Source organism: Benincasa hispida, chromosome 12 (assembly GCF_009727055.1).
Source record: "Benincasa hispida cultivar B227 chromosome 12, ASM972705v1, whole genome shotgun sequence".
Taxonomy (NCBI): Eukaryota; Viridiplantae; Streptophyta; class Magnoliopsida; order Cucurbitales; family Cucurbitaceae; genus Benincasa; species Benincasa hispida.
This window is the reverse complement of record NC_052360.1, coordinates 22,228,937-22,301,025: the sequence shown is the minus strand read 5'-3', so window position 1 is coordinate 22,301,025 and position 72,089 is coordinate 22,228,937. Positions and strand designations below refer to the sequence as shown.

Here is a 72,089-nt window from a genome sequence, read left to right as displayed (position 1 = left end):
GTTGGTTGTTTGTTGAGGTCATGTTCTTGCTGTGTTTCGTTAGCTGGAGGTTGCGTTGATTCAGACTTCAAGTCTTGAGGAGTTTCATCTTTTGTAGGTATACTTACTCCTGAACTGATAATTTTTCCACTACTGATTCATTGGTCATCATCGATAGTTAGATCTACTAGCCTTGTTGTTGGATCTGGTACTGGTAGCGCAAGGGCTGTTGTTTTACCACTCCTCAATTTCACTACATGACATTGCTCTTTACCTCGTGGCCTCGATGCTCCTGAACTGCTAGGTAGCGTACCAGGAGCTTTATTTTTCAACTCAATTGCAAGCTGTTTAATCTGCTCTTCCAAACCTCTAAGGGAGTCAGCTTGCGATTGTCTAATTGCCTCGCTCTTTTCGATATAATGCTTTAGTGAAGTCTCCAGAGATGAGGTACTGCAGGAGGTATCATATAAGAACAGTTTGTCACAGGGTGGTATACTTTGAGAGTTACCTGGACTACAGTCCGGATTAATGAAGATTGGAGGGTTGCCTCGATCCCCTTGATAACTGTTCTGATGGAAACTATGGCACCCCTGGTTGTGATTCTCGTCCCAACTTAAAGTTGGGTGATCCCACCAACCAGGCTTGTAGATGTTGCCAAGTGACTCATTATAGACAGAATATACGACCTGTTGATTCCACGGGCAGACTTCTGCTGGATGTCCCTCCCCATATTGAACACAATTCATTGTGGCCACGTGCGTCAAGCATTAACTTGCATTGAACCTTGAGAGAGATTTCTCTGTTGATTAGCCATTGTCTGAAGGAGTGAGGTCATCATGGTCATTTGATCTACCAGTATCCTCATTGTATTAGTTGACACATCGGCACTTTCTACTCTTCCTTGCTTCAAACCACTTTCCTCAAACCCGGTATCAATCCACTCATCAAAATGTTGCAAGATGCAATCTAATATGCTCTTGGCTTTCATATATGATCTGTCCATTAATCCTTCTGCTGCGGAGGCATCGGCAACTACTTACGTTGATTGATCTAAGCCATTGTAAAACTCTCCATCAGAATGCTATCGGGAATCCCGATATGCGGACAACTCTTCACAAATTGTTGGAAATGCACCTAGGCGATGCTCAAAGTTTCATAACCCTTTTGCTCAAAATTCAACACAGACCTCCATTTCCTTGCATTGACGGCTGGAGGAAAGAATCTGTTCATGAACCTGTCAACCAACTGTTCCCACGCGTTAATCTCATCTGGCTCTAATGACTGAGCCCACCTCTTTGCTTCATCCCGCAGTGTATACAGGAAAAGATACAACCTAAGTTCTTCTTGAGTCACACCAGGCATGGGGAATGCTCTACACATGTCTACAAAATTCGTCAAATTCACATGTGGGTTTTATCCTTGTAATCCTCCGAATTAACCCATATTCTGAATCATCTACAGCATAATCGGTCTTATTTCAAAGCTTACATTCTCCTCAACCGTTGGCCTTGAGATTCTTGGTGAGAAGTTATAGAAATCCGGCGTCGCATAGTCTTTCATGGGAATGTTACGATCAGCGGCAAGGAAGACTGGATCCTACACAAGTCGTACAACCCCTTGATTTACTACGAGAGCCTCGTTGTCCATATTATCTGCCATATCAGCTGCTTTCTTTCGCCTTGCTCGATTCTGGCATGCCCGTGCACGAAAGGTACACTCGATCTCCGGGTCAACTACGAATTCTGGTTCGATACCAGTACTCATAAACTATCAGACTGCTCTCCGCGTTGAACAGCCAGTACAAAGAGATCTGTCCTGCAAAATACCACAAAAATTCTCAAACAATAACTATTAACCATTCTCCGGCAACGGCGCATAAACTTGTTGTGACATAAAATGTGATGATGCCATAAACTTGATGACATAAAAATGGATGCTTCTATTTTAAGCATGTGGACAAACATGAATATGAACGAATAAAATTTATCTTCTTATGTCATACAATGCATGGATGATTGCGATGATATGCGATAATACTTCTAGATGTATGCATTATTAATGAATGTTCTTGTAGTATGTTATGCGTTGTCACAAGTTTTCTTGCGTTGGAACCAAGTATAATTCCACCGCAATTTTTTTGGTGTGATCCAAGGTCAAACACAGGGATTGTTTTATGTTGATTATGTTATGTTCATGATATATGCGATCGGGGGTTTTTCAATTTAATATTAGTGTGGTTTGTACATGCGATAAAGTAAATTGTGCAGTAAAGTAAAGATAAGCGATAAAATGCGATAATAAAGGAAATTGCAATAAAAGTAAAGTGTGATAAAATAAACCAAAGCTATGATGATACAAGATACAGGTTACATGATACAAGATACCAAGGTTGAGACTGACTGTGAAAAATATACAAAGATCGTGTTATGCGGTGGCAAGACTTATGTGCGAAGCAGAAAGAGAAAGAATAATTAATATAAACATCGCAAGTTCCTTAATTGCTACAGCTTCACACTAAGCAAATAAGGTTTTCTCACACACTCACGCAACGCACACCTCTCGGTGGTTTGCTACATGCTTCATATCTCTAATCCACATGACTAAGTATGCGATACTCTAGCAATCTCACTAAGTGATGCAATGAAAGTTAAAGATGCTGAGTAAAGAAAGATGGAGATGGAATCGAAGGAAACACAGAAATGAATTGAACACATAATGTATTAATTCCTTAATCCCAAAATGTAATACAATACAATATAAGAAAAGAAGAGAAAATGAAATGACCAGCTGGAAGCAATGTCTTGCTTCCATCAAATGTGTGTCAAGGCTTCCGATGGTGCCATGGAAGGGTGGCGGAGCTCACTCTCTCGAGATCTAGCTCCGATCGAAGGCTCTGGTAGTCATTCGAAATGGAAGAAGGAGATGAAGAACTCTCAAGCTTTCTTCTCACGTATTTGTTTGGATCACAGGGATAACCCTGGATAAGTTGAAATTCTGCTCACCGGCTTCTATATATAGAGCTTGATCGCCAACAGCATTAATGGACTGCTCTGATTCTGACATTCGCAGCGCGTTAGTCCTTTTTTGAATCTCTGATGCTAACGGCATGGTAAGTGAAATGTCAACATCATCTTTTGATTTTTCTGAGAGATGCGTTGATGCGTCCATTCCACCAACCTTGCGTTGATCCCTCTATTATGCGTTAACGTGTAGCCACAATCATGCAGTGACCGCATTCGCTTAATACCGCAACTTCTACACGTTGACCGCAATCGCTTGACGATCGCAACTCCTATGCGATGGACGCATGCGGCTAATTACCGTAACACCTATGCGTCGATCGAATATGTTCACCTTTGCGATGGAGAGTTTCTCTGCATGTGATCGTCTATACGGTAGTCCAGCTTCCGTGGTTGCGTCCACTTCCTGTGTTAGCTACAAAAATAGATAATTGAACAAATAATAACGCATAATAATGGATTAGCCGAGATTCTCAATGTTGAACGCCGCAAGCTCATTTTCTCATGAATTCCTAACATAATTGCCGTATATTCTGCTTAACAGCCTTCATAATTCTAAATAAAAGGCCTAAGATGGCATGCATGTCTGCATGTCATCAAGATTATCCATATCAACTTCTCTCAACACACCATTTGAGAGTCTAGTTAAATTCTAAATACAAAAATAGCAAATTTGAAAATACGTTTTTTTTTTCCTTTCTAGAACTTGACTTGGTTTTTTGAAAACATTTGTAGAAAATTGATAACAGAACATAAAAACTTATAAAATAGAGTAATGTTTATAAGCTTAAATTTCAAAAAATAAAAATATAAAAAAAATCAAATGGTTCTCAAATGAGGCCTAAGGTCTCATTTAACCATTTAATTTTTGTTGTTTTTGAAAAATCAAGCTAATAAACACTACTTCTATCAACAAAACTTTTTTTTGTTATATTCTTTTTAGAAACGATTGCAAATCAAACAAAATTAAGAAAAATAATAAAAGTGTTGGGAATGCGATCAAATTCTTTTATCAGTTAAATAAAGGGATGATCATGAATATATAAGAAAGGATAACTATGTCCACAAGTATAAAACCTTTTTTGGTGAAACCAATAGCGAAGTCATGAGGGTTATGTCGAAAGTGGATAATATAATACCATTGTGAAGATATGTGGAGGTCCGCTGTCCCTAACAAATTGTTATCACAACAGACCTTATTCTTGACACTTGCTAGTCGATAATATAATACCATTGTGAAGATATGTTGTGTCTGCTATCGTTTTTAGGCAGCACTAGGTAGTCGTTTTTACGGCGATCCCCTTGGAGGGTTGTAACATAGGATTCAAAACAATCCAAACTTTAGAAATGAATAGGGTTTCTTAGTTTCAACTTGAACATTGTCTTCCTATTCGGAGGAATATTCACACCGTTCTATGAAATCTAAAAATGGAGGGTCACACTTACAAGAATTACTAAGTGTTTGTATGTTCCTAACCAAAAACAATAACTAAATGACTATAGGAATAAGGGTTATTCTGGATATAGTATTTGGTCAAGATTGTCTTGCTCTAGTGAAGGAGTATTTAACTGCCCCTCGGTAGCATCTTGAAGGAACTCTTATTCAAGAGTACCTACGAGTGGTAGCGAATCTTTCCAATTCATTGTGACAGAATTACCACATGTATATTCAAACATACTAAAATGCATTCATAATGCTAAAGAGATCGACATACCAGTTGAAGACTTCTTCTTCACAGCAAATCTAAAACCCAATTGACTAACTCGAACAGTCTCCGAATAGAAGGAAACAGAGATGACACCACCATTCAGAGCCCTCAGTATTCTTGGAGCGAAAAGCCAAAGTTTGAGCTTTGTTCGGATTTGGTAGAGGGGAGGAGGAAAAGAGATCATACACAACGATCAAGCAAGTGGGAGATGAGCTCGTCTATCGTATACACAAGATGCTTGATCATTTAGGTGAAGTATACGATTGTGTAGGAAAAGGTAAGCGATTTTCTAAACGATCGTGTAGGAAAAGGTAAGCGATCGCCTAAACGATTGTGTAGGAAAAACTAAGTGATCGTTTAAATGATCGTGTAGGAAAAACTAAGCTATCGTCTATATGATCGTTTAATAAATATCGGGAGCTAAATGATCGCTTAGGAAAAGGTAAACGATCATTTAGTAAATAGCGCGCGAGGGTGTAATCAATAAGTGGTCGCTTAGCAATATCGTATAGGTAATCGATCGTGCAGGCACTATCGTATAGGCACTGATTTTCTAAGCAATGACACATTCTTTAACACAATGTCCGTGCATCTCATGCTTAACACACCATGAGCTATTTATGCGTCTCAAAGTGATCTTTCAATTCACTCATCCGTTATTAAAACAAAAGAGACGCCATCCCATTTCCTTTTTAGCCGTCCAATGAATGTGATCTCATCATATTCATAACATATAAATTAATATCATATATTAATTCTAGTATTGTCCTCAACTAGATATAAATTATATTTATATCCAATTTTCTCTAAACTAATGTATCTCATACATAAAGTTATTTATATCATATATAACTAACTAGTTCAATTATATCATATATAATCGAACTCCCTCTTGTCAATTTGAACATTTCAAACTGACTGAAAAATTGACTCTCAACTTGTATCCAAGCTACGAAGGGGACCTTATGGACCTATGGCTCGAAGCTCCAACGATACGTGAATAGCTTATTAAACTCTCTAGTCACGATATCCACCATCCGTTAACTGTCAGGCTTCCACTAAAGACCAACAGTTAAACTTTTCTTGTCATAGATATATTTCTATGTCCATTGGATACAACCAATCATCAGTACGATGATCCTTCACAGATGCTCGTAATTATAGCAGGCCAATTTACCGCTTTGCCCATGTAATTACATTTTCCTCCTTAAGTACCACTGATCCCCCTAATGAACAATACAACATAGTCCTACTATATGTGAACACCTCTCGTGCCATGAGAAGGTGCATGGCGCCACATCGTTCAATCCCCGGGATCAGCCTTTAAGAGAGAAATTTATCTACTTACCCCTATTTTGGGGAAGGAGTGAACTCCATCTTGTGAAGAGTTCCCAGCTCCAAAATCAGACGAATCCCGAAAGTGGTAGGTTTGAGTCGGTGCTTTGGCCACTCGCACCCATGCAAATCAAAGGACCGCCCTCAATGGCAAGAGTTCCCAACTCACTCAGGATTGAGGTCATGTTACCTATGGTCATCCTAGTGAACTGAAGTCTCAGTCATGAACGGAGTTATATGACAAGACATTAATACTTCGAGGTCAGGTCTTATACAAACTACTTGTATAGGACGCCCCCGCTCACATGTCCACTACATGAATGATCAGAATCAGACCATCTATGACAAGTCACAACATTTGTAACAATACCACAAAGCGGGCCGCGTCCGTAATGTTACCAGGATAAGGTTTCCCTCTTACATCCATATACTACCGACTATTTTTGTTGTCACTTAAGACATGATCCACTTGTATGTCACTACATACATTCTTAAATTACATAAAGACAACATGGGATATTAAGTTTATTGGTTTGTGATAAAATAAAAACATCTAAATGTGCAAAGTCAAGAAGTGAAGTAAATATCATATATATTATACATCACAAGTATTCTTACAAAGTTGTTTACAAACTACAGGACACGAAACTTTAGGGCACAAACCCCAACATATCTATTCTAATTCATTAAAGTATCATTGCAATAATAAAATATGGGTCTTTATTACTTTTGCTAAAATTGATTTAGATGCAATTTACTTATGGAATTTTTTTATGTTTCAGCATGTCAAACTCGATTATACAACTCTTAGCCTCTGATAAGTTCAATGGAGAGGGTTATTCAAATTGGAAGTCGAACATAAACACAATACTAGTAGTTGATCATTTGAGATTTGTTTTAATGAAGGAACATCCTCCTCTTCCCAAAAAATGTTTGGGATATCTATGACAGATGGGTCCGGGCTAATGAACAAGCCAAAGCCTATATTTTGACAAGCATATCTGATGTGCTTACCAAAAAGCATGAAACCATGGTCACTGCGAAAGAGATCATGGAGTCATTGCAAGGGATGTTTGGACAATCATCCTCATTAGAACGAAACGATGATATTAGATACATTTATAATTCACGTGTGAAGGATGGGACCTTTGTTAGAGAACATGTCCTAGACATGAAGATCCACTTCAATATAGTGGAGGCAAATGGGACTGTCATAGATGAGAAGAGCCAAGTTAGTTTGAAAACGGAATCTCTTCGGAAGAGTTTTCTAACTTTTTGTACGAATTCTGTAATGCACAAGGTTGATTACAACATAACGACTCTTCTCAATGAACTCCAAAGTTACCAATATTTAATGAAAAATAAAGAAGGGGAAGCAAATGTTGTTTCCCAAAGAAATTTCAAAAGGGTGCTTCATCTAAAACAAAATCATTGAACAAGCAAATTTATCTTTGCATCTAAGAACAAGATACTCATACTTAGTGTTGCCTTTCTTCTTGCCGTAATTGCCAGTAATATTTTCTTTCATTTTATTGAAGGTAATATTTGGAATTTTATTTTTCTCTTTATTGGACTTTTAGAGATACTTTTTAGATTTTTTTCCTTAAAAGAATAATGTTTCTAGTTCTTCCCTTTTTACCATAAAAAAAAAAAAAAAAATTAACTCAAAGTTCTATATAGAATGAAGTGGAGTCTAGTACAATCTTCAATAATATTTAATCGCCCTTTCATTCCTATATATTTTTCAGCTACTGATTAAGAAGAATTACTGTCTGATTTCTCTCTTATAGTAGTCTACCTTGTAGTTGCTATTGCTAAAAAAATTTCATTAAATTCATAAATATTTTCTTCCAAACATTTTTGTTGGATCCATTTTAAACCAAACACAACTTTTATTTCTAGTAGATTTTATTGGTTAACGATTACGACACTTAGAGTCTTATTTTTTTTTCACAGATCAAAGAGATTATCCATATCAACTTCTCTAAACACACATTGAGAGAACTAGTTAAATTCTAAATACGAAATAGCAAGTTTTTGAAAAATAATTTTTTTTTTTTATTTCTTAAACCGTGTCTTAGTTTTTTTTAAAACAATTAGTAGAAATGGATAACAGAACATAAAAAACTTATATAAAATACAGTAGTGTTTATAAGCTTAAATTTCAAAAAATAAAAAATATAAAGAAACCAATGGTTCATCAAATGAGGCCTAAAGTCTCATTTAACCTTTTAATTTTTGTTGTTTTTTGAAAAATCAAGCTTATAAACACTATTTCTATCCACGAAAACTGTTTTTTTATATATATTCTTTTTAGAAACAATTCCAAAATCCAAACAAAATTAAGAAAAAATAATAAATGTGTTGGGAATGCGATCTGCGATTCAAGGTCTTTTATCAGTTAAAAAGAGAGATGATCATGAGTATATAAGAAAAGGACAAACTATGTCCACGAGTATAAAACCTTTTTGGGAAAAACCAATAGTGAAGTCGTGATGGTTATGCCGAATGTGGAAATTAATACCATTGTAAAAATATGTAAGGTCCACTATCCCTAACAAATTATTATCACTACCAACCTTATTCTCGAGCGTCAAACAAAAGCCAAAGTGGACATTTATGTTACTTTTTAGAATTCAGCTATGCATTCAAATTGTATTCTTAGCAAAAATAAAAACCACCGTAAAGAAATTATAAAGAAATTATGCAATCTTAAAAAAAACCAAAGGCATAAACTAAAGCCCCCGTTTGATACCAAATTTGGGTTTTGGATTTTTTGTTTTTGAAAATTAAGCTTATAACCACTCTACTTCACCTAATGTTTTTTTTTTTCTTTTGTTGTCGCTACTTTCTAAATATTGTCTAAAAAAATTGGAACCAAGTTCTGAAAATTAAGAAAAATTGTTTTCAGAAACTTGTTATTTTTATAATGTGACTAAAAATTTAAACATTGTCAAGTAAGGTAAAAATCATAATCGAAATTGTGAAGAAACAAATCTAATTTTAATAAATAAAAAAACTAAAATGATAATAATTATTCAGAAAGTCTAGTTCCGCATTAGTAATAAACTTAAAAAGTCCAAGAGAGAAAAAAACCAAAGGAAAATATTAAACCATTGGCAATCCATTTATCGATTCTGTAGTAGATAGAGAATAAGGACAACAAACCCTTGGTGTGTGAATCCATTTATTAACATCACTGTGAGAAAGAAAAAATAACAACTCCTTACATACAAACTCGTATTTAGAAAAAATACAGGTAAACTTACCTTCACATCCTAATCTTTACCTTACAGTCTACTTTAAGCATTTAAGCTAAAACATCATCCTTAATTTAGAATTTAAACCAAATTTTATTAGACCATTTCATCATTTTACTTGTTACAAGTTCTATACTTGGTAGCTATTTTTGATTTTAATATAGCTTGATGACTTATATAAATATTGAAAAAGTGACTCTTTTGCATCATCATCCAAACTTAAGAGAGTTCAATTTTGAAGCAAGAGAAAAATGGAAGGACAACCAGTGGAAAAATATTGCTTTAGTTTGTGTTTTTGCGTTGTTAACTTTGAACACTTGTCCATGCCTCTTTCAACAATTGGAAGATGGATTGTCGACGCCACAACAGGCCAACGCGATGAAGTTTAACTGTGCGTGTAAATTGGCAGGAACACATGCAAGCTATGTTGCCAGAGGGTCTTCATCTCAGGGCCGCTTGATTAATATCACCGCGTTGTAGCAGTGCGGTTCAATTGCGTAGCGTTGACATACTCAATTCTATGTTTCACACGCACATGCCAATTGACTGTTCAACAATCCTTCGAGAATTTTGATCTGGAAGGATGCCATGGAGGCATAAGCTCAAAACAACCCTTCTATATTGAACATGACAGTCGTTGAGATATGGAGCAAGTGTGTTGATTCACTTGCTGCACATGGGATCATGGTAGTTTCTGATAATCATATAAGTCAGCCAAGATGGTGTTGTAACAATGATGATGGCAATGGCTTTTTTGGAGATCGGTACTGTCGATCCGCAAGAATGGCTACAAGGAATCAGTTTGCCAGCACAAAGCCTAAAAAGCAAATCACAAGTATGTTTTCTTTTTAAGAAATTCTTAAATAACTATAGTTTTATGGATGACTAATGCAACATTTTTTTCAATTTTCCTGTTAGTTTCTTTATGGCTTCATTTTAACTATTAAGTTTTAGCGAAATTTTATAAAATAAGAACAAATTTTCTCAACGCAATGTGAATATGTTTAAAAATTTATATATAGAGAGAGTAATATAATTGTATACCTTTTATATTTTTATCATAAAGATTAACAATAGTGTTAACCTAAGATATATTAAAAGTACCATTAATAACTAAATTTTGGACTAACAAAGAAATAAAATAGAACTAGTCTTAAATTATAGGGGTCAAATGAGTATTACAAACTATAGTTTATCATGAATTTATACAAATATGCTAACCATTTGCATGATAATTATATACTAAAACTGGTGTAGCAATGGATCTTGAGAAACGAACCGCGAGGAACAAACCCAAAACGTGGAGATGTGGTTTCAATACATGAGCCAAGGAGCTAAGCTTATTCACCAAATTAACCCAAATGCTTTAGTAGTTAGTTTCTGGACTAAGGCTACGACACCGATCTGAGCTTCTTGAAAGAACAGGTCGTTGGGCTTCAACTTGGACAATAAACTTGTATTTGGGCTCACTTGTACTCCTTCACAAATAACATGGGTGATTTTTGGATGTCGAAGCCATTAAACACCTTTTGTGCTAATGTCAACAAGGATTTGAAGACGAGTAGGGTTTTCTTGTCAGAGGACAAAACCCAATGCCACTATTCGTGAGTGAATTTGGGATCGACCAAACAGGCACAAATGAGGGACAAAATCGATTTTTTAAGTTGCTTTTTTACCTATCTTACCGAAAATGATTTTGATTGGGGCTTATGGGCTTTGCAAAGGGTAGCTACTATTATAGAGAAGGTGTAAAAATGCTGAGGAAACCTTTGGTTGTCATTAGAACTCAAAATTTTTGCACGAGCAAAAAAACTCTAAAAACTATTTTCTTCAGAGATTTCAACTTTTGCAAACCAAACTTCAAGGTACAAACTTCTTAAGTTAATATGTTATATTTTCTCGCACTTACAATTTTTTTTGGAAATATTCAATTTATAATCTTAAGAAGAAGATTTATTTCTACCAATTTTTCTATATTCTACTTTTTTTAATCCTAACTAACTTAAGAATCAAAATGATTTGCTCTTAACACAGATTCAAGTTCAAATCTCACAACAACATTCATAATGTACCATCCTCTTAGTGGTGGGTGTGTGCGAATGAACAAAAAATATCAACTAGGAATTAAGATAGCTGTAAACCTCTAACCGTTGGAGCCATGAAGAAGACGGTGCTCCTATTTAGGTTGGCGGGAATCTATATTGTGGTTTGAAAGCTGTAGGAGATGGGCTCCTCCAATTCTCTCTCAAGACTTGCTCAAGCCAACAAAGTGTATGGAAATATGCTTTCAAATGCCAAACTACAACTAGCCACTATGGATAAACAAGGACAAGCCTTATGCTTGCAAAGAGCTTCTCATTCCCATCAAATTGTGACTAATAAGTGCATGTGTCAAATGCATTCTCAATGCCAAGAAGATCCACAAAGCCAATGGTTTGCACTTGTTCCATCAAATTTACTCTCATTTAATTGAAGTCAAGAAGTAATTATATAATGTTGAAACTTATTTATTTCAATTCAAGCAAATTTATTATTCAAATGTATGTCTCATTTAATTGAAGTTAATAAGTAATCGTTGTATTTCTCTTTTCTCAACATTATTTTATGTATATATTAGTAACCCACTGAAGTTTTAGTCTAAGTGAGAGATTGTTGGGAATATCGTAAAACTCGCAGTTCGTAATCATGGAAACATATTCTATTTATCAATAAAAGTATTGTTGAAGCATTTATTCAATGAAAGTGTAATTGAAATTTCATTATGTAACAAAAATTCAATAAACGAATCCATGACTATAGTATGAATACCGTTACTTTATGTAGAGACATAAAAGAGATCAAGTTATAGTATATAGCTAAAAAGGTCTATAAGTATCTGGATGAGATTGGGTTCCTCGTCCTGAGGACACTATGGATGCGGCTTACTTCGTATAATGATACAAACGATGTGATCCCAAAATCGTTCATGTAGAGACATGCTAGTAAGAGCATCCTATGCAATAGAATTTTGGATAAGATCGAACTACGAAATAGTCACTTTTTCTTTATAACAACTGTATACTATTAAAACTGACTATTTCAATTCGATGACCTAGGGTAACTCGATCTTAATCATGAGCTAACTATGAACTCTTGTTTATTCAGAATTATCCTTTGATCTGCATAAGTGAGAGTAGTTAAAGAACACTGCTCAACAAGCCTCACATTTTGGGGACAAGACCGAATAGATAGCTGGGAACATAATCCTACAAGATAGAATACACTCCTACTCATTTTAGAGTTAGCAAATAGGTTGTTCCCTTAAGTACTGATTCTTTGTCTTGAACAAAGGAGCCCCACCCTCTCATGGTCGAGAGGGACATGGTTTATAAGTTAGACTATAAATCAATTATTCAATATAGGATCAGTGGGAGCTTAAGGAGAAAGTTGTATTTATTAAGGAAAAATGGTAATTTTGACCTAGCTGTGAATACGAACGACCTGTGAAGGATTGACTTACTGATTATGGTTAAATCAAGTGGACAGAAATATATCTACAATGAGGAGAGTATAAGTGGTATGTCTCTATAACGATCCGACCCCCTAGGACTCAAGTTGGGCCGTTACTAAATACATGCATGCCTGGAACTTAAAACGACACCCTTTTATAGTGAAATAAATATTAAAAAAATAAGGTAAATTGAAAAGATCTTCATTACATTCAAATATTAAAAACAGACGATAGGGTACCCATAAATCATAAATGATATAAATAGGACTGAAAACAAATCTTAATAGTAAGTTTCAAACATAAAAACTAAAAGTTGAAAAACATGAAAAGAAATCTAAATATCATGAGCGGAAGCATAGAATTGGTCCCAGTGACTCGATCACGGATTCCACTTGTCAATCGTCGGTGCATCTCTACCCTTATCTGAAACAACGACATGAGAAAGGATGAGTATAAAATACTCAGTAAGTAACCCCACTACGGGGTCAGGCTAAGCATCTATGTCCTCTAAATGCCTACCTCTAGGGGTATATATAAACTTCTCTAGTCATCATGGGACACATACATACATGAAAAACTTATCTTTATCCTACTATAGTTAAGTATGCCCACTACCTCTAGTAAGTCTCGTAGGACCCACAACCTCTAGTGAATCCTGAAGGAAACACAACCTCTGGTGGATCATGAAGGAAACCACCACCTCTAATGAATCACGAAGGAAACACAACCTCCGGTGAATCCCGAAGGAAACACAACCTCTGGTGAATCTCGAAGAATAACACCATCTCTAATGAATCTCGAAGGATAACACCAAACAAACCCGCAGTCGGTTTGCTTCATAGAGAAATAATCCCTATTCTGATACATATAAACCCGGGTGGTGAAACCACCCAATTTTGCATGGAAAAATCAACAACAAAGATTTCAACTCGTGGTACAAAAAGGAGGGCCACCCGGACTTCACACAAACAAACCGTCCAACGCATAGCCAAGCTAACAGCTCACAAGCACCGCAAACTTCGTCCTTAGAAAGCTTGTTGAAACAATACATTGAGAAAAATGAATCAGTACTTTAGAATCAAGCTACATCCATTAGAAATCTTGAAATTTAAATAGGACAAATTGCAGGCGAGTTGAAAAATAGACCACAAGGAGCGTTGCCAAGCTCAATTGAGCTCCCTCGCAATGTTGGGGGTACCGAGAAGGAACAATGCTTAGCAGTCTCCTTGCTAAGCGATAACTTGACTGCGGAAGTACGGGAGAAGCCCATGCGACCAAATTGAATGCGTTGAACCGAAGAATCCGTTGACTATAGTTTAGAAAAGCCCGAGAAAATAGACCCTGAAGTTTGTGTCCATCCTGAAGCCTCTAGATCTTGAGACAAAAGAAGCCCAACCAATAGTTGCTCCGCAAAGATTGAAAGAGGAAGAAAATGATGAAGAAAAGATCACAATAGTGGCCGCAACGCAAAATGTTTATGATCTCGCCGAAAATGGACGACCCAGGAATCTTTACGATACCATGCTCCATCGGAGGATCTACAGTGGCCAAGCACTATGCGATCTTTGGGGCAAGTATAACATAATGCGCTATCAATCTTCAAACAATTGAATGCTGGCACACTCAACCCACAAAGGAAACTCTCCTACTCGCGAACAGATCTCGAATACATCTTGAAGAGAGTTGAAAAAATTTCGCAATCTCAATTGATAAATTCATCTTACTGGCAGACTTCTTCATTTTGGACTAATAAGGCAGACGAAGATTGCGCCCATCATATTGGGACGACCATTCCTTTCGACCGGTCGTGCTCAAATTGATGTGCACAAGGGGGAAATTGTAATGAACATTCATAGGGAAAAACTCTGGATTAAGCAGTAAAGATCCTAGAGGACAAAGAAAAAGAGAGAGAAAAGCCACCATGAACATGAACAACCCAGCCTGGAATAAGAAGCCCCTGAGTTATTATATAATTCAAACCTCATCAGGGACGCATCCTTTTGAATATCCTTTTCCGGCATCAAATACTTCATGACTTTATCATCTCGTTTTTTATTATCGTTATTTACCTTTTTGTTACTAGCATTGTTCTTACTTCTAAAAAAAAATGGGGGGGGGGGGGGGGGGAGGGGCGACGGGGAGATTGCGATAAAGAATTTTTGTTTTGTTTTAAAATAATTTGACCCTCTCTTTGTTTATTTTCAACGATTAAGGCACAAGATTGCAGGATGTTACATGAAGCAGCAAATTATCTCACTTCGTCACCGCAATCCAAAGAAGATAGATCACTGCAAAGATGGATGCGTCAATACAACAATGCGGGCGACAACGCAAATTTGGGGTGTATTCTTCTTTATCTTTATTTCAAATTTGTGCTATCGCATCGCATGTTAGTTTTAAAAGTTTTATCACCGTATCCTCTTTGATTACTACAATCATTTGACATAGATAAATTTAGTAAGTCGCCACATGCTGTTTCTTTGCCAAGTATGATTTCAATGATGAACAAACATGCTTCTATTTCTTTCGTATATACTAGAGTCATCTTAACTTTAAGATAGTCACCTCTATGAAATATTTCTAGAAGTTAGGGGTTTGCTAGCGTTCTTTTCAAACTCTCTTTCAAAACTTCTTAAGAACATCGCATGAATTATTTCAATCTTTTGGCAATGAGGACATTGCCGCATTTAAATTTGGGTGAGGTATTTATTTTCGACCTTACTATTTTAAAGAAAGAAAAAAAAGGAAAAATTTTGAGAATAACAACTCCACTTATTAATGCAATGGGAAACCTATGTTGATAAGAGTTAAGTTGTGAAAGATACTTTACCCATGTATAGATGTCCGCATGACACACGTGGGGCAAGCCAAAACGAAAAGAAGTTACTAGGATCAACGCATAAATAAATGACCGCAACTCCGCTGCCAAGTAGGTATGAGTTTAGTCTGAGGAAGAGTGCATTGCTCGTAGTTGGATGTTCGCATGACACACGTGGGGGCAAACCAAAACGAAGGCAAGGCACTTGGAACAATGCAAGGTCAAAAAAAAAATAATAATGTCAAGAAATATGCAAGGATAAAATCATTTGACAACCCGGTGGAAATTTTTCTTTTTGAAATAAATCATGCGATGTTCTGGAAATTAGTAAAGTTCTTTTCAAGGTTAAGCTTGCAGTCCCTAGGTCTTAGAAATATTTTAAGAAGAGACTTGAATAAGACTTAAGGAAACTTTAGTACATAGGATTTGAATGAAGTATCATTGAGAAATCTAGGAAAAGAACACTGTGGTTGACTTGCTAAAGGAAATCTTTAGCTTATGCTTGAGGACAAGCATTGTTTAAATTTGGGGGTGTGATAACGGGTAGAAATGCACGTTATCATAGTGCTAAGTTCTTAAACAATGTTGGCTTGCATTGATAAAACATGTTAAATTGTGTACATTAAGCATCAATTTCATAATATTGTGGTCGCATGCGTTCATTGCATTAGAACAGTTGATTTTTGTATTTTTGTGCAGAATATGCAATGACGCAAGGCGGAAATTGCGATCATAGTAAATCATTGGTTGACCACAGCATTACCGCAAGGTTTTTCGGTGATCATGTTCGCAAATATTCGCTCGAAAAGGATCGCCGCAACTTGGTCAGCACAATATGGTGGCCACATCTGGGTGAAAGGCTAATTAATCGCGATGGGACAAAAAGCTGATGACAGTCAAATCCGAATTAAGTTGACACCCGATTAACAATAACAAGTACATTTAACTTTTTGGTGACAAATATTCGGTGCATCCGTCAGGGGAATTAAAGCCATCCCATCGGTGCAATCATGAGAGAGAAGTCACCGTTCACCTTGGATGTTCTATAAATACCAGAGGCAACCTTCAGAAAAGGGGTTCAACAGTTCGAAATTTCATACTCCAGTTCGCACGTCTTTGTTCAAAGTTTTCCTTTCGTCTTAAGGCAAACGCGAGAGAGGAAGGTGGTGCTAACAGATCGTTCCAATAAGCTTGGGAAAGCGCTGGAAGCTGCCAGAACAGAGGGAGGGCCGATGCCTGTGGAAGCAGGAATATCTTTGGAACCGAATAGAGATTGATAGTGTAAAAGCCTCGGTCAACAAGGAATTATTACCAGGCTCTCTACCTTTATCTTCCATTGTTATTTTGTACTCAACTCATTTATAAAAATGGAATTTCCTTCTCTACATCTGTTCACTCTCTATTATTTACACATGAGTAACTAAATCTGTTGAATGGGTTGAGAAGAATTTAGCTAGCACAACTAGGGAATTTTCATTCTATGTGATTATCTTGTATTATGTATGCTTCATTCGTTAATTAGAGATACTCGGGAGGATAGTCTAAGGACAGGATCTAGGCTTGGGAAGGTCAGATTAGAATCTAGGCTCGAGAGAGTCAGATTAGAACTCATAATCAAGAGATAGAAGCTTAGGAATAAGCACTATTTGTTATCAACGCATCGCATGCATCCTAGAGATAGGATATGATTGTATGTGGTCATCTTTCCTTTATGCATTTTGCATAATCGCATAGGAAAAGAGTAGAGACTTAGGGATAAGCTCTATGGACACTTTTGCATTCAACACATGCATCCTAGACTTAGGAGCATCGCATTTGCATTGGAAAATGACTTGCTGTGCATGGTTGTAGCATGATCGCATAGTCTGACACATTCTCCAGTAACACTAACTAAAGATCTTCTCAACCCGTTCATCCGCATACTCGGTGTATCTATCACACAACTGAATTTTCTCAAATCTGCCACATTTGTTTATTTTCATTAATGCAAACAATAACAAATCAACAATTAATTGAGTTACCGGTTACCGCAAGGTTTTCATAAAAATTACCATCGCAATCTATTTTCACAAGTCCCTGAGTTCGACCCTAGACTTACCAAGAAACTCAGTGGAATTTACACTTGCATGATGCTGAGGAAACTTGAGTGCATAACATAATTTCACCATCGCATATCATCCATAATTTACTTCATAAAATCAAGCATCAACCACCACAGAGAAAGAGCTTCTGGATGTAATTTTTGCGTTGGAAAAATTTCGAGCATATCTGCTGGGGAAAAAGGTACTCATCCATACTGATCACTCGGCAATAAAGTACTTAATGACAAAGAAGGACACAAAGTCGAGGTTAATAAGATGGGTTCTCCTCCTTCAAGAATTTGATATATAAATAATTGATCGAAAGGGGACGGAGAACCAAGTTGTAGATCACTTGTCCAGATTGGAAAATCCTGAGGTTGACCGCAATGAGACAGAGGTGAGTGCGGTGTTCTCAGATGAGCAATTGTTCCATATTGAAGAATTGTCGTGGTATGCTGACATAGTCAACTATTTGGTTTGTGGACAATTTTAGAAATATTATACCTACCACCAACAGAGGAAGCACAAACATGAATGCCGATATTACTATTGGGATGAGCCGAATCTTTACAAAAGGGGGGTAGACCAAATCTTGCGACTATTCATACCAAATGCTGCTCAACAACGCATTTTATCGCAATGTCACGACTCAGCATATGGTGGGCAGTTTGAAGGATAGCACACAGCAGCCAAGGTTGTACAAAGTGGATTCTTTTGGCCTACATTGTTTAAGGATGCAGCTGACTACGCCAGGAAGTGAGATTGGTGCCAATGCATAGGTAACATTTCATGGAAACATGCATTGCCGATGAACATCCTTTTGAAGCTTGAGTTGTTCGACGTTTGGGGTATTGATTTCATGAGACCATTCCCTCCCTCGAATGGTAAACATTATATTTTATTAGCCGTCGACTATGTATCCAAATGGGTAGAGGCAGTGGCGTGCGCCGCAAGTGATGCGACGGTGGTCTCTCAATTTCTGAAGAAAAATATTTTCACTCATTTTGGCACCCCACGTGCCATAATAAGTGATGAGAGGTCTCACTTTGTCAATCATATTGTCAAGGAGCTGCTGCACAAATATAACATTCTCCACAAAGTGGCCACCACATACCATCTGCAAACGAATGGTCAAGTCGAGGTGTCCAATTGAGAGATTAAGCTGATACTTGAGAAGGTGGTAAGGCCTTCACAAAATGATTAGGCAGCGAAGCTCGACGATGCGTTGTGGGCATACCAACTGCATTTAAAACACCTATAGGTATGTCACCATATGTGTTGGTCTTTGGTAAGGTGTGTCATTTGCCTCTAGAGCTGGAATACAAGGCATTGTGGGCAGTGAATAAATTAAATTTTGATCTGAAGAAAGCAGGAGAAGCGAGAAAACTTCAACTGGTCGAGTTAGAAGAATAGAGGATTAACGCATATGAGAACGCAAAAATTTACAAGGAGCATACAAAGTGCTGGCACGACAAACACATATGCGGTAAAAACCTCCAAGTCGGGCAGAGGGTCTTATTATTCAACTCATGATTATGGCTTTTCCCTGGAAAAATTGTGCTGGTCCAGACCCTTCATCATTAAAAAGATATTCCAACATGGTGTGGTGGAGCTAATCACTGAGGATGGAAGCCATACATTTAAGGTTAATGGACAGCGAGTTAAGGCATATTTCGGGGGTGATTTTCAGCCAGAAAAAACCTCTGTGGATCTAAAAAACCCGGAATATCTTTTGTTTGGTTTTAAACTCTCATTCTTCGACACTTTAATCATCATTTATCTATTTGCACTTTGCTTATTACTACTTCATTAAAAAATAATAATAATAAAATAATTGTGGTTAAAGAATGTTGTCTTGTTTAAAATTATTTGATCCTCTCACTGTTTTTGGTGCAACAATCGAGGCATAGGATTGCGGAGGTTTTACACGAAGAACCAACTTATCTTACTCCATCACCATAATCCAAAGAAGATAGATCACCGCAAAGAAGGATGCATCAATACACAATACGGGCGATAGCGCAAATTTGGGGGTTGTATTCTTCCTTCACTTTATTTCAAATTTTATATTATCTCATCGCATTTTAGTTTTAAAAGTTTTATCACTGCATCCTCTTTGATTACCGCAATCATTTGACATGGATAAATTTAGTAAATTACCGCATGTTGTCTCTTTGCCAATTATGATTTCAATGATGAAAAACATGTTTCTATTTCTTTCGTATATACTAGGGTCAACTTAACTTTAAGATAGTCACCTCATGAAATATTTCTAGAAGTTAGGGTTTGCTAGCTTTCTTTCAAACTCTCTTTACGAAGCTTTCTAAGAACAACGCATGACTTATTTCAATCTTTTGGCAATGAGGACATTCCCACATTTTAAATTTGGGGGTGAGGTATTTATTTTCGACCTTGCTATTTGAAAAAAAAATTGAGAATAACAACTCCACTGTCAACGCAATGGGAAACCCATGTTGATAAGAGTTGAGTTGTGAAGGGGACTTACCCGCAATTGGATGTCCGCATGACACACGTGGGCAAGCCAAAATGAAAGTAAGTCACCATGATCAACGCATAAATAAATGACCGCAACTCCGCTACCAAGTAGGTATGAGTTTAGTCTGAGGAAGAGTGCATTGCTCGTAGTTGGATGTTCGCATGACATGCGTGGGGGTAGGCCAAAATGAAGGCAAGGCACTTGGATCAGCGTAAGGTCAGAAAAAAAAATAAAAAAAAAAAAATAACAAAGTCAAGAAATATGCAAGGATAAAATCATTTGACACCCCGATGGAAAAATTTTCTTTTTGAAATAAATCATGCGATGTCCCGGAAATTAGTAAAGTATGTTTGAAGATTAAGCTTGCTGTCCCTAGGTCTTAGAAATATTTTAAGAGGAGACTTGAACAAGACTTAAGGAAATTTCGGTATATAGGATTTGAACGAAGTATCCTTGAGAAATCTAGGAAAAGAACATTGCGGTCGACTTGCTAAAGGAAATCTTTAGCTTATGCTTGTTTAAATTTGGGGGTGTGATAATGGGCAGAAATGCACGTTATCATAATGCTAAGTTCTTAAACAATGCTGGCTTGCGTTGATAAAACATATTAAATTGCATCCAAAAAGCATCAAATTCATAATATTGCGGTCAGATGCGTTCATCGCATAAGAACAGTTGATTTTTGTATTTTTATGTAGAAAATGCGTTGACACAAGGCGAAAATTGTGATCATAGGAAATCATTGGTCGAGGCGCAGCATTACCGCAAGGCTTTGTGGTGATTGTGTTCTCAAACATTTACTCAAGAAGAATTGTCACAACTTGGTCGGAGCAACATGGTGGGTGCATCTTGGTGAAAGGCATAATTAATCACGATGGGACAGAAAACTGATGACAGTTAAATCCGAATTAAGTTGATAGTCACTAACGATAACAAGTACATTCAGCTTTTCGGTGATAAATATTCGGCGCATCAGTCATGAATTAAAGTTGTCCCATCTGTGAAATCATGAGAGAGATTCCGCCTTTCACCTGGAAGTTCTATAAATACCAAAGGCATCCTTCAGAAAAGGGGTTCAGTTGTTTTACGAGTTCACAGTTCTGTTGATAGTTTAGCCTTGTTCTTAGATTTTTTTACTTTGAGGCGAACGCGAGACAAGAAGGTTGTGCTGACAAATCATTTCGGTATGCTTGGCAAAGTGCCGGAAGTTTCAAGGATAGAGAGAAGGCCGACTCCTGTGGAAGCAGGAATATCTTTGGAACCGAATAGAGATTGACAGTGTAAAAGCCTCGGTCAGCAAGGAATTGCTACCAGGCTCTCTACCTTTATCTTCCATTGTTATTTTTTACTCAAACTCATTTATAAAAATGAAATTTCCTTCTCTATATCTATTCACTCTCTGTTATTTACGCTTGAGTAGCTAAATCTGTTGAATGGGTTGAGAAGCATTTAGCTAGCACAACTGGGAATCTTCATTCTATGTGATTATCTTGTATTATATATGCTTCATTCGTCCATTAGAGATACTCAGGAAGGTAGTCTAAGAAGAGAATCTAGGCTTGGGAAAGTCAGGTTAGAATCTAGGCTCGGGATGTCAGATTAGAATGCATAATCAAGAGATAGAAGCTTAAGAATAAGCATTGTTCGCTATTAACGCATCACATGCATCCTAGAGATAGGATATGATTGTGTGCAGTCACCTTGCCTTTATGCATCTTGTATCATCGCATATGACAAGAGTAGAGACTTAGGAATAAGCTCTAATAACACTTTTTCATTCAACACATGCATCCTAGACTTAGGAGCATCGCATTTGCATTGGAAAATGACTTGCTGTGCATGGTTGTAGCATGATCGCATAGTTTGACGCATTCCCAAGTAATGCTAGCTAAAGACCTTCTCAACCCATTCATCTGCATACTCAGAGCATCTATCATGCAATCCGACTTTTCTCAAATCCATCGTATTTGTTTATTTTTCATTACCGCAATCAACAACAATCAACATTAACTGAGTTACCGATTACCACAATGTTTTCCAAAAAAATTACCAACGCAACCTGTTTTCACAAATCCCTGAGTTCGACCCTGGACTTACCAGGAAACTCAGTGGAGTTTACACTTAGATTCTGCTGAGGAAACTTGAGTGCTCAACGCAATTTCACCATCACATTTCATCCACATTTCCACATCATAAAACAACACATCACAACACATACAACCCAGGTTGGCGGAACCATCCCAACATTAGTTAGGGAGGGAACAATGACCAGGGAGACCAGAGGAATCTGCAGAATAATTTTGAGAATCGAGGAAACCCTCCAACTTTTCATCAAGGCTAAATCAGAGTCACCACCAAAGTATGCAATTGCACAACCAACCTTCCTCATCCAACACCTCAACGAATACATTGTCCTTGGAAGATCTGCTGAAGCAGTATATAGAGAAAATGATGCGGTCATGAATTCGCAAGTATCTTCCATAAGGAATTTGGAGGTCCAGGTAGGGCAACTGGTATCTGAGCTTAGAAATAGAACACCGGGAACGCTGCCCAGCAATTCAGAAGCCCCCGGATCTAATAGGAAGGAGCGACATTGTGCAGGCAAGTCTAACCGCCTGCATGGATGCGGTTGTGGTAACCATGAAAACTCTTTAAAACAACATCTCTACACCTATCTTTACCACTTTCTTTACCACTTTCTTTACCGCTTTCTTTACTGCTTTCTTTACTACTTTCAAAAATTAGTTTATTGCTTTTCTATTGCATTATTAAAATTAGTTTATTGCTTACATTAATTTAGTTTCATGCTTAGTTGAGTTATTTTCATTCCAGCCTTAGTTGCGTTGATCTTAAATTTTGTGAATGAATGTTATAAATGAACACCGCAACGTCTTATCAACTTGATTTTGGGATAAGTGTTGCGATGTTGGTGATACCATAAATAACATCCGGTATGCATTGCAACGGCGGGTGTATCTTGCGCTAATAGATACAATTTGTGCCCGTCTTCCAAAAATGCATTGCGTTGATGGATGAGTTGCACGTGTATGTACACTGTGCCCGTCCTCCACAAATACGCACCATGTCGATGGTTGTGTTGCGCTGGTAGAAATACCATGCGCCCATCCTCCAGAAATATGTTGCGCTGAGGGGTGTGTTGCGCTAATACATACGTTGTGCCCATCCTCCGCAAATATGAATTTGCGGCAACGAATGCATTGCATTAAACACTTAACATTGCGCTCGTTCGATTAAATAAAATATTTGCGGAGAGGATAGTTGAATAGCTTCAGCTTCTGAGGAAATTATGACTTAGTAGATGAAAGGACGTACTTTTTGCTAAATCATAATGGGAGGGGCGCAGCGGCAGGCTTTTTGGAATACCGAAGCCTGCCACTCAGCGATTGCGTTGGGCCCATCAAGTCCCAACCTATAAATCGCACCTCCTTCAACCGAGGAGCTCATTTGCATCTCTTCGCGAAAGAAAAACCCTAAGCAGCAATTCTTTCTGCATACCCATCCCCTTCCGATTTTCTTCCTAAGACCAAGAAATTTCCAACTTCTTTCACTTCACTGAAAAAATGGTCGGACAGTCATCACACTTTTCTTCCCAACCATGGTCCCCTTCCCAAGCCCCCATCACCGCACAAGAGGTGGCTTTCCTCGTTGCTAGTTGCCGCCTCACCGCCTAGCCTAAGCCTTTCCTAAGAATCAACGGAAAACCCACCAACTGAGAGGGGTCGAGCACAGAGAGTGCCTCTGCCACTAGACCTGAGGTGGCACTCCCAGTACCTTCGACTGAAAGCGAACTGAAGTGAAGGGACAACAAGGAGGTATTTGGGAGTATTTTGAGCAATTTAGAAAGAGAGGGGGTGTTACCGGAGGCAAGAGCAGCAAACCAGCCCCTGCCATCAGAGGAGGAGTTGGGAGTGGCTTCGCGGAGAATGGTCCTGGTCGTTTTGGATTCTAAGAAGACTATCCCAGCAGACTCCAATGAGGGACCCATCAGGGCTATTTTGGAGGTTGTAGAGGCAAAGAAGCAGCCAGGGATGGCCGAAGAGATGGAGAAGAGAAAAAATAAAGAAAGATGGACGGAAGACGATGAAGTCGCCCGACTGAAAAAGAAGAAGAAAGAAAAGAAGAGAAGTGAAAGAAAACAATGCAGGCAAGAAGAGAAGCGCCAGAAGAAAGAGGAGAAAAGGAAGAGGGCGGAAAGTTTAGATTTTGACGGAGAATCAATCACCGCAAGGGTGGAAGAGAGGGTGTCAGCGTAAGCTAAAGCATCAGCGCAACTAAAAGTTTCATCACTGCATACCAAATTAGTTGCGTCTGAAGACAGAGAAGACCCTGATATCACCCCTCTCATGCAGCATCGTAAGGACAATGCACTGCAAGGGTCCACAAGCGACCCAAATTTCATTCAACACATAGAAAAGGAGGAGGAGAAAAGAAAAAAAGAATTAGAGGAGAAGAAAGAAAAGATGTCACGCGCACACCAAATCATCGCAGCAAGCGATTTGGCCAGAAAACTTCACGATGAAGCGGTTCGCCGTGACAACGCAAGGGTGGAAAAAGAAGAAAAAAGAAGGCTCAAGGAAAAGCAGCGCATTGTGCTCGCCTTAGAGCAATTTGAAAGAGAAATGAGAAAAGAAGAAGAAGCAGAAAAGAAGGAGAAGGAGGAGAAGAAAAGACGCCGCAAAGCAAATGTGCAGCACATCAGAGAGAGAAAGAGAAAAGAAATGGAAGAATGGGAAAGGGAAAAAGAAGAGCAACGCAAGGCGAGGGAACGCAAACAAAAACAAAAATCTTGCCTTGCGTCTGCTCAAGAAAAGGGCAAAGCTAAAATGGAAAGCAGTGAGCTTGCGTCGACTAAGAGGCACCTAGCAACCAAGAAAGAAAATGATGATCTGTGGATGGAAATGTGCTTCTTCCTTGCATCGGTGCCACTACCGGATATTATCACCAGTGTTGTGGTGAAGCATGGGTGGGAAAATTTATGACAATGTTAATCCATCATTATTCCTGCGGTAGTGAGGACTTTCTATCACGGCCAGCTCCTTGACACCGAAGATGCGGTGATCATCGAAGGGAGGGTAGTGATATTCAGTGCAAAGGACATCAATGAGCTCTATCAGTTGAAGACTTTCCTGGAAGCACCAGGTAACAAGTTGATTGATGATCCTGAAGAAGAGTATATGGAGGATGCGCTGAAGGTATTAACGCAACCGGGCACAAAGTGATCAGTGTCATTAACAAGCATAAGAACCCTCGCCTCCAACAGGTTACTGCCAGAAGCGAGACTTTGGGTATATTTGGTGAAACGGCGACTCATCCCAACAACGCATGATTAAACAATTTCAAGGGATCCGAAGAGTTATGGTCGGCATACTGCATAGTGCGCGGTATTCCGATCGATGTGGGCCAGCTCATTGTGAAGTAGATTCGAGGTTTTGTTGGCCGTGTGAGAGGTCAATACTTCTTCCCATGGAAAATTTCGAGCCTGTGCCTCTCTGTGGGCGAAGGCATTGACGAAGAGCCCATGCCTGAAGTTCACGGTGTCATCCACATGAAGATCCTGAGAATGCTTCTCAAGGATTCACCACATTGCCCCGAGCTTCCGACAAAAAGGCCCCTCATTGATCTAAATGTACCGCAACTGCCAAGACTAAAGAAGCAACGCTGTAATGATAAAGGAAAATAAATCATCCAAGGAAATTCAGCGCAGAAGCAAACCAATTTACCCTTGGACCCTTTACCTTTAATCATTCGCCCACCAAGCACACAAAATGAGCCCCTTTTCCTCTCTTTCCAAACAATTCACAAACCTCCTCCTTGCCCCCGACTCCAACCCCGCATCTTCAGTAGCGTCCCCCCGCCATCCATCTGCACCTTACTTTTCACCCCCATCATCGCATGTTGATGACCCACACGGTTTGGGAGAAGGCTCTTCCACTTAACCTCAAACCGATACTGGTGAAACATCGACGGCACAACCCACCACCGCCTCTCTTGCTGCTGCCTTAGCCGATATGCGGTTCTTCTTGTCTCAACAGCTTACCTTCTTCCACCATGCATTAACAGAGTTATATGAGAGCAACGCAGAGTTGCGAGACAGCAATACAATGTTGCGATAGGTGATGGTCAATATTCAACATAACATCTTTACCATTCGCCTGAATCAAAGACAGATGGCTGAGCGCAACCATGAGTACTTCAATTTCTTAACGACATATCTACATGGTCCCATGGTGCCTCCACATCTACAGCAACCTCTGCAATTTCAAAAAGCGCCACAAAGAGCTCCTCCACAACATCTTCCTCATCAAGAGCCCCCACCGCAACTCTAAATTTGGGGGTGTACCACATTCTCCACAATTTTGCATTTTTTCTTTGCGGCCATTCAAATTTTTTTTTTTTTTAGAAAACTATACCCTATATTCTTTTGTACATGCTACAATTTTGTGTTGCGATATTTATAATTCGTTGTGTACTTAGACAAATTATATACAACTGAGTAATCATTCTTTCCATATGCGTTGGCCTCTTTATTTTTATCATCCTTTGTCAATTTATTGCAGTACTTCTTGTCTTTTCTTTTGCGTTGTTTATTTGCACTACCATGCTGAGTAGTATGCATACCCTTAGTAATTTCTTTATACATTGCATTTTCTACTTAACACTTAGGCAATTCATCGCAATAGCTCTACTTTACCTTCTCTATTACAAGACTCTACTCAAACCTTCTTTTCAAAATTTTGACTAACTGTTTTGTCTTTTTTGTCCAAAACAACGCAATGAGGACCTTGCGCATCTCTAAATTTGGGGGTGGGAAAGGTCTGAGCAGATGCGATCAAGCGGATGCGGTAATATCAGGAAAATGCATTCAACATTGTCAAAAAAAAAAATAAAGAAAGAAAACTCCATTGTCAGCGCAAGAGAAAATCCCAACCTGATAAGAGTTAAGTCAAGAAAGAAACCTACTCGTAGTTGGATGTTCGCATGACACCCGTGGAAGCAAGCCAAAACGAAGGTAGGTTACCAGGATCGACGCAATAGAAAAAAAAAACAGAGAGAAAATAAGGATAAAAGAGACAACTCCTCTGACCAGCAAAAGTAAAACTTGGCTAAGGATCAAGAGTTGAAGTTGAGTTTGGTACACGACCGAAGTTGGATGCTCGCATGACACCCGTGGGAGCAAGCCAAAATGAAGGGTGTAACCATGATCAACATTCTCTATATGATGACACAAACTAGGCCACCGCATAAAAGACGCACTTCATTGTTTTTGCAAGAAGAGGTAAAACATTCTTCTCAAAACTAGAAGGGAACTTTGGGTAGAGGTTTATCTTAGATAAGAATAAAGTAGAGTATGTCGAAGACATGTCAAAGGATAGAAGGAACTTGTAGGTTGAGAAATTATTTAGAGATGGAGCATTCGGAGTAGCCGATCGACGCAAAGTTAGGATAGGATTTGAGCTGAATTGCCTTAGTCGAAGATATGCTTGAGGACAAGCATATATCTAAATTTGGGAGTGTGATAACTTATAGAAATACAAGTTATTTATACCATTTTATTTAGATTATATGGCAAAAAGAAGGAAAAGTTGTGTCGACAGTATAGAAATTGGTTTAGAATCGCGAAAATTGTAAAGTGTCGTAAACACACCCGCTAACCCCATTGCAAAGGCAAAATGAAATGTCCAAGTCTTTGTTTTGCGGAAAACAGGTCACCGAATGCGACAATCGCTCGAGGAAAAAAATGAACAACGCATCCATATTGCATGCGACAATCAATCAAGAATGAAAAAGAACAACGTAATTGCAACGCATGCGACGATCGATCATGGACTCAAATGACTAATGCATTTCCACCGCATGCAGCAATCGATAAGAGATCAAACAATTACACCGCAAACAGCGATCGATCGAAGATGTAAAGAGCAACGCATTCGCAAGGACTTCTGACAGTGTACAACTTTTCTGTTGTACAATTCTAACAAATCAATCGTGNAAAACAGGTCACCGAATGCGACAATCGCTCGAGGAAAAAAATGAACAACGCATCCATATTGCATGCGACAATCAATCAAGAATGAAAAAGAACAATGCAATTGCAACGCATGGACTTCTGACATTGTACAACTTTTCTGTTGTACAATTCTAACAAATCAATCGTGGAGCAGAGCGGACGTTTCCACTAAGCCATGGCAGGAATTATCAGATTTTCAAAGCAGGACCACTAATACAGAAGGAGCCAAGGTCTATAAATGGCTTCCTCAAATTCAATGAAAAGAAGGCTGGTCTGAAGAGACAATTTAGAGAAAATTCGGGAGACAGACGAGACAAGACCAAAAGGTAAGTCTCTGAGCAAGCAATTATTTCCATTCCCGAAGAAGAATTTATGTGCGAAAGGTCACTTCTACCTGGAATTCAAGCCTAAAAGGGAAGCTTTCCACTCCATTTCTACCATACACGGCAAGCACATCGTCTCCAATCGAGATCTGTGTCAAGACATTGACACTCTTTCCATATTTATTCTTATTTTCCATTCATCTACTGTGTTCATCTTTAATCCTTCATTCACTATCTGTAACAAATGCTTATCCTTAGATTTGAATAGCATTATCGTATTCATCGTCATTTCTCTATTCTTTTCCATACATTCATCATCCATTTTCTCCATCATGTGTAACTAATCCCCAGGGTAAGGGAAAGGATTAAGCGAGTGAGTTAATCCTTGTTAAGGAAATCGGCTAAGTTTAGCTAAAGCATGCTCGACGGCATCTTCACCTATGAGAGTAGAAGTGAAGATGTTATTCTACCTATCGAAAGAAGGTTGGAAGAATGCATTAACTAAAGCGAGAAGTATTCCCAGAGATGGAAACAACCTTGCTTTCATCATGTTCATCCCTGTTTCACCATAGACATATGGGAACGCGGCCGATCACTGAAAGGTGTAAGCCAAGGGAAAGTGGAACCTTAGTTGCGTCCTCAACGAGATTGACGAACTTGCAATGTCCTTTGCCTCAACCCATTCTCTTTCTGATTCATTTCACAATACTTGCCACCACATTCACCAGACACTTTTGCACATCTTCACAGCCAGTCCTCAACCTGTATATTAATAGTTTATTCATTTATTTACTATCGTATTTTATTCTTTACCGCAATTTACTCTTTACCACATTTTACATTTCTGCAAACCAAATTCATTATTCTTTATGTGTAACCGGTCACATATACCGCATTAGTATCGCATTAATCACAAAAATCCACGTGTTCGACCTCATATCACTCTAAGAAACTTGCGTTGGAATTATACTTGGTTCCAGCGTAAGAAAACTTGTGACACGCGCACTACATGAACACATACTATGAACGCATATCATTATCATCGCATACATTTAGAACGTAGTATCGTAATATCATAAATCACAGCTCATAAGCACAACACATCATCAAATTTTATCATTATAGTAAGCTTGAGAGAGTGCCGGGAAGCGTTGAGAACGGAGAGAGGGCCGACTCTTGCGAAAGAAAGAAATTCTTGTGGGCAGAGTAGAGAAAAACGCAGTGTAAACGCCTAAGGAAGCAAGAAATTGCTACCAGGCTCCCTATCTTTATTTTCCATTGTCGTTCTATATTATGATTTCATTTGTAGAATGGAACTTGCATCTCTACTTCTGTTCACTCTTTTTACTTTACGCATGACTAACTAAACTTCCGAATGGGTTGAGAAGTATTTAGCTATCATGACCTAAGATCTTCATTTTATGCGATCATTTTGTCTTATGTATGCGTCCATCACCCCTTTAGAGCTACGAGAGAGAGAGTCTAAAGAAAGAACCTAGACTTGAGAGAGCTAGGTTAGAATCTAGACTTGAGAAAGCGAGATTAGAACCGTATAAGCAAGAGATAGAGACTTAGAGATAAGTTATGTTTGCTAACATGCATCGCCTGCACCCTAGAAATAGGTTATGGTAGTATGCGGTCGCTTTGTGTATGTGTGTGTCATTCATCATCGCATAGACAAGAGTAGAAGCTTAGACATAAGTCCTATAGACATCATCATATACATCGCATGGGTCCTAAAACTAGGAGCGATAGCATTTACATTGAGAGGTGACTTGTTGTTGTATGTATGTAGCATGATCGCATAACGTGAACGCAATCTTAAAAAGTGTTAGCTAATTCCCTTCTCAACCCATTCCCCCGCATACTCATTGTAACTTTCGTTGTTATTAACTCTTTCCTCAATTCTACCGCATAGAATCTATACCTAAAACAAACATACCAACCAACTCATTGTTTTATTTGTTAACGCAAAGTAATCTAAAATCACCGTAGCATACTGTCTCCATAGTCCCTGTGTTCGACCGTGGGTTTACCAGGCAACTAGTAGGATTTATACTTGAATTTTGCTAGGAAAACTTGCAAGCACAACGCATACACCACCATCACAATATACACCTTTATTTCATCATATTCAAAACACACCAAGTTTTTGGCACCGTTTTCGAGGACTACAGCAGTACAAATTATGCTAACGGTAACTTTTTTATTTTCTTTACAGCTTTCCATCTTTGTGCACTGCCTTTCTTTTAGTAAGGGAAGAAGCAGGCATCGTATGAGCGAAGGACAATAAGAGAAAGATCCCAACATGGTGGAGCAACCAGAAGACAGAGCACCAAATGCAAATAATATCATGACAAACCCCATCCTCTTGGCGAACGACCGCAATAGGCCCATGCGGGACTATGCGTCTCCCTACCTGTATGATTTCTCACCAGGAATCATGAGGCCAGCTCTGGACGGATCGAGGTAAATCGATGATGCTACAATGATTCAAACTGTCAGACAGTTTGGCAGTAGGCGTGGCAAGGACCCACACGCCCACCTCTGGAGTTTTATTGAAATCTACAATACTTTTGTGTTCCCAAACATCTCTGCTAAGGAGGTTCGACTAACGCTGTTCCCATTTTCGTTGTGTGACCAAGCACGAAAATAGGCTTATTCTCTCGAACCAGGGGAGATTACATCATGGGAAAAGGTAATGGAAAAGTTCATGAAGAAGTACTTCCTCCCAACAGAAAACGCCAGAAGGCGGAAGTTGATTACCAATTTTGAACAAGATATCGACAAATCGCTCAATGACGCCTGGGCGAGGTTTAAGCGACTGGTGCGAGATTGCCCGCACAATGGCTTATCAGATTGTCTACAGATGGAAATTTTCTACCACGATTTGAACCTTGCATCGCAGATGGCCAATGCGGCAGCAGTTGGAGGTCTGCTTGACAAGACATACGACAAGGCTAAGAATATACTTGATCGCATTTCAAAGAACCATGAAGACTGAAGAGAAAGCAATCAACGACTGAGAATTAAAGATAGTGATGCAAATAATGGGGCCATCGCATCTTTACAAAACCAAATGACTACGATGATCAATTTAATACAAGGAATCACAATGAGCAACCCAGAAACACATAGGGGGTAGGTCAACGTAATCGATCAAACGAGCGCAAGTTGTGCCACTTTCGGTGAAGGCCATCCAATGGAAGAGTGTCCGAGGAACCCACAGTCTGTTTATTTCATGAAGAATAATCCTTTTTCCAATACTTACAACCCTTGATGGAGAAACCACCCTAACTTCGCGTGGAAAAATCAACAAAAAAATTTTCAGCCAATGCCGCAAAAAGAAGGGCCACAAGGATTTTTCCCCCGAACAATCGGTCAAATGCAAAATCAAGCAACTAGTTCATAGGCACCGTAATCATCATCTCTGGAGAGCTTACTAAAGCAGTATATTGAAAAGAATGAAACAGTGCTCCAGAATCAAGCAACATCTATCCGCAATCTTGAAATTTAGATAGGAAAATTGCGGGCGAACTCAAAAGTAGACCACAAGGGGCATTGTCGAGTTCTACTGAACTCCCACACAACACAGGGAGTACCGAAAAGGAGCAATGTCAAGTTGTGACTTTGCGAAGTGGAAAGACAGTGGCGGAGAAGAATAAGAAGCTGAGTAGGACTGTTTCAATTGCGATGGAACCACAGATCCCATTGACTCAAGAAGAACCAGAAGAACAGGAGACGATGGAACCAGAAATTGCGTCCACCTCGAAGCCGATAGAGCCAAAAACCGTGAAAATAAAGCTGCCACCATTCCCCCAGAGACTTAAAAAGAAGAAAAATGATGAAGTGCAGTATCAATGCTTCATGTATATGATGAAACAGTTGCATATCAACATTCCTTTCACTGAAGCGATTGAAAAAATGCCAAAGTATGCGAAGTTTCTGAAGGACATGGTGACGAAGAAAAGAAGCAATGGTAAGTTCACAACGGTGGCGTTAATACAAAGAGCAAAAACTATTATTCCACCGAAAATGCATGACCCTAAAAGTTTCACAATACCCTGCTCAATCGGCGGGTTATACATTGGTCAGGCGCTTTACGATCTCGGGGCCAGCATCAACTTAATGCCCCTTTCAATTTTTAAGCAGCTAAATGTGGGGCAGCTGGTGCCCACGACTATGACTCTTCAGCTAGCTGACAAGTCCCTTGTGCATCCAGAAGGGAAGGTGAAGGATGTTCTGGTCACGATTGACAAATTTATCTTACCGACAGACTTCATCATCCTTGATTATGAAGTAGACAAGGATGTACCCATCATTCTGGAACGACCCTTTTTATCCACTGGTCACGCTCAGATTGATGTGTACAAGGGAGAGATCACACTGAACGTGAATGGACAGAAGATCAGGTTTGATATTATCAGAGCCATGAAATATCAGGAAGAAGAAGACCTCACTGAATTCGATGATGAACCCAGTTTATATGAAGAAGAAAAATCTGAAGATGAAGATGAAAAAGAGGGTCTGACCGCATCCATAGTAACCTGTAATGCGATCAAAGAAACAACAACCAAAGAAGAGAAGCTGATGATGAATGAAGAAAGAAAAACACTGAAACCATCCTTTGAACAACCACGGACAGTAGAGCTGAAAACCTTGCCAAATCACCTGAAGTATACTTTTTTGGGGTAGAATGAAACGCTACCAGTAATAATTTCCTCTACACTCAAGAAGATCAAGAAAATGTGCTGCTGAGCATCCTGAAAAAGTACATAAAAGCAATTGGTTGGATGCTAGCAGACATTAGAGGAATCAGCCTCACATATTGCATGCACAGGATATATCTCGAGGATAATAAGAAAGAATCGATCGAACATCAATACAGACTCAACCCTGCGATGAAGGAGGTTGTGAAGAAGGAAATAATCAAATTGTTGGATGTAGGGATTATCTATCCAATCGCCGATAGCACATGGGTCAGCCCCGTGCAATGTGTGCAAAAGAAAGGAGGGATGACGGTAGTCCCAAATGCAAATAATGAACTAATACCAATGAGGACCGTCACTAGCTGGCGGATCTACATGGACTATCGCAAACTGAATGCGGCAACAAAGAAGGAACATTTCCCTTTTCCTTTTATCGACCAAATGCTAGACCGTCTCGCAAGAAATGATTACTACTGCTTCTTGCATGGATATTCCGGCTACAACTAAATCATGATTGCACCTGAAGATCAAGAGAAAACCACATTCACCTACCTCTACGGAACATTTGCATTTCGACGCATGTCGTTCGGCCTATGCAATGCACCGAGCACATTCCAGAGGTGTATGATGCCCATCTTTTCTGAGTATCTTGAAGATTCTGTAGAAATTTTAATAGACGACTTCTCGGTGTATGGGCAAACTTACGAAGTCTGTCTTAATCATCTAGAGAAGATACTAAGGAGGTGTGAAGAGATGAACCTGGTGCTGAACTGAGAAAAATTCCACTTCATGGTGAAGAAAGGTATTATGCTCGGACAAAAAGTCTCCAAGGACGAGTTGGAGGTGGATAAGGCAAAGATTAAGGCAACTGAAAAGCTTCCACCTCCAACAAACGTGAAAGTTGTCAAGAGCTTCTTAAGCCATGCAGGCTTTTATCGACGCTTTGTGAAAGACTTTTCAAAGATTATGCAACCATTGAGTGCATTGTTGGAGGTAGAAAAAACGTTTGACTTTGATGACCAATGCCTCAATGCATTGATGACCAATGCCTCAATGCATTCAAGATACTAAAGAACGCATTAATAACCGCACTTGTGTTGATCACACCGGATTGGACACAACTCTTTGAACTAATGTGCGATGCAAGCGGTTATGTGATGGGGGCGGTGCTGGCGTAAAGAAGAAAAAAACGCTACACCCCATCGCATATGTGAGTAGAACCTTGAACCTTGCTCAAACAAATTACACTACCACAGAAAAGAGATGCTTGCGGTGATCTTTGCGCTAGAAATTCAGAGCTTACTTGCTGGATCCAAAGTAATCGTTCCACTAACACATCGACAATTAAGTATTTAATGACAAAGAAAGATGCAAAGCTTGCCGAGATTGAATCAATGGATTCTCCTCCCCAAGATTCAACTGGAATCATTGATTGCAAAGGACGGGGAACTAGGTGGGCGAACCATTTACAAGATTAGAAAATCCAGAAGTCGATCGCTCAACCAGTCAGAGGTGAACAAACACTTCCCATTAGAAGCTGTTTAAAATTGAAGAGTTACCATGGTATGTGGACGTCGTATTATTGGGATGAGCCAAATCTTTATAAGAGGGGATCAGACCAGATTTGCGCCTATGCATACCAGATGTTGCTCATCAGCGTATACTATCACAATGCCATTGACTACCATGTGAGGACACTTGGAGGCCAATGCACAGCAGCAAAGGTGTTACAAGTGGATATATTTGGCCAAACTTTATTCACTGACTCAAGAGACTATGCAATGAAATGCGACCAGTGCCAACACATGGGAAACATTTCATGGAAGCATGTGATGCCCATGAACATCATCTTAGAATTGGAACTATTCGATGTCTGGGGCATAGACTTCATGGACCATTTCCACCATCAAATGGTCACAAATACATTCTATTAGTCGTCGACTACGTTTCCAAATGAGTAGAAGCGGTATCATGCGTCGCAAGTGATGCGGCAGTAGTCTCCAAGTTCTTGAGGAGAATATTTTCACACGTTTTGGCACTCCACATGCCATAATAAGTGATGAAGGCTCTCACTTTGTTAATCACATCATCAACAACTACTGCTCAAGTATAAATCCTTCATAAAGGTGGCCACCCATACCATCCACAAACAAATCGTCAAGTTGAAGTGTCCAACGGAGGAATCAAGCTGATATTAGAGAAGGTGGTAAAACCTTCACGCAAAGATTGGGCAATGAAGCTGGACGATGCCTTGTGGGCATACAGGACCGCCTATAAGACACCTATAGGCATGTCCCTGTATGCGCTGGTGTTCGGAAAGGCATGTCATTTACCATTTGAGTTGGAGCATAAAGCAATGTGGGTAGTGAAAAAGCTTAATTTTGACTTAAAGGCTGCAGGGGAAGCAAGGAAACTTCAGTTGGTCGAGCTTGATGAATGGAGAACTCACGCATATGAGAATGCCAAAATCTACAAGGAGCGCGCAAAGTGTTGGAATGAAAAACAACTATGCGAGAAGAATCTCCAAGTCGACAAAAGGTCATATTGTACAATTCTCGGCTATGACTCTTTCCTGGCAAGTTAAAATCACGATGGTCTGGTCCTTTCATAATCAGAGAGGTATTCCCGCATGGAGCGGTTGAGTTATCCAATGAAGACGGGACCAACGCATTCAAAGTCAACGGGCAAAGAGTCAAAATATATCACGGAGAAGACTTGCATCGCGAGAACACCTCCTTGTACCTGAGGAATTCTGACTGAAAAAAAAGTGGGTAGTCCCTGCACAATCATGCGATTCAAATTCATTAGGGACGCAATTTTTGTGAAGTATCCTTTGAAACCTTCAATTCATGAACTTAATTCTACCTCTTTATATCCATTATCATTTCTATATCCTTTTACTCCTTTGCATCTCTAAAAAAAAAAATTAACTCTATCTTTTATTTGACCCTCTTGATGTTTTTTTGCAACAATCATGGTGAACGATTGCGGGGGACCTACACGATAACGAAAAGACGCGATAGGCTCGGACAGCCACCGCAATCGAAGAAATCGACTTGTCGCAAAGAAGAATGCGATCACAAATAATGCGGGCGACAGAGCAAATTTGGGGGTTGTATCTTTCATTGACTTTGTTTATTCCAAATTGTGCACTCTCGCATCTCATTTTAACTTTGATAATTTTATCATCGCATCCTCTTTAGTCAACGCAATCATTAAACATTGATTAATTTAGTAAGTTACCGCATTATTTTTCTTTGCCAATTATGATTTCAATGATGAAACGCATGTCTATAAATGATGAAATGCAATCATTAAGTGTTAAAATTAACAAGAGTGAATTTGATTATATATGATATAATGAAATTAGTTCAATTATATGTGATATAATTGATTTGATGTATTATATAAATTAATTTGAGGAATTAATATAAATATTGTTTATATTAAATGTCATAAAGGAGAAAAAACTATAGTTTAAATATTACATATGATGTGATATTAAAACTATAGGTTATAAATATAATATGATAAATTAGTTATTATATTTATTTATAGTAAAACAATTATTAGATAATTGTTGGTAGTTATTTTATTTTCTCCTTTAACGGCATGAGTGGGAAGTTACTATTAGTTCTAATAACTAATGAATAAAAGTGAAAAGGTTTCATTTTTTCAACATCACAAGAAATATGATCGGGTCAAAAGAAAAGCTACAGGATAGCCTTTGAGAGAGTAAACAACCAAGCTTCTCGCTACTAGACGATAGCTTCTCGTTTGCTAGACAATCGAGTATCCAACTCTATATGATAGATGTTCTCAATCTCCTACTTACTCGATTGTATACATCCTCCTTCCCTCTACCAAATCTACATAGAGCCTACACCTCCTAGATTCTCACACCGAAAATACCAAGGCAACCGAGTGGTAGTGTCGAGCGTTTCTATTCGAGGATCAAGTCTTACTCGATTAGGGTCGAGAATCAGACAGTTCGTGGAATTCACTAGTTGTTTGTTGCATTCGTGCATTGGATCGAGTTTACGTGGACGAGTAACTGGTGTTGATCGAGGGAATACTTGAAGAAGATTTCGTCAAAGGTATGTCATTCGATTCCCTTTGTTTTTAATTGAAAGAATACTATAATTTACTCCATGATGCATAAATGTAGTTGTATGTTTGTAAATGCTTTATTCTTTCACAATGGGTTTGGAACGATCTTGCTTCCACTTAATGGTTCTCTTATTTAAGAGTTCCTTCAATTGGTGTCTGAGCCAAGTTGTTATGAAATTCCAAATTCTATTGATGTATTGAATTGCATTTACATTATTGGTGGGTTATAAGCATGTCTACATTATGTTTAAGTGTTAGATGTATTTGTGGATGTGAGTTAATGTATGTTTCTAGGATGATTGCCTCTATTTATTGTTTTCTTTTACATTTCGAAGTTTATTTGTAAAGACCCTGTGTTTTTTGGCATTATAAACTTGCTATCGAGTCTATATTCAAAGTGTTTGAGTTTGTTTGAGTCATTCGTGATGAAGCTTCAAGGCATGGAGATGTAGTTTACTTCGAGGAAGAAGAAGACCAAGAGTTGATTAGATCATGTAGCCCAAGCTAAACGATCGTTTAGATTTGGATAGACGATGGTGTAGAAAAGTTCTACTCAATGCAGAACTCCAAAAGGGGCCTACTACCTTTTCGGCATGGAGTTACACTATCTAAGGAACAGTGTCCTAAGACACATCAAGAGGTTGAGGAAATGAGACGGGTCCCCTATGCATCTGTTGTTGGCATTTTGATGTACGCGATGTTATGTACTAGATCTAACATCTGCTATGTTGTAGGGACGGTCAGTAGATATCAGTCTAATCTAGGACAGGGTCACTAGACTACCGTCAAGAACATTCTCAAGTATCTTCGGAGAACAAGGGACTACATGTTTAGTATGGATCTAAGGATTTGATCCTTACTGGATACACAGACTCTGATTTTCAGATTGATAAGGATTTTCGAAAATCCACTTTAGGATCAGTGTTCACTCTTAACAGAGGAGTTGTAGCATGGAAAAGCACTAAGTAGAGGTGCATCGTTGACTCCACCATGGAGGTCAAATATGTAGCGGCTTCTGAAGCTGCTGAGGAGGCCATTTGCCTTAAGAAGTTCCTGATTGATCTAGAAGTTGTTCCAGACATGTCTAGGCCCATCACCCTTTATTGTGATAATAGTGGTGTTGTGGCAGATTCCAGGGAGCCTAGGAGTCACAAGCGCGATAAGCATATAGAGCGAAAATACCATCTCATCCGCAAAATTGTGTATCAAGGGGACGTGATAGTCACACAGATAGCTTTGGAGCACAACTTTGCTGATCCGTTTACGAAGGCTCTCACAGCTATGGTGTTTGAGGAACACCTATAGAGGATCAATCTACGGGACCGTCCGTGGTTGGACTAAGGCAAGTCGGAGGTTTTATACTTGGCCTTAGTGCCCTACTTTATTGTTTTGTACTTGTATTTATCTTGTACACCCCACTAGCTTTAGGACAAGTGGGAGATTGTTGGGGTTGATGCTCTAAATCTCATATGGTTCTATAGTTTGTAAAAACATGTATAAAAAAATGTTTGTGATGTAATAATATGAGATATTTTCTTCACTATTGTCTATGAAACTTGAGATATTTTAGTTTCATTAACCACAAACCAATAAACTAAGATCCTCGATTATTGTTGTAACGTAAGCATGTATGTGGAGACATATAAGTGGATCATGCCTTAAGTGATAACCTAAATAGTCTGTAGTATACGGATAAATGAGGGAAACCTTATCCTAGTGACAATACGGATACAACCTGCTTTGTAGATGTTAAAAGTGTTGTAAAGTGCTACAAATGGTCTGATCTTGATCATTCATGTAGAGACATGCGAGCGGGGGTATCCTATACAAAGTAGTTTGTATAAGACCGGACCACGAAATGTTTAGTCTCGTTATATAAGGTCGTTCATGGCAAAGACTTTCATTTCACTAGGATGACCATAGGTAATATGACCTTAATCCTAAGTGAGTTCGGAACTGCTGCCTATAAGGGCGGTCCTTTGATATGCATAGGTGCGAGTGGCCTGATCACTGACTCAAACCTATCACTTTGGGAATATGGCTGATTGGGGAGCTGGGAACTCAGCTACACAAGACAAAATTCACTCCTTCCCTTACGAAATTCACTCCTACCCCTACACAAGACGAAATTCACTCCTTCCCCTACACAAGACGAAATTCACTCCTTCTCTAAAGTTGGGATAAGTAAATAGATTGTTCCCTTAAGTGCTCATTTTGGGGCTTGAACAATGTAGTGCCACACCTTCTCATGGCCCGAGAAGTGTTCACTCATAGTAGGAATACGATGTATTGTTCATTAAAGGGTTCACTGGTACTTAAAGAGTTAGATGTAACTACAGGGGCAAAACAGTAAATTGGTTCAGCTGTACTTATGAGCAATTTGTGAAAGGTCATCGTACTATTGATTGGTTATATCCAATGGATACAAAAATATATCTATAGTGCGAAGAGTGTAGCTATCGGTCTTTAGTTGAATGTCGGACAGTTAACAGATGGTGGATATCGTGATTAAAGAGTTTAGTCAGTTATTCACGTACCGTTGAAGCTTCAAGCTACAGATCCATAAGGTCCCCTTGGTAGCTCAATGGATTCAAATTGAGAATCGGTTTTTGGGTTAGTTTTAAGTGTTCAAATTAACAAGAGGGTATTTGATTATATATGATATAATTAAATTATTTCAATTATATGTGATCTAATTGATTTGATGTATTAGATACATTAATTGGGGGAATTAATATAAATATGATTTATATTAAATGACATAAAGGAGAAAAGAACTATGGTTTAAATATTACATATGATGTGATATTAAAACTATATGTTATAAATATAATATGATAAATTAGTTATTATATTTATTTATAATACAACAATTATAGATAATTGTTGGTAGTTATTTTATTTTCTCTTTTAACCGAATGTGTGGGAAGTTACTATTAGTTTTAATAACTGATTAGTAAAAGTGAAAATGTTTCATTTTTTTCAGCATAACAAGAAATTTGATCGGGTGAAAAGAAAAGCTATATGATAGCCTTTGAGAGAGTAAACCACCAAACTTCTCGTTACTAGACGATAGCTCCTCGTTTGTTAGACGATCGAGTATTCAAATATGAGATAGAGGTTCTCAATATTCCATATACACCATCGTATACATCCTTCTTCCCTCTACCAAATCCACACAGAGCCCACACCTCTTGGATTCTCACACCGATAATACCAAGGTAATTGAGTGGTATTGTCGAGTGTTTCAATTCGAGGATCAATTCTTACTCGATTGGGTTCAAGGATTAGACAATTCTGGAATTGATTGTTTGTTTGTTTTGTTCGTTTTGTTAGTACATTGGATCGAGTTTGAGTGGACGAGTAACTGGTGTTGATCGAGGGAATACTTGAAGAAGAGTCCTACAAAGGTATGTCACTCGATTCCCTTTGTTATTAATTGAAAGCATGCTGTAATTTACTCGATGATGAATAACTGTGGTTGTATGTTTATAAATGTTTTATTCTTTTACCATGGGTTTGGAATGATCTTGCTTCCGCTCAAATGGTTCTCTTATTTAAGAGTTCTTTCAATTACATGAATAGGGATTCATATTTAAATTAGGTGTTTTATTAATTTAATATTTGATATTAAATTATTAATTAATTAATTAATTAAATCTATTTAATTAATTATTTAAATTAAATCTATTTCAATTTAGGAAATTTAATTTCAAAAATTAAATTTTAATTTAATTTAATTAAGTTGGAAAATGGAATAAAATTAAAAACATTGAAATTGTGTTAAGTGGAAAAATCCTACATTGAGTTTTTTAGTGGATTTTTCCATATTTTGACACCTTGCCCACTCACTTAGTGCTAAATGAGGTGACAATTCGCTAAATGCATGAGTGCTTGCATTCTAGAACTTGTAAAATACTTCATTATTCAAAATTTTGAAGCCATGCAATCCAATTTTCCGAGATTTTAAAGCATTTTTTTCAAAGTCTCTCAAACCCTCTTAACCTCTCAAAAAATCTAAGTTTCCACCACTCAATCCAAAGTTGAGAATGATAGAGAACCTCACCTTGGTGGTCTACTAAGGATTTGGAGATCCAATTTCGTGGAGAGAGCAATGATCAAGAAGGAGATACAAAGGAATACATACTTGAAACCGTTTTACTTGAAAAACTGTTTTATGTATGCTTTTGAACTCAAATTAAGTATAGTTAGAGTATTTAATGATTCTGTTTGCTTTCGCATTTTGTATCTTCACTCTATCAATTGGTATCAGAGCATGATTTAAGAACTCAATTACGTTATTTTATTAATTGTGGAAAATGGATGATATGCGTTGATGGAATTACGTTGTGCACTCAAGTTTCCCCAGTGGAATCCAAGTGTAAATTCCTCTGAGTTTCCTGGTAAGTCCAGGGTCGATTACAAGGACTTGTGAAAATAGTTTGCGTTGATAATTTTCTTATGAAAACTTTGCGGTAACCGATGAAATAAATAAGGTGGTTGGTTTGTTGTTGCGTTAATGAAAATAACAATAAATACGGCAGAGTTCGAAAAGAGTTGGCAACGGGAAATACGATGAATATGCAGTGAACTGGTTGAAAAGGGTTTCGGCTAAAACTCTCTAGGTTGCGTTCATGCCTTGCGATCATACAACATACATACAATAGTAAACCACCTCTCGGTGTGAATGCCACGGCTTCTAAGGCTAGAATGCATAAGATAAATATGCGATAAGTCTACAGGGTTTACACATAAACCTCTATTCCTATTTATGCAATGACAACATGACATTCACACAAATATGCGACCGCATAATATCATTCCTATTCCTAGAATGCATGCAATGCAAGTTGACAAACAGAGCTTATCTCTAAGTCCCTATTTCTTGTTTATGCAGGGTTAATCTTGCTCTTTCAAGTCAGATTCTAACCTAGCTCTCTGGAGACATTAGGTTCTTTCTGGTATTAGAGTATGATTTTGTAATAATTGTGATGTTCAGACTATGATAGCATCTTTACTGATTAATTAGATGCCCACTAGGTATTGTGTTTCCTTCGGGATTCACCAGATTGTGTTTCCTTCGAGATTTACCAGATTTTGTTTCCTTCGGGATTCATAAGATATTGTGTTTCCTTCAGGATTCACCAGAGATTGTGTTTCCTTCGAGATTCACCAGAGATTGTGTTTCCTTTGGGATTCACTAGATATTGTGTTTCCTTCGGGATGTACCAGAGGTAGTAGGCATACTTAACTACAGTAGGATAGAAACTAGTTTTGCATGTATGTATGTGTCCCATGAGAACTAGAGCAATTTTTATGTTCTGCCAGAGGTAGGCATCTAGAGGACATAGATGCCTAACCCGACCCCAGTAGTGGGGTTACTTACTGAGTATTTTATACTCACCCTTTCTCATGTTTATGTTTCAAGTAAGGGCAAGGATGCACTAGCGAATGACAAGAGGAATCCTTGAACGAGCCACTGGGGACCAGTTTTATGCTTCCGTTCATGATATTTAGATTTCTTTCCAAGTTTTTCAACTTTCAATTTGATGTTTGAAACTTACATTAAGATTTGTTTTCAGACCTATTTATTATCATTTATGATTTATGGGTACCCTATCGTCTGTTTTTAATATCTAAATTTAATAAGGTCTTTTGAGTTCAACTTATTTATTTAGCATTTATTTCACTATAAAAGGATGTCGTTTTAAGTTCCATGCATGCATGTGTTTAATAACGGCCTAACTTGAGTCCTAGGGAGTCGGGTCATTACAGTTGGTATCAGAGCCCATGTTTTAGGTTCTGTAGACTAACTTACTATGTAAGTCCAGATTGTCCTTATGGCTCATGAACGGATTCCTCGTCATCGCCAGGTACGCTCCTTCATTACATGTTTTATGGAAAATGTGTTTGAAAGCCTTCATGTCTAAGCTTTATGTAATGAATGATTGTTATTGCTAGTTTAATGACCTGAAAGGAGTTAATATGAGATAACTATTACTTTTTGTATTATTGAAGGAATGAAGGATCACAATAAGGCCATTTGGCGTTAGTTAATTCATGGAAGAACTAATAGAAACAGACATATTTTTGTGTTCATAGATATTGAAACTCTGTAGAACTATGAAGTGTTATGAACTTATAATGAGAAAGAAAGTAAAGGATATATTTGTCTAAATCATCGAATAAGGTAGGCGAGTTGGGAATTCGCTGAGGAATAGTATTATGTGTTGCATTGAGGGAATAAAAATTGGTGATGCTACAAGAAATTTTGTAACAAAGCACACATTCCTAGGTACGAGATTTAAGTTTCTTTATAAGATATGCAAGAGGCGAGGAAGAGACGGTGATTTATTTAGAGTTACTAGATATTGAGGTCAAAACGTTTCAAGAGAAATTTTGAAAGAATTGATAGGTCATAATCAATTTAATGGCGTCAGAGTTGATGGATTGAGTAGGTATGGTGTTTTGGTTCTTCATGTAATGCATCTAAAAGGAAGAAGAATTACTAGTTGGAACATAAAGCAATAGTATAAGGAATTCCTTACGAGACTTAAATGAAATAAATTGGTCAAGGAAGGTGAGGTGGTTGAAATTATAATTGGTATAAAATGGGAGAAAATAAGTTGTTAGAACGAATTGTTGATCTCAAGGTACTTTGACTTTACCTATGTCTTATTGCGATGAAGAGGCTTAAGTTTAATTAACTATACTAAGATGAAGATGAGAATTTGGAGTTTAAAGGCAATGTTAACTTGTGGAAAGTACCCTAATAAAAGTATGAAGATTGAAGTTGAATTGTAGGTTATAAAAGGGTTGGAAGTGATCACATATTTCGGTATAGAGAGTATGTTTCACTTGGAAATTGAAAAAGGGAACCTTTAACTTATTGATCTTAACGAAGATAAGTAAGAGGAAAATAAAATCATTTAATGAAGGTTTTATTATTTTGATAGGATAAAAGAAATTAATATTTTGAGGTCAAAGCCAAAGTTGGTTTGGCTTCATAAGTTAAGAGTTCTTTGGTTGCGAGCATTTGAGATTGACTTCAATTGGTTTTCCTTCAAAAATTTGGAGATGTTATATGAAAGGAGGTATAGAACTTTATGAACAATTGAAGTTTGAAATATTATTCACCTGGATCGATGAAACAACTTGAAAGCGAGAGGATGAGGTGAGGATCAAGTATCAAAAGCTCTTCGAGATTTGAACTTTCGAGGACGAAAGTTCTAAAGGTGGGAAGAATGTAACATCCCCATTTTTTTAGGAAAATTTAAGTTAATTATCTCAAATTGCTGAGTTTTAGTTTCTTAATCTTTGGAATTTGGAAACAAATAGTTACAATTGAAGAAGTTTTATTGTTTAATGTGGATTCTTTAAGTATGAGTTTTAAATTAATTGGAAGGGGTAATTGAATTATTTGTATAAGAAATTTTTAGTTTTTGTGAAATTTAAAAGGGAAAAGAGGAAATTGTGGTTTTAAGATTTTACCCTCTTTAATTTTGGAACTTGGATCCAAAATTTAAATAAAGAATTAGGAAAAGATAATTGGTTTATTTGGAAGTAATTAAATCAAGTACTTAAAAAGATTTGTAAATTTGGATTCAAGTTAATTTGGAAAGTTATAACTTATTTTTTGGGATTTAGAATATTGTGGAAAGAAGTGTTTAAAGTTTGGTGATTATTTTTAGGTTTATTTAATTAATTGGAAGAAGAGGTGAAAGATTTTAGTTTGATATGACATATTTATTAAGGAAAGGATATATATATATATATATATATATATATAATATTAGGTTTTGGAATTTAAAGAAAAGGAAATGAAAATAATATTATATATATAATATATATATTGTTTATGTATTTGTGTGATGAGAAATTAAAAAGAAAAAAAAATATGGAATTTTCAAACCCCCAATTTCTCTTTCTCACTCTCTCCTTAGTTTTTAGATGAACTTCGGCTACGCGCACCGTCGACGTTCCACATCCTTTCTCCGGTCAAGTACAACCGCGCTGCTCCGACCTTCATGTTGTCGGAATCTAGCTCGCTGTTGGCTTCCTTCTCTCTAGTCGTTTGTCCTCTGTCGAATGCTATCATGAGATTCGTAGTTTTGGGCTAAGATCTAAATGATTTGCATGGTTTTGTTGAGGATCTTGAATACCCAATAAATAATATGTTTAATTATCATTTCAATTCGTGATTTTGGAGGTTGAATTTTGAAAATTTGAAGGAGTTTAAAAAGGTCGTTAGTGTGCTGTTCAAGCAGAGATTAGGTGATTTCGGCATTGATTTTTGGTAAGATTTGGGGCTTTGTGACTTGTTCAGTTCGAATGTAATTTATACGAATTAAGTTATTAAGTTTTGTTGCTGATTTTGGCGTGATTAAACGCTTAGGTGTGAACCTAAAGGTTAAATTTTATTTTGGTTTATGTACTAGGACTTAATTCAAAGATTGTGGAGATTAGAAGGGGTTAATTGCTCAAATATTTGGCTCGATTAAGGATTCAAGAATTGCATAAAGATTCAATTGCTTTTTGGTTCAACCTAATATCAAAGTAAGTAATCTTACTACTGGAACTGCCCATGAGCCAAACACTAGATATATGCCAGTATGATAGATGAATATTATGACAGAACGATAAATGATTGATGGATAGTATAGTATGATCGATATATGTTCTTGTATGAGAATCTGAAAGATTTATTTGTGCACGTAGAGACTTGCATACTAGTAAGAGGTGATACTTGATTCAATGAGGGTGTATTTGATATGAGGATATAGAGGCATACATGCATGTTGTATAGCCATGATGTCGAGGTATATATGTATGTTTATTATAATAATTGTGATGTTGAGACTATGATAGTGTCTTTACTGATTAGTTAGATGTCTACTAGGTATTGTGTTTCTTTCGGGATTCACCAGATTGTGTTTCCTTCGGGATTCACCAGATATTGTGTTTCCTTCGGGATTCACTAGAGATTGTGTTTCCTTCGAGATTCATTAGATTGTGTTTCTTTCGGGATTCACCAGATATTGTGTTTTCTTCGAGATTCACCAGAGGTAGTGGGCATACTTAACTACAGTAAGATAGAAACTAGTTTTGCATGTATGTATGTGTCTCATGAGGACTAGAGCAATTTTTTTGTTCCACCAGAGGTGGGCATCTAGAGGACATAGATGTCTAGCCCGACCCTAGTAGTGGGGTTACTTACTGAGTATTTTATACTCACCCTTTCTCATGTTTATGTTTCAGGTAAGAGCAATGACGCATTGGCGAATGATAAGAGGGATCCTTGAACGAGTCATTGGGGATTAGTTTTATGCTTCCACTTATGATATTTAGATTTCTTTCCACGTTTTTCAACTTTCAATTTGATATTTGAAACTTACTATTAAAATTTGTTTTCAAACCTATTTATTATCATTTATGATTTATGGATATCTTATCGTCTGTTTTTAATATCTAAATTTAATGAAGGTCTTTTGAGTTCAACTTATTTATTTAGCATTTATTTCACTATAAAAGGATGTCGTTTTAAGTTCCATGCATGCATGTGTTTAGTAACGGTCTAACTTGAGTCCTAAAGAATCGGATCGTTACATTTCAAGTTAGAAGAGAGATGGAGATTAAAGAAAGTTTAGACATCACCATATTTGAATGTTGAACGACATGAATGTGACCCAACCACAACAATTGAGTCTCTTAATGAGTATATTTATATTCACCATTTTCTTCATATGTTTTTAAGTAAGAATAAGGCAACTTAGGTGGGAGGCAGAGTTTGATGGCAAGACCATGGATGATTACTTAATGGTTGGGTGTTCAACCCTTTATATTTTTAATTAAAAAAAAAAAAAAAATCGGATCTTTACGTGTCCAATCATGGGCTCCTAATCCAAACTCATGAGTCAGTTGCCCCCTTAATATTGTCTTCATGATGAGTTAGGGCTCCATCAAACTTCATTTTCATCATTGGACGAACTTTAGCCTAGTGGCCTAACAATAAAAAGTTGTAGTCCAAGCTTGACCCAAGCTCAAACTTAAGGGTCTAAGGCACTATTTGGATTGCATTGGATCGAACCAACCTTCAATATCCAAGTTTATAGACGTACACTTGAACTTGGATCATTTGATCAAAGTTTTAGCTGAATTTGGATTAGGCTGAGACTAACTCATTGAAGTAGCACATTCACTATTTTGTATTTAATTATTTTAGAAAATATATTTTCTTAGATTTTCTTAGTTAAATTTCATTAGAACTTAATGATTTTTCTGTTTTTATTTGATTTATTTTAAATTTTTGGTACTTTTGTTACTTTTACATGATAAAAGTATCCATATTATGCAGTTTAATTTAATTTTTTATATTCCTAATTTTTTGAATTCTTAGTTTTTGGGTAGATTGCATATATGACAATGTAATATAAAACAATAGCAAATCTAGCACAATCCCAAATTATTAGTAAATATGATGCAATTTGAATTTTTATTAATACTCATTACTAATACAGGTCTATCATTGATTTTTTTTTAAATAAAATCTATCCTTTATGAATTTATTTGATTGACTTATCAAAAAATAAGATCTATTAATGATAGACTTATATCACTGATTAAGGTCTATTAGTAAATAGGTGTCCATATCATTTATTGTTTACATGTTTGTTATTAGTATATTATATAAATATGGTAGATAAGAATACTATTTTTTTTTTTATTTCATTTACTATTAGTTCATTTTCTTTTATGTTTATTATGGATACACATTATCGATAAAATAGAAACATTAAATTACTGATATTTAATTTGTTCTATTTTTTTTAATTATTTGCATGTTCAATCGCTATGAAGTCTATCACTAATCTAATGTATCAAAAGAATTTGAAAAAGTATGTTGGTAAGACTTGAAGTTGCTTTATGTCCATGATAGTTTGCATGGTCATGTGTTATGAAGTCTAATATTAATTTATCATATCAATAAATTATAAAAGACAAATATATGGTATTGAAGTTTGTCTTTTACTGGTAATTTTTGTGGGCTAGTTGCAAATACAATAATTAGACCAAAAGTATTAGTAGATATAAAAAAATTCAAATCCAACTATTTGGAGTTTATTAGTGTATAAACAATATCACTGATATAAGACTATCAACAATAGAGTCAATCACTGATAGAAGTCTATCAGTGATAAAATCTATTATCCATAGATTTTGTTATATTCACAATTCTTTAAAAATACTGCTATACAATTAATTATTAGTCCTAAAAGTACTAACAACTGCACTTATCTTAATTTTTCATACTCATTGGCTATTAGATCTATTATTAATATATCATATAAATCGGTATAAAAGAAAAAGGTATATTAATTATATTGAAAATTTTTATTTATCAATAATTATTTACTTGTTCCTTTACCATAAACATGTTTATTTATTATTAATTGTATAGTCAATACATCAAATCAATAGGTTCAAAGATGTTCAAATTCTATGTTGGTCCAGGAACTTTGAAATTTGTTATATTTTGGTCCCTAAACTTTTAAAAACATCTATTCTAGTCTTTAAACTTTTTAAAAATACTCACTTTTGTCTCTTCTATTAAAATTCTGATAACTCTTAAATAAAATAATGAGATGACATGCACTTTTAGATTAATAGGATGTCAAATAAGTTAGTCACGCAAAAAAAAAAATAAAAAATAAAAATAAAAAATAAAAAATAAAAAAAATCTAGATTTTAATTTTGAATTAGATAGTAAAGTGATTTTCTATAGAAAAACTCAAAAGTAATTTTGTGTTCAAGATTTTGGCTGCTCAATATTTTGTGATGGAGTTAACATGCAATTAGCAGAAAAATTCAGGATCATTAAGCACTTTAATTCATCAATTTTAGCATCAAATTAAGTATGTTCATCAAATAAAAAGAGGGTTTCAGAAAAGACTCACCTTTGATGACTTTGAACTTCAAATTCAGCTCTAATCTCCTCAGGTACAAGGTGTAGACCACCGAAAGATCTTCTTAACTATTCTCTTTAACCTTATATTGAATTGTGGGACTCAAAATGAACTGAATTTAAGGAATTTTGCAGGAGAAGATACTCTTTTCAACTAAAGTTGAAGAACCCTTCTTCAAAAAATTCTCAGCAAAAAAACGTTTTGCATGGCCCTCATCTCAACTGAACCATCTAACTTTTATTCACCCCATGTAGTGGCATCAAATTGCATAGAAAGATGACACCAAATTCACAAAGATTTAAATGGAAATTAAGGTGGAATTATGAGTGTTAAAAGATATAGAACCCACTAAATTGGGTTTTTTCAAATTTTTCATTTTTAAATTCAATTTTCTTAAATTCTCATAAAAATTAATTAAAACTATAATTGAATTTTCAAAAATTCAAATTTATAATTTTAAATAAAATTAATTTAAATAATTAATTAAACAATTTAATTAATAAATAATTAAAAATAATTTAATATCCAATATTAAATTATTTACACTACTAATTCCACAAATATGAATCCCCATTCATGTAATTTTAATATTTAAATCATATTTGAATATTATCCGATTCTTCAATTTTTTTAATTCAATAATTAAACGTGTAATGATATCGTATATAATTCCTATTTTCCTCAATTTGAATTTGAACGTTTCAAATTCTCTCATCACACTATTTTAAGGTTTAATCCATTTGTGAGCTAGCAGGAGGACCTAATGGACCTACAGATCATGGGCTCTAACGATCCAAGATTAATCAACTAATCTCTTTAACCTAATTAATCAACATTCGTTCACTACCATGTTTTTCCACTAAAGCCCAGTAGTTGCACTCCCCTCACTGTAGATATATTTCTATCCACTTGATATAATCATAATCAGTAAGTCGACCTTTCACAGGTTGTTCATAATAATGATTGGGTCAAAAGTTGTTTTACCTCCGAGATTATATCTTGTTCATTAAGTTCTACTGATCCTCTAATGAACAAATGGTTTGTGATCCATCACTGAACCGAGTCCTAAATGAGAGGATGTGGCCCCTTGTTTAAGACCTAGAATCAGTATTTAAGAGAAGAACCTATCTACTATCCTTAAAAGTGGGTAGGAGTGAATTTCATCTTGCATCCTATGTCCCCAACTATCTACCCAGCCTTACCCCTAAAATGGGAGACTTATTAAGCCGGCGCTATTGAGTCAATCTTCACCCATGCAAATCTAAGGATAATCTCGAATAAACAGGTGTTCATAGTTAACTCAGGATTAAGGTCAAGTTACCTAGGTCATCGCTTTGAAATAGTAAGTCTTAAACAGTAAACAACGTTATAAAGTAAGAGTAACATGTTTCTTGGTCCGATTCCACATAAACTCATTGCATAGGACATCCCCAACTCGCATGTCTTCACATGAGCTATTCAGGATCACATCGTTTGTACTAAATACAAAGTGGGTCGTATCTCATAGTGTTACCAGAATAATGTACCCAACCTTATTCGTATATTATAGACTGTTCTGATTATTTGCTCGAACTTGGTTCATTCTTATATCTCCACATAAAGTCCAAGTACTCATGAAATAGCCATGGATATTAGTTTATTGGATTTAGTCTTTACAAGTGTAATTTACATATTCAATAACGGTATTATTAAATAAACCTCAATAACATCTTTATTCAAAATAGAATATGTTTAAATTTACAAATTACGAGTTTTAGGACATACAACTTAACATTTTGACATGTTGATTGTTGACATTTTACTTCACTTTCATTCATGCTAGATGCAATTTCATCAAAAAGTTAACAAAATCTTAAATATATAAACCAAAATAAGCACTTTTTAAATAATTTAGAAACTAAAATAATCCCTTTTTTTTTTTAATTTATAGACCAAATATAACCAGATTCAAAGTTCCTACAATTTAAACGGTTTAAAAATGATATATATCAATGATATTGAATTTTCTTTCGTTTGTTTATTTCTTTTAACTTTTATGACGCTACCTGCAACTTTTTTTTTTTTTTTTACCAGATTTCCCGGTGTTTTCAGCTTTGCAACACTACGAAATGAACGACGTGACAGTGTTGTCGGTTGAGTAGTTGAAGTTGAATTGCATCTTCCTAATAATTGAAATCAAGAAATCAATTTCTTGATTTCAATTATTTATATCCAATTAGTGATTCGTTTTGATCTATTTATTTAAGATTTTAAAGATAAATGAATGTGTGTACAAGAAAATAGTCAACTAATCATCAAAACTAGCAATAAATAAGCCATAGAAATAACTCAAAAAATGTACCATCACATGAATATTCCCAAAATTATTATTGTAGTAGTGGGGTGATATTTTAAATTTAATTGAAACGTTTTTCTAATTAGCCAACCAAATTCCAAGCAATGGACCATTAAACATTTATTATAAATTTGAAAATTGAGCATTATTATATTTATTTGAAAGATACACAAAACCTTCAAGCATTATTCACATATAAACACAAACTAAAGATTTCAATAGAAGAACAAAATGGCTTCCAATAAGAAGTACTTAACAATTTTAGCAATTGTCTTGTATCTTATGCTTTTCCTTTCAACCTTTGGGGTAGCAAGGATTTTGATTCCAAATGGTACATTATTTCCCAAGATTATTATTTTATTTTATTTTATTTTATTTTTTTTGCTAACCAAGATTGATGAGAAGTTTATAAGTTCAAGTTGTTTCAGGAAATAAGAATGCCCTAGAGACCAAGGTTATTGTAGCAGGACGAATTGTACGACGAGATTTAGCACATGGAGGAAATTATGGCCCGGGAATCCAGTGAGATAATATTATGAACTAGTTTTGTTAGTGAATTTCTTTTGTGAAAACTTAAAAGTAGTGTAACGTGGTTATTGATGTTCTATATCGGTTGTGTTTGAACTTTCGCTTTTTAAAGTATCAATGATTTGAAATTAAAAAAAAGGTATAAATATTAGGATGGTTGATTAGCTCTTATTTGAGAAGAATATGTTGTTTTTCTTTTTCTTCTTCTAGTTGAACTAAATATTAAAAAAAAAAAATGTCTAACCCCAAGTGTATAAGCAATTAAATATGGTGTTAATTACCAAGATTGTTATCTTCAGAGCACATTTAGTATGGGTCGAGTCCCCCTCAACTTTATACTCTTTATAATATATATATATAAACCTAACATAATATCAAACCATTAGTTAGTTTAGTGGTAAATTTGTTTTCTAAGCCTCTTTAGACTTAAGGTCAAGCCCAACTCACTCATTACATTTATTTTTATTTTAAATTATATAAAGCCTCTCGTCAACAAAATTTCTGGATCTACCACTAGTTATTTCGATTGGTTTATAGTTCATCTAAGGACTACAAATACTAACATTTATTTTATATTAAGTGCACGAGTCAAGTTTTCATATGGTGGAAGTAAATTACAAATGGCATCCTATTTGATTTTATGTCGAGAAAAATTTGTGATTATAGAATTAATTAAGGGTTCGTTTGGATTTATTTGATAAAAAAGTATTTTTTAAAAGATTTATTTTTATTTAAACACTTATAACAAAAATTATTAAAAATACACTTCAAAAGTTGTTTTGAGTAATTATTAAACATTTTAATTTTTTAAAAATAATTTATTTTTAAAATTAAATACTTGAAAATTTGAAAAACGTGTCATACAGAGTTGATTTCACCAGTTAGATTTTTAATTTACATAAATCAACTTATTCTTATCTAGTTTCATTAAACATGCAATGTCTTTAAATACAATTTCTTTAATGACTGTCTTAAATCAATCAATCTTAGAACCACCTTTCTTCATGCTTTTAAGTTCTAATCTAAATTGCCTCTTGAGCACTAAGATTCAAAAACAACAACTTAGCGCAAAAGATCAAAAGCATTAATTAAGAAATTAAATGTATGTATGAAAATAAAAGCACTACCATACATTCAATTAATCAAACTATAAAAATTAAAGAATTATCTTCAAATAAAGGAAAATGAGCCAACTTATTTATAAATATAGAAAAATTTTATTATTTTTCCGTGATAGATCGTGATAGACATCTATCAATATTAGTGATAGATATTTATTATGATCTATCACGGTCTATCTTATCAATAACATTTTGCTATACTTAGAAATATTTTCAACAATATTACTATTTAAAATAATTATCCAAAATTAAATAGTATAATAATCTCTAAAAGGAAGAGAATTAGCCGGGAACGATGGTCATAAAATAGCTACAATGCCTCATGCTAAAATTCAGCACAAAAGTGCAAAAAATCAGGGAAAGAACAAATGGTTGGACATATGGATCTTTTTTCTTCGTGCAATCTCCACAATCTCAAGCCTTAAAAATTTTCTTTTTAAGTTTAAATGTCATCTCCAAACCCTTAATATTATTCTCAAATTTTTGTTTTCTTTCGAGTCCCAAGCTTTTCCTCCTAAAAAAAGATGCTAGAATGTTGTTATTTGTGATAGGAGTTGAGGTAACATTAAGATGATAGATTGACATCTAGATGCTATCCAAAAATGCACTATTGTGGCACTTCAAACATAAACATGTGTAGCATATTTTACGTGTGCTTCATGCTAGGAGAAAAGCTTCATATCATCGTATTGTTGTTTTTTGTCTCATTTTTTAAAAAAATTTCAACCACATTTCAATGTTGTTGGACAACATCTCATCACTGTACCCTTAAGTGTTCTTTTAATCGATTCGATTGTCTTCAATAATTATTTTACCATTTTCTTAATTTCTATAAAATAAATAAATATATGCATGAAAACACCCAATTAAGCATCAAAACTAACAAAAAAAAAAAAAAAGTTTTGGAAATAACACAATGTGTAGGACGAATCGTATCATTCGTATTATTAATATCAAATATGCTATCAAACTTATAAAAAATAATTATATTGTATCATTAATTCAATCCTCTATTTTTTCTTTTGAAAAAAAAAATATTGGGCCATTTGACACATTCTTGGGCTAAAGATGGAGAATGCCTATGAGATAACAATTTGTCAAAGGCTAAGATTTCAATAGGACAATTTTAGATGGCTAAAGTGTGAAATTTGAAGGATTAATAATTTCCCCTATTTATTATGTCATAAAAACCATGACACATCCCCAACACCAATTCTCATTAAAACTTCCTTCCTTAGCAAGCATCATTTACCAACAATTAGGCCACTGTGAAGGAAATTTTATTTCCAATCATTTTGCTGCACCTACAATGAATGAGAACCATGGGTCCATTTGTTGTTTTCTTCTTCTTTCTTTCTGAGTTCAACAAACATATGTAATAAAAAAATTTATATTTTTAACCCGTTCAACTATTACATATTCGTTAACTAATTCAGTCATGCTTATAGTAGTCTAGTTTCATTCTCTTTCATTTAGAGATTTTATACTTTTGTCTTTATGAATATTATCATAGTTAAAAACTTCCTACTCCACTTTCGAAAATTTCTTCTTAGGTATTTTATTGTAACGACTCTCACTTGTGTATGAAAACCAAATAGTGACAGATCACTCTTTTCTCAATTTTAAGAGTGAACTCCTATTGATCCTTTTACATGTTCATGAACTAAAACTATATATCAATCTTTTTTAACATGATCTTTTGGTCAGCTTGTAAGCCTTCAGGTTGCTGTTTGAGTTTTGTATTATTTCAAAATAATAAAAATAAATAACTAATTTAGGTCAGAAATACTATACTTCCACCCGTTGACTTCTTTCGTTTTGTTTTCCTTGAATAAATAAATAAAAAAAAGTGTCAAAGTGAGCTTAGCTCAATAGTATTAGCATGCACTCCAATCCAAGAGATTAGAAGTCCAATTCCTCACCACGTAATTGTTGTACTAAAAAAATAGTTTTGAGTTTTTTTTTTTTTAGTTTTAAAATTTTATTAAGAATTCAAATATATTTTTTAAGAAAATTGAAAATCATAGTAAAGAAATTTGGAGGAACAAGTAATACAAAAACACAAAATCATTGTCAAGTGGAGCCTAATTAATATAATGTTTTTCAATTTAATTATCACTAGAGGTATGGATGCGTGAATTTAAAGATTTAAAATNAAGTGGAGCCTAATTAATATAATGTTTTTCAATTTAATTATCACTAGAGGTATGGATGCGTGAATTTAAAGATTTAAAATGTATTTAGTCTCTTTGTTTGTCTTAATTCCATGCCTCAATTTAGAACTTAGCTCAATAATATTAACATATATTTTGATCAAAAAAGTTGGAGGTTCAATCTTCCACCCTATAATGGTTGTTCTCAAAAAAAAAAAAAAAAAAAAAAATTGCATGCCTCAATTTTAAATAATATTTCTATTTAAGCTACCCTCTTGTGGTCATTAATGAAATACAACTTATCATGGGCATGCTATATGTTAGTATCTTTTTTGTTTAAATCCTACTTTAGTCTCTGACTTTGAATCTTATTCTATTTTGATTCTTAAATTTTAAAAAATTGTTCGTTTTAATTCCTAAACATTTTTAAAAAATGTCTATTTAGTCCCTATAGAAAAGTGAAGAAGCTTGTAATTTTGGATAACTAAGTTTTAGATATATCGAGCAAAATGAAAGTGAAGTAAAATGCCAACAACCAACATACCAAATATTGAATGAACAAAATTTTGAACTAAAAATGTCTTTTAAATACTCCTGTTTTGCCACCTTATTCAAAATCGAAACTCTAGATTTGTTACCGTAGCTAATTTATTTGATAGCTTAATCATCCAAAAATATAAGTCACCTAGCAATTTTGTTAAACTCTAATATATTATGGATAAAAATAAGCACTTTTTAAAAGTTCAAGGACCAAAGCAAACATTTTAAAAGCTTAGGACCAAAATAAAACAATATTCAAAGTTTAGTGACTAAAACATACATTTTTAAAAGTTTAGGGATCAAACTAGAACATCATTCAAAGTTCAGGGACCAAAATAAGATTTAAACCTATTTTTTTTAGTAGAACATATGTATTAGAGATTTCTAAACCTCTCTGATTGTTGATAATTTGCTTTAACCAATTAAACTATACTCAGTTAGACTATCATCTGCTTAGCAGAAATATAGGAATTGAACAAACATATTACAATAATACTTTGTGATTTGTGTTAATTAATTAACTAATAATTACGAGTAAACAAAAGTATATAATATAAAGTTGAAGGATGAGATTTTGTTATGAGTTTTAGGGCCTTTCCCATCAGAAAACAGCAGCTCCAATATGATTTGTGAAAACAGAGCATCTATTAAGGGTAAAAAAAACATCAAATTCAAAACTCAGTTTGGTGGATCATTAATTGGTGAGAATTACTGCATACTTTCTCATGAATATGCCTCAATACATTTTTTTCCCTTTTTAAACACAACAGTTGTGAAATGTATGTTCATTTAAAAAGGCAAATGAAGCTAAAGATTATTTATGATGATCCTCAATGCAGAAAGAGCCTGTTGAGTTTTTAAATTTCCCAACACAAAGTTGGCCAACAACCTCCTACATTAATTTCTCTTCTTGCATTATGACACCCAAAAAAAAGGCTTCAAGCACTATAAAAAATGGCTTGGAATAGCCCCATTTCTCCTTTGTAGAAATAAAAACCAATGGGAAACACTACTCAAATCAACTTTGTGTTTTTAGCTTTCATCTCCTTTTTCTCTCTTTCTTATTCTTTTCCTCTCTCAACCAATGGGAGATGGATTGTCGATTCCGCAGGACGTCGAATGAAGCTTATGTGCGTGAATTGGCCTTCTCACACTCAGAGCATGCTAATTGAAGGCCTTGATCGTAGGCCGTTGAAAGATCTTGCTGATGAGGTGGTGCGACTGAGGTTTAATTGTGTGAGACTTACATATGCAACTCACATGTTTACTCGATATGCTAATAGGACAGTTCAAGAGAATTTTGACCTTCTTGATTTGAAGGCGTCCAAGATGGGGTTAGCTTTGCATAATCCGTTCATATTGAACATGACTGTTTTCAATGCTTATGAAGCTGCGGTCGATATACTTGGGACAAGTGGTTTGATGGTTATAGCTGACAATCATATTAGTCAACCAAAATGGTGTTGCTCTCTTGACGACGGAAATGGTTTTTTTGGAGATCGCTATTTCGACCCAGAAGAATGGTTGGAAGGTCTTCGTTTGGTTGCCCGACGATTCTACAACAAATCAAATGTACGTAAGTGTTGTACTTAATTTTGAAATGATTTTTTTCGAAATGTGAGAGTATAACGTAGAGATGCACATTTTATATAAGTAATTACAATTATAGTCCATTTATTAAATAAAAGATCAAATCCATATATTTATTAAAATAACCAAAGTAATCAAGCAAATTATAGTAACTTTTTTTTAGTGGTTATTATTTTAGTAATATTAGGCTATTATTATAATGGTTAAATTACATTTTAAATCCCTTAATACTTTAAAATATTAATTTCAATTTTGTCTCTAATTTTTTCAGAAGTGTCATTTACCTTGAAAGACATGGCAAGTTGGTTACCATCCTCGGTACAACCATTTATTTTAAGGAAAGAGTTCGACAAGTCATATTGGAAAAAAAATACACATAAATGTGGTATATCTTAAAACGGGGGAAAATATCAAGTTTGACATTAAACTTCTCAAAGTTATATCAATTTTTATCCTATACTTTTACTTTCATCAAATTACACCCCAAACTTAAACGATTGTTGCAGTCTTAACCTTAAGCTTTAAAAAGAAAATTCTAATTTTAACCCTTATGCTCCAAAAATCATTATTAAAAAAAATTTGTTTGTGTTCTAGGAAATTGATAAAAATATATGTATGGTATAAAATTAATAGTTTTTTTTTTTTTAAATGATAAATTTGTCATTGAAATTTATAAAATTTTGGTAAAGTTGGTTCATAGTCAATTTGTACATTGGTCAAACTTATTTTTGTGCAAAATATTATTTTATTGAAATTGATGAGTTTAGGCCGAATATTTTAGAACATTTTCACAAAAATTTAGTGGGTGAATTAATGAAAATTGAACCCGTGGTAAAATTGCAACACTTATAAGTTTTTTGGTCTAATTTGATGATATTGAAAGTTTATGGTCTAACCGTTTATAGTCAACATTGATTTTCTCCTATAAAACTATAATATTTGAAAAGTATACCAAAGTCGAGATTATTTCAATTTTGGAATGTCAACCAATAATTTCATTTGCTTTTTAAGCTAATAAAAAAGACTCATCAAAGTAGGATTTTCATTATATCTAACTAAAATCTTGAGGTTTTATTTTTGAAACTAAGCTCAGAATTAAAATATATTTTAAAGAATGTAAAAGATTCACTTCAAAATTGTAAAGAAGCCAACATAATTTTCAAAAATAAAATAATTATCAAATGGAGTCCTAATATCTATAATGAAAATAATTAATAAATAAAATGTCAACACGTAAAATTTTGTCCACCCACTTTAAGAAAATTATTTACTTTACCCTTGTATCAAACAGGTGGTAGCTATGAGCCTACGAAACGAACTCCGAGGCACAAAGTCAAAATCAAAAGATTGGAACAAATACATGACACAAGGAGCAACAACAATCCACACCATAAATCCGAACATCCTCATAATCATTTCAGGTCTAAACTTCGACAACGACCTAAGATGCCAAAGACAAAACCCCTTGCCACTAAACAACCTACATAACAAGCTAGTTTTTGAAGTACACTTATATTCCTTCAGTGGAGAATCCCAATCAAAGTTCATTAATAATCCTCTCAACAAAATATGCTCAAAGATCATCAATGGGTTTGTGGAGAGAGCTGAGTTTGTGATGGAAGGAGCTGAGGCAGTTCCTTTGTTTGTGAGTGAGTTTGGGTTTGATCAAAGGGGAGTTAATGAGGCTGATGATAGGTTTTTGAGTTGCTTTAGGGCTCATCTTGCTAAGAAAGATTTGGATTGGGCATTATGGGCTTGGCAAGGGAGTTATTATTATAGACAGGGCAAGATCGAACCAGAAGAAGTGTTTGGAGTTTTGAACTATAATTGGACGGATGTTAGAAACCCTCATTTTTCTCAAATGTTTCAGCTCTTGCAAACCATGTTACAAGGTATGACTTCGAGTACTGTTTGACGGTTCACCTTTAAAACAAAGATTAAAATTTTATTATTTTGTGTAAATAATTTTCTTTATTTTTCTATTTTTAAAAATTCCCAATTGCTTTTTCAATTTCATTGATTTCTAAAATCTGCCTAGAGTAGCTTTTAGGATAAACTTCCTAAAGAAGCTTCATACCTCTTATAGCTAACTATTAAAATTCCTATTTATCTGTATTCTACAATATTTTTTGTTATTTAGATTTGAAATTTACCGAACACTTATTTACTTAATTTTACATATAATTTGTTTAAAATTTCAGTTACTAATAATTATTTTAAAAGTTTCTTCAATCTCAAATCAATTCCATTTCTTGACAATGAAACTTGATGATAGAAACTTCGCTACATAAATATGGACACGGGACAATCTTAAATTAAAATATGTGCCATTTGTATTAAAAAAAACCTACCATTTATGACAGCCTCTTCTCTACAAGTTGATACTTTTTTCTTTTAGATATTTATGAGTATTTGACCTACTTATGTATATTTTGATTATCTCTGAAACAACTCACTCTATCCTATAAAACATTCATACGATATTAAATCATAGGTTGATTGGCCATCGTAGATCAAACTCATTCTCTCTAATTTTTTTTTTTCTAATTAAATTAAATCACCCATGACTTTTATTGAGCATTAAGTCAATCTTTGATGGTTTACAAATTAATGCATACGTGTAGATTTAGTCGTGTGATTTAACATGATATCCAAACAAAAAAATTTTTTTTTGTTTGAATTGAGATAAAAGTTATTTCTTCCCTGAATCAAATTTATATTAGAAATTAACAACATTAAGCTCAATTTTATGGTTTGAAGGTGGTTGAAATAGAAATTAGGTTAAAGTATTATTCCAATTCCACAAGGATACATTTTGTATAGACCCTTTTATGACAAATTACATCTATAATTTTAAAAATTATTAGTATGAAAATTGAAAACTATATGTATAATAGTCCTTTTTTTCCCCCTTTTTCTTCATTTTTTCCCTTTATTGGTAACTTAAACTTTATGCACATGGCAGATCCAAATTCCAATTCCTCAAACACTTATGTAATGTACCATCCACAAAGTGGGCAATGTGTCCAAGTAAAAGACATGATGGATAAGCAAATTTATCTCAACAACTGTTCCAATGCAAGCCATTGGAGTCATGAAGGAGATGGGACTCCAATAATGTTGGAAGCCACTAATTTTTGTCTAAAAGCCAATGGAAATGGGCTTCCACCATCACTTTCAAGTGATTGTTTTGGTGAGCAAAGTGTTTGGACAGCCATTTCAGACTCTAAGCTTCATTTGGCAACACTAACAAAACAAGGGAATAATGGTTTGTGTTTAGAGAAAGAGAGCTCAAATTCAACTAGGATTGTGATGGGGAGTTGTGTTTGTGTTGGTAATGATTCTAATTGTTTGCAAGATACTCAAGCTCAATGGTTTGAACTTGTTGTTACAAATACTTGGTAATTTTTTACATGGAGAGAAAATGATGAAATAAGAAAGAAATCATTTAGACTCAATTATTGTTCAATGAGTTCTACTTTGTGTCAAAATTGGGGCTTTTTTTCTTCTCTCTTCCAAGTATACTAATCTCTCCTGACCTAGATCTAAGTTGGATACACTTTTATATTCTTTATGTTTTTATCCTAAGATTTAAAAGGATTTACATTTTTATCCTAAGATTTAGAGGGATGCGTTATATTTAAGTTATACAATGGATATGCTAAATTTATCATCCATAAACTTTATGGGTCAAAAAATACTTTTGGTCCCTAGACTTTTATGAAAGTAATAATTTAGTCCTTAAACTTTGGTTTGTAACGATTTAGTTCTGTATTTTCAATTTCATAACAATTTAGTTCCTGTAAAGATTTAGTTCTTGTATTTTCAATTTCGTAACAATTTAGTATCCGAACTTTAGTATGTAACAATTTAGTCATTGTATTTTCTAAATTGTAACAATTTATTCCCGAACATTAAAAAAAATAATCAAAATTAGATGTCAATTTTTAGTATTTTATGATATAAATATTGTATTTTATAAAAATATTAATTCTCTAATTAGTGTAACAATTAATTTATGCATGAGATCTCATTAAACCTTACAATTAATTTCTACAATAGAGACTAAATCGTTACAAATTTTAAAATTCAAGAACTAGATTGTTAAATAGTAAAATTTAGGGACTAGTTGTTATAGAATTGAAAGTATAGGGACCAAATCATTACAAACCAAAATCTAGGGACTAAATTGTTACTTATATGAAAATATAGGAACTAAATGTGATTTTTAACCTAAACCTTATTCATCAATGTATTAAAAAAAACCATATTTATTAGTCCAGATGTGCTTATCATTTACTATTATTTGTGGACTTAATTTCAATCTTTATTCATCTATTATAGAATATTATTTTTCAAGTACATTATAATCAGTTTATTATGGTTCAATTTTTTATTTTAGTAAACATTTTGAATGAATATTGATGAATTATTGGTACACCAATGTTACACATAGAAATTGAATTTTAAACATATGTTGATATATTATGGATATAATTGGACAAATGTATTTTTAAGAAATATTTATATACTAATGATACACAAAATTTTATATTTTAAATGAATTTCGATTTAATGTTGATATAATACTAATACGACGATGTTATATTTAAAATTTTTATTTGAAGAAATGTTGATATACTTTATTAATACATTAATGATATACATCAAATTAGTGTTTTATGAGCATTGATACAATATTGGCAAACTAATTTATACTTTAAGTGAATTTTGAATAAGTGTCTAACTATGACTACTAATGCACAAATAATATATATATATTTGAAATTGAAGTTTGACTTGAGTATTGTTATACTATTGATTCCATTACAATACTTAAAATTGATTTAAATCATGAATGATACCATTGATATACTAAAAATGTATATAAAATGAATTTTTAATAAATATTGGTATACTATTGATAGATCTATGTTACAGTTTAAATAAAATTTGAATGATTGTTGATAAACTACGAATGCACCAAACACTTAATATCTATTGCATTTTGAGCTCATTATGATAGACTAATGATATACTAATAATTTACTTGCAATTCATTTTGTTTTAGCACTACTATACAATTGTGAAATGTCAATATGTTATACTTGGAGTATCATTCTAAATTATATACTTCGTATTTGGTATATCAACAATATCATGGATATGTTTATTTCTCTCTAAATCAAGTATATTAATCAATTAATATGTAAAATACAAAATATTTGTTATACATTGATGTGCCAAATTAAATATAACTTAGATACCGATTAAATCATATCAAACATTTGAAGATAAAATAGATTAATTAATATAATTTATATTTGGTATATCATTTGACAAATTAATACAATTAACATATACCATCAATTTTAGATTTTAACTAATCGAATGAAAATAACTCTATATCAAAACGAGACAAAAATAAAAAAAAAATATTTACCATAATCAAAAAATAACATCGACCATAACACAATTAAATTCATGATATATTAGTTGTAAAAATGATATTCTTTAAATAAAATATATAAATTGATTGATATACTAAATATAAAGTATATTATCTGACTGTTGTATCGAAATATAAAATATATCAGTTATACTTACTGACACACAAATAAAAATAAGATCGTAGTAATAAAAAAAATCGAGAACTAAGTTTAAATTTTTTTGTAATATTTATAAATTTAAAAAGTTATTGCTACATTTACAAATATACTTATATTTTTTTCTACCCATTACAATTTTCCTTTTATAAACCCAAATCTAAAATGGATATGAGGCATAATTTCCTTTGATAATACGCCTATTACAACGGCTCTCTCTTAGAAGGCAAATTCCGCGACCATATTTTCATTTATACCCCTTTCAATTTACACTAGGGAGTAGTGAGATGGAAGGGTATTTTGGTCAATAGGATTATTTCAACGGTCAAATTCTATATGATTCTATTTTTTTCCAAAATTGAAAACTGCAGTGTCTGTTTTTCTAGCAATTCAAGTCACTCTCGCTCTCGAATTTCGTCACTGCACTCTGAGTTTGGTTTGGATCTTTTGATATTTTTGGTTTGATGATATTCAATTTTACGAATTTCTTCTTTTATTCAAGCCTTTGGGATTTCTTGCAGCACTATATCGATCTGTTCGGTTTCTGTATTATTGTCATTTTTTTCTCTTGAAAATTTAACGTTATGTATACAGGATCTTTGAGCTCTTCCTCCAAAGCTAATCCCTCGCGCTTTCCCCTACAAGAACAGCATCTCCAGAGAAAACAGTCCAAGGAAAATGTAAGTATTCCTTTGTTCTAAGACATTCATTACATGAAGATATCCTGTTCTTTTTATATCATTTTGCTGAATCGACTTTTCTGAATTGATGAGTTATCTTTGTTTTTCGATATTAAATTTGAATTTAGGTTTCTTTCTTAACCGTTTTCTGTACTGTACTGTTAATTCTTTGTTTTGATTACAGTTGGATAGGTTTATTCCGAATCGATCGGCTATGGATTTCGATTAGGCGCATTACACAGTGACTGATGGGGGAGGAAAGATAAGAAAATCCTTCTCTTAGTTCTCCGTCTAGGGAGGCTTATCGAAAGCGATTGGCTGAATCATTAAACTTGAATCGAACAAGAATCCTTGTGTTCAAGAACAAACCTCCTGCACCAGTTAAGTTGATACCTAAGGAGTCCTACGCTTCCGTTTCTCGTGATAAACCTGTCAAGCCCCTTCGCCATATCCCTCAGGTTGGTTGCGTGCTAAGTGTTTGATAAATTGCCTCAATGAGAATATGGTTAAATTTGTCTGAAGAAATCATCAATTGGGTTTATTTTCTGATGCATGAGTTATTTTATAATGCAGACCTCTAAAAGGACTTTGGATGCTCCTGATCTTGTTGATGATTACTACTTGAACTTGTTGGATTGGGGCAGTGGTAATGTGCTTGCTATTGCTCTCGGTATTACTGTGTGTGGAAGGTGAAATTGAACCCAGATAGCCAATTGAGTTAATAAGGTGAACTAGGATAGCCAACCAAGCTTGACGGGCAATCCAAATATGAAAGTCAAGCTAATAGACTTTCAAATGATATAGGCATAAATAAGAGATATAATATATATATATATATATATTAAAGAAAATAAAAAAAATGAAATAAAAAATGAAATGAGGGAGGGGAGGCAGTCGGGCTGCCCACCTCCTCAAGCGGCAAGGCCAGCCCTAGAGGGCTGGCAGCTATAAAAGTCCGGCTAGCAAGTAAATGGGGGAGGCCTGCCAATTTCTCCCTCATTCCATTTAACGTCCAGCCAAAGTGGGCTGGCAGTTGGCCTTAGGCCATGAGGCCAGCTCAAAAATAATAATAATATAATAAATATATTTTTATATGGGCAACCACGTCATAGCCCATTTTTACCCTCAATTGGGCTAGCCCAATTGAAATAAGGAATTTTGCATGGAATTTTAGCCATGCATCATTAGTCTTTCAAGAGAAAATGCATGGAAATCTCATAGTTAATTTAAAGACTAGTCATTAGCTATTTTCCGTTTTATATAATCAAATTATTTATTGAAGTAATTGATTAAAGAGATATAATGGCAATGAATTTTATAATTGGAGAATCAAGCGTCATGGTTCTACCCAAGAGTCTAGCTCCTTAAAGGTTGAGATATGTAGCGGCCCAAGCAATGATGATTTAGATGAAAAACGGACTAATTAATGATTGGTGATAGCTTGGAAGGACAAGTTAAGTTCAGTTATTGATTGAATGAGCTATATAATTCAGGGGGTCATCAAAGAGAGGTATTCCTTTTAACTCATACTAATTTTTACGACTCAAATTCAAACCCGATTCTAACTTGAGCGTCGGAGTGGATTTTGGTTCAACACCACACTAGTGTTAGCTTTACTCACCTTTTTTTGCAGGATATCCAATTATTCTTCTCCAAATAAAAATTTATTATTGGTGCAATTTTCGGTATCAACAGTTGATGTCGTCTGTGGGGAGAATGACAAGATCCTTTAGCCTTACCACCATATTCTGTGTTCGAACCATCAGCAACAATGTGAATAGAGAGAATCTTCCAATCAACAGTTGATGTCGTCACCTGATGCTTGGTTTTATGAAATGGAAATATGGATGATATGCGTTGATGGAATTGCGTTGTGCACTCAAGTTTCCCCAGTGGAATCCAAGTGTAAATTCCTCTGAGTTTCCTGGTAAGTCCAAGGTCGAACACAGGGACTTGTGAAAATAGATTGCGTTGGTAATTTTTATAAAGACTTTGCGGTAACCGGATAAATAAATAAGGTGTTGGGTTTGTTGTTTACGTTGATGAAAAAGAATAAACAATTGCAGAGGAGTTGAGAAAAGACAGTTGCGTTGATAGATGTAATGAGTATGCGGTGAACGGGTTGAGAAGATCTTTAGTTAGCGTTACTTGGGAATGTGTCAGACTATGCGATCATGTTACAACCATGCACAACAAGTTATTTTCCAATGTAAATGCGATGCGCCTAAATCTCAGACGCATATGTTGAATGCAAAATGTCCATATAGCTCATCCCTAAGTCTCTACTCTTGTCCTATGCGATGATGCAAAATGCATAAAAACAAGGTGACCGCATACAATCATATCCTACCTCTAGGATGCATGCGATGCGTTGATAACAAATAGGGTTCATTCCTAAGCGCCTATCTCTTGTTTATGCGTTCTAATCTGGCTCTTCCGAGTCTAGATTCTAACCTAACCTTCCCAAGTCTAGATCCTATCCTTAAACTACCCTCCCAAGTATCTCTAATGGATGAATGAAGCATACATAAACAAGATAATCGCAAAGAATGAAGATTCCCTAGTTGTACTAGCTGCTTCTCAACCCATTCAACTGATTTAGCTACTCATGCGTGAATAACAGAGAGTGAACAAATATAGAGAAGGGAATTCCATTTTTATAGATGAGTTGAGTATAAAATGACAATGGAAAGTAAAGGTAAAGAGTTTGGTAGCAATTCCTTGCTGACCGAGGCTTTTTACACTGAAATCTCTATTCTAATCTAAAGATGTTCCCGCTTCCGCAGGGCCGGTACAACTTCTTCCCTTGCATTCGCCTTAAAAATGAAAGAAAACTAAAGATGTGCAAACTGAATTATGAAATTTTTAACTGCTAAAATCGTGAACTAATCAACTTGTTAACCCCTTCTCTGATGAATGCCCTTGGTATTTATAGAGCATCCATGGTGAAAGGCGACTTCTCTCTCCTGGTTGTACATATGGGACAGCTTTAATTCCTGACTGATGTGCCGAATAATTATCATCGATAAAGCTTGAATGTACTTTGTGACCGTTATTGGCTGTTAACTTAATTTGGATTCGACTGTCATCATCTTTCTGTCTCATCGCTCTTAATTGGCCTTTTACCCAGATGCGCCCACCATGTTGCGCTGACCAAGTTGCGGCGATCCTTCTTGGGCGAATATTTGCAAGCACGATCAATGCAAAGCCTTGCGGTGAAGTTGCACTCGACCAATGAATTTCTATGATCGCAATCTTTGCATTGCGTTAACACATATTCTGCACAAAAATACAAAAATCAACTGTTCTGATGCGTTGAACGCATGCAACCGCAATATCATGAAAACGATGCTTAATGGACACAAGTTAACATATTTCATCAATGCAATCTAACATTGTTTAAGAACTTAGCACTATGATAACGTGCATTTCTGCCCGTTATCACACCCCCAAATTTAAACAATGTTTGTCCTCAAGCATCAGCTAAAGATTCCTTTAGCAAGTCGACCGCATAGTTCTTTTCCTAGACTTCTCAAGAATACATCATTCAAATCCTATATACCTGAATTTCCTTAAGTCTTATTCAAGTCTCTTCTTAAAATATTTCTAAGACCTAGGAACTGCAAGCTTAACTTTCAAAAGGACTTTACTAAATTTTGGAACATCGCATGATTTATTTCAAAAAGAAAAATTTCTATCAGGGTGTTAAATGATTTTATCCTTGCACAAAAATTTTCTTCATTGATATATTTTTTTCTAATCTTGCGCTAATCCAAGTGTCTTGCCTTCGTTTTGGCTTGCCCCTACGTGTGTCATGCGGACATCCAACTACGAGCAATGCACTCTTTCTCAGACTAAAGTCATACCTATTTGGCAGTGGAGTTGCGGTCATTTATTTATGCGTTGATCCTAGTGACTTACTTTCATTTTGGCTTGCCTCCACGTGTGTCATGCGGACATCCAACTACGGGTAAGTGCCTTTCACAACTTAACTCTTATCAACATGGATTTCCCATTGTGTTGACAGTGGAGTCGTTATTCTCAATATTTATTTTTTTTTTTTATAAAAAAAATAGAAAAGTCGAAAATAAATACCTCACCCCCAAATTTAAAATGCGGCAATGTCCTCATTGCCAAAAGATTAAAATAAGTCCTGCGATGTTCTAGAATGCGTTGTAAAGAGAGTTTGAAAGAAAGCTAGCAAACCCCTAACTTCTAGAAATATTTCATGAGGTGACTATCTTAAGACTAAGTTGACTCTAGTATATACGAAGGAAATAGAAGCATATTTGTCATCATTGAAATCATACTTGGCAAAAAACAGAATGCGGTAAACTACTAAATTTAATAATGTCAAATGATTGCGGTAATTAAAGAGGATGCGGTAATAAGACTTTTAAAACTAACATGCGATGTGATAGTGTAAAATTTGAAATAAAGATAAGGAAGTGTACACCCCCAAAGTTTGCACTGTCGCCCGCATTATGTATTGACGCATCCATCCTTGCGGTGATCTATGTTCTATGGATTGCAGTGATGGAGTGAGATCATTTGCTTCTTCTCGAAACATCTCCGCAATCCTGTGCCTTAATCGTTGTAAACAGATAAAGAGAGGGTCAAATGATTTAAAACAAAACAACAAGTTTTTTTTTTTTTAAAAAAAAGTAAAAGTAAGTAAGATTCAGATAGCTAAATACTAGTAAAAGTGACAAAGGAATAAGAGTTCAAGAACCATATAGGGGGGTAGTCCAAGTTTTTCAGCTTCACGGAGACTTTTTCTGGCTGGAAATCACCTTCGCAATATGCTTTAACTCGTTGTCCATTAACCTTAAATGTCCGGCTGCCATCCTTAGTGATCAGCTCCACCGCACCATGTGGAAATATTCCTTTAATGATAAAGGGACCGGACCAGCATGATTTTAATTTTCCCGGGAAGAGTCGCAGTCATGAATTGAATAGTAAGACCTTTTGCCCAACTTGGAGGTTTCTAGCGCTTATACGTTTGTCATGTCAGCGCTTGGTGCACTCCATATAAATCTTCGCATTCTCATATGCGTTGATCCTTCATTCTTCTAACTCGACCAGTTGTATTTTCCGTGCGTCTCCTGCTTTCTTCAAATCAAAATTCAACTTCTTGACCGCCCACAGTACCTTACACTCCAGCTCCAAAGGCAAATGACACGCCTTGTCAAATACCAACGCATAGGGGAACATACCTATTGGTGTTTTAAATGCGGTCCAGTATGCCCACAATGCATTGTCAAGCTTCGTTGCCCAATCTTTTTGTGAAGGCTTTACTACCTTCTCAAGTATCAACTTAATTTTATGATTGGACACTTCAGCCTAACCATTCGTTTGTGGATGGTATGTGGTGGCCACTTTGTGGAGGATGTTGTACTTACGCATCAACTCTTTGATATTATGATTGACAAAGTGGAATCCTTCATCACTTATGATGGCACGAGGAGTGCCATAACGAGTGAAAATATTTTTCTTCAGGAACTAGGAGACTACTGCCGCATCACTTATGGCGCATGCTATTGCCTCTACCCACTTGGAGACATAATCGACGACCAATAAAATGTAATGCTTGCCATGCGAATGAAGGAATGGTCCCATAACATTAATCCCCCATACATCGAATAATTCCAACTCCAAGATAGTGTTCATTGGCATTGCGTTCTTCCATGAAATGTTACCTGTGCGTTGGCACCGATCACATTTCATTACGTAGTCAGCCGCATCCTTGAAATATGTAGGCCAAAAGAATCCACTTTGCAAAACTTTGGCTGCGGTGCACTGCCCTCCAAAGTGCCCACCATAAAAGAAAGGATGTTGTTGCTTGAGTAAATTCTAAGATTCAAAATGCTCATCGTCAATCTCAAAAGTGACGAGTCTTAAAGAAATTATAAATCTTTTGCTGGAATTTTGAAGCGAATGTGGGAAGTACAAATTCGTTTATCATGAAAACATAAAGAAAAAAAACTATTAAAAATAAATTTTCAGGTATTCGGCATTCCATGGGTGGGGTAAGCTTTTCCTACTTAGGTCAGTCAAGCTGTTTGTTCCAGGTCGAACAACTTTGCCTACTTGGTAAGGACCCTCTCAATTTGGTCCCAAAGCTCTATTGCCAGGATCTTTAGTGTTAGGCATGACTCACCTAAGGATTAGGTCTCCCACTCTAAAGCTTCGTTTGCGCACACAGGAATTATAGTATCGTGCCACCCGGTTCTTATATTCCGCCACCCTTAGATTTGCCCTCTTTTGATGTTCTTCCAATAGGTTTAGATTTAGACAAAGCGCCTCATCATTCTCAGCTAACTCGAATTTCTCGACCATAGGGGAAGGGTTTCCAATTTCAACCGGCACCACGACTTCTACCCCCGAAAGCTAGCGAAAATGGTGTTAGAAAATCTATTCATCTATGTGACCGATATCACCAAGCTCCGCGAGACTCCTCGAATCAAGAAAATCAAAAACGTCTTAGAGAAGAGCATCGAAGGCAGGCTGAGGGGTAGTTGGTAAGGCTTGGCTGGCGAAGATACCCACACTATTGATCCCTCGGGTCTCATCATTACGCTAGGCCTCAATTTCAAATTGAATGAGATCATCATCAACGATAGGATATTTTGCCTTAACGATGCCCATAGCCAGCATAACCTCACATTGAAGACAGTTATCCTCCATCTGGCTGTATCCCTCCGTTTTTTGAAAACTCTTGACCAAGTATTTAGCATTTGAAATCTTGGTCTAGGCCTCTTACAACTCAGCTTTAACTTCGGATAGCGTCTCCTTCAGCTCGTTGACTGAAGCGTCATGCTAAGCTTGAAGTGTGGCTAAGGATGCTTGAGAACAGGCAAGCCGAGTGGATGCCTCGACATACAAAGCAGAAACTCGGTAAAACTCCCTACGGGAAATAGAATTCCTTTTGAGGGTTTCCACCTCTTCACGCAACTTCGCATGATTTAGCCTATGAAACTCTACTTCGTTGCTTAATTTTTGGCAAGGCATCATCATTTCATAGGATGCGTGTAAAAATGAGAAAGATGAGAGCAGATAGACAGGCGCATGGAAGAGACAAAGATATGATCCAACAAAATTACTTACCAAACGAAGATGTTGTTGGGCCTGTGTAATACCCAACCTAGGATCAACATGCCATTGGGTCGGTACTTTCTCGCTCCCTCTAGTCCATTAGGCCATAGCCCAGGTTAGGAAGGAAATCTCATCACCGTCGGACTCGTATGGCCTGTTGAAGTCAAAAGGGTGTGAAGGGGATGAGGTAAACCTTCAGTAATTGAAGGAGTTGGGACTATCACAGTAGGGGTAGAAAGGTTATGGCATGGTGAGGTACGAATGCATGGACATTGGGAAGGTGGCTCATCAGGGAGATTCTACGCAAGATCAGACCCTTTCAGCTCACCCATGCAAGGCATGGAAAGGGGGTTTGTAAGGTGAAATCAAGTGGCATGCGCGTTGGCCCCCGATCCATCACTTATCCTTTGACGCAAGCTCTTGCGATGGGCCATTCCTAAAAAGGAAGAAAAGAAGAATAAGTTTCAAATTAATTCTCTACAATTATTTTTTTTTAAAAAAAAAAAAACATTAGTCAAACCTATGTGGGTAGATGGGTCGAGTTCAAAGCTATCTAAGAACTCTTGCTGAACCAGGTTGGGATCGTAGCGAAGCAAGCTATCAGTCGAAAGAGTTGAATCTCGAAACGTAATAACCACACAAGTCAAGGTAGGCTTGTAGTCAACTGCACAAAAAAAAAGTTTTTAGAATAAATTATAAAAATAGGTCCCGATCGAGCGAACGTGTCGAAAACTTACTAAAAGTCCGAAACTCGGTTGGGACTGGTAAAGAAGGCTCTCTGCAATTTGAGGTGAGCCAGTCATCGCTGACGAAAAACCATTGTTTGTTCCCACCCTTCATGGTGGTTGGACAAGAGACAATATAGTTCTCCTTACGGATAGTGACATAATAAAAATTCAAGGACTTTATTTTCTTAAGAGTATGAATGGACATAAATTCCTCCATTGTAATAGGTTGGAGTTACCTAGTTGGAGCCTGAGGAAATAACACCCTAATAGCACGAAGTAAGAATTTGGAAATAATTGGAAGGGTGCTACGTTTACATAGGTTAAGAATGGTTAAATAAAAGGGTGAAGGGGATGTCTGACTCCAAAAGTAAACATAGTTGTTAGAAAGCC

General features: G+C 35.7%; 1 protein-coding gene and 2 long non-coding RNA genes across 3 annotated transcripts; all 3 read left to right on the top strand.

Annotated features, from left to right (window-relative positions):
* Positions 1-51,836: 51,836 nt before the first annotated feature.
* LOC120068272 lies at positions 51,837-52,324 on the top strand. Its single transcript, XR_005479140.1, has 2 exons — positions 51,837-51,989; positions 52,087-52,324. It is a non-coding gene; the product is annotated as an uncharacterized LOC120068272 (long non-coding RNA).
* Positions 52,325-56,815: 4,491 nt separating this feature from the next.
* On the top strand, positions 56,816-61,059 carry LOC120067933 (glycosyl hydrolase 5 family protein-like). The gene is made up of 3 exons (XM_039019576.1): positions 56,816-57,572; positions 58,882-59,482; positions 60,556-61,059. Exons 1-3 carry the CDS (start codon positions 57,000-57,002, stop codon positions 60,993-60,995), a joined length of 1,614 nt encoding a protein of 537 aa, XP_038875504.1. The 5' UTR covers positions 56,816-56,999; the 3' UTR covers positions 60,996-61,059.
* A 2,502-nt stretch (positions 61,060-63,561) lies between these two features.
* LOC120067026 lies at positions 63,562-66,237 on the top strand. Its single transcript, XR_005478905.1, has 4 exons — positions 63,562-63,632; positions 63,791-63,876; positions 64,061-64,334; positions 64,450-66,237. It is a non-coding gene; the product is annotated as an uncharacterized LOC120067026 (long non-coding RNA).
* The last annotated feature ends 5,852 nt before the right edge of the window (positions 66,238-72,089 follow it).

Bases quoted from the DNA above. Each gene is read 5' to 3' on its own strand.
- LOC120067933 (XM_039019576.1), top strand. From the start codon at position 57,000: ATGGGAAACACTACTCAAATCAACTTTGTGTTTTTAGCTTTCATCTCC. The intron at 57,573-58,881 runs GTACGTAAGTGT...TGTATCAAACAG, and splicing joins GATTCTACAACAAATCAAAT to GTGGTAGCTATGAGCCTACG. The intron at 59,483-60,555 runs GTATGACTTCGA...TGCACATGGCAG, and splicing joins CTTGCAAACCATGTTACAAG to ATCCAAATTCCAATTCCTCA.